Here is a 72,089-nt window from a genome sequence, read left to right on the forward strand (position 1 = left end):
TCCCACGAGGGACTAATATCAATAATGTACAAGGAACTCAACTCAATAGTAAAAAATAAAATAAGCAAGTGGGAAAAAGACATGAATGATATTTCTCAAAAGCAGGCATACAAATGACCAACAGGTACATGAAAAAATGCTCAACATCACAAATCATTAGGGAAATGTAAATCAAAACTACAATGAGATATTATCTTACCCCAGTTAAATGGCTATTAAGACACACACACACACACACACACACACACACACACACACCCCAAAACAAAACAAACAAACAAACAAAAAACCAGCGACAACAAAACCCAGATACTGGCAAGGATGTGGAGAAAAGGGAAACTAGCAAGGATGTGGTGAAGAAAAGGGAACTCTTACTGTTAGTGGGAACATAAATTAGCACAGCCACTTTATGGACACAGATATTGTCCACGAAAACACTGTCGAGATTTCTTAAGCTACTTCTTTTGTGTAAGGATTTAAGTAGAGGAAGCTTCATTATCATAGGGATTGAAGGTTAGACTGAAGATTGCTGTTATGTCTCTTGCGATTTCTCTGAAGGTCAGGTAACAACTTAGTTTGGGTTTGGTGACATGAAACTGTAGCATGGATGACTCCATTTTGATTTTTAGTCTGGTCTTTTGGGGCCTAGAGCAAGAGCTTAGTTCAAAAAAGTGACCTCCTACAGTTTTTATTTAACAGAAATTATTGCTAGGTATGGTGGCAGATGCCTGTAGTCTCAGCTACCCTGGAGGCTGAGGCAGGAGGATTGCTTGGACCCAGGAGTTTGAGGCTGTAGCGTGCGATAATCATGCCTGTGAATAGCTACTGTATTCCAGCCATAAAAACTGAATAGAAATTTAGAACTGAAAAACACAGTAATTGAAACTAAAAAAAACAAAAACAAAAACAACTCACTGTATGGGCTTAATGGCAAAATAGAGATGTCAGAGGAAAGACCCAGTATATGTGAACAAATTTCAATAGAAATGATCATTAGATCATTTCTCTGAGTAACAGATAAAAAGATATGAAAACACCCACATGGACTCAGGGACCTGTGCGACAATAACGAAAGATTTAACCTTTATGTCACCAGAAAGAGAGAAGAAAAAGTGGTGCCAAAAAAACTATTTAAAAAATTGGCTAAAAATCCTGAAATTTGGCAGACAACATAAACCTACGGATTTAAGAAAATCAGCAAACCTTGAATAGGATAAAACCAAGGAAACCCACTCCAAGACACATGTAACCATGAACTAAAGACAAATAAAAAGTCTTGAAAGCCATCAGACACAAATAGCTCATTACTTATACAGAGAGAATGATGCAAATGACTGTGGAGTTCTCCTCAGAAACCATAGGGGCCAGAAAAAAGTGAGACAGTTTTCAAGTGATGAAAGAAAATAACTGTTAATTCGTAATTGTATGTCTGGTAAAAAATAATATGTTTCAGGAATAAAAGTGGAAGACATTCTTAGATTAAGTATACTTGGAAAACTATTAATTAAGAACAACCAACAGAAATGATAGGTATATGGGCATATATAATGGGCTATTATTTTTTCTTTAGTCCTTTAAATATGTTTGAAAGCAAAAATTTTAACAATGTTGAAACTTCCCTTGCAAAATTATGACTGAGACAGTGAAACAGAGCTAATCTAACCTAATCTCTTGGTTCTAACCTTTAAACTATCCTTGTTCCTTTCTGGGCATAGGCTGAACTAACTTTGGGGGAACTTAGTTTACAGTTTATAGTTTAAAACAAAGTGGATAACAGCCCTTTCCCAAAACAAACCTTCTTCTTGCCTAGGGACTATACTGCCTTTGCAGGACTAACCAATTAACCACAAGATTAGAAATTATGGTTTAGGAGTCATGCAGCTGGAGGCTGCAAGACTCTGACCCTCCCTAAACTGCTCCTAAGATCAGTGCTTGAGATATTTTGCAGACCCTGCACTTGTTGGATCAGCTGGCACCACCCAGATTGATACACCAATCAGCACTCCTGGCTCACTGGCTTCCCCCCACCAACTAAGTTGTCCTTAAAATCTCTGATTACTGAGTGCTGCTTGGGGAGACTGATTTGATTAATAATAAAACTCTAGTCTCCTGCACAGCTGGCTCTGTGTGAATTACTCTTTCTCTCTTGCAATTCCCGTCTTGATAAATTGGCTCTGTCTAGGCAGCGGGCAAGGTGAACCCACTGGGTGGTTACAATGTCTGGTGAGGATTTCAATGAATGTAGATGTAATGTACAAGACAGCCATAACGGAAGAGGGGGAAGTTACAGGAATCTATGAAATAAATGAAAATATATCATATTTAAATTTGTAGGATGCAGCTAAATCAGTGCTTAGTGGAAATTTTCTGCCATTAAATACTTTATTAGAAGAAAGATCTCAAATCAATAACCAAACTTCCTTATGTAAAACTGGAGGAACAAGAACAAAAATCAAGCAGTAAGAAGGAAATAAGAAAGGTAAGAATATCAATGAAATTGAAAACAGAAAAATGAGAAAAGTCAATAAAACTAAAAGTTGGTTCTTTGAAAAGATCAATAAATTGGATAAATCTCTAGCAGGAGTGACACACACAAAAAATGTGAAGTCCAAATTACCAATATCAGGAAAGAAATAGGGGAAATCACTATATAACCCTGCATACTTTAAAAAGATAATAAACAACTTCCCTCACATAAATTTGACAGCTTAGTTGAACCGGAGTAATTTCTAAAAAAAACAAACTCCCCAAACTGACCAAAATAAAATAGATAATTTAATAGTCCTGTGACTATTGTAAATCATTAATTCTCCGTTGAAAATTTTCTGAAAAAGAAATCTCCAGGCTCAAATAGTTTTGCCGGTAAATTCTACCAAACATATAAAGAAGGAATAAAACCAATTCCATGCAACTTCTAAAGAAATTAAATCAATAACAAATAACCTTCCAAAACATAAAGCACCAGGCCCAGATGCTTTCACTGGTAGATTTTACAAACACTTAAGGAAGAGTTAAGTTTGAATTTAGGTCAATTTTCCAAAATCTCTTTTAGAAAATAGTGAAGAAAAGACTTCCCAACCAATTTTATGAGGTCAGCATAAAATACCAAAATTAGACAAAGACAATAGACAGTAGGCCAGGAGCAGTGACTCACCCCTGTAATCCTAGCATTTTGGGAGGCTGAGGTGAGTGGACCACAAGGTCAGGAGATTGAGACCATCCTGGCTAACATGATGAAACCCCGTCTCTACTAATAATACAAAAAAAAAAAAAAAAAAAAATTAGCCAGGCGTGGTGGTGGGTGCCTGCAGTCCCAGCTACTCAGGAGGCTGAGGTGGGAGAATGGCGTGAACCGGGGAGGCAGAGTTTGCAGTGAGCCGAGATTGTGCCACTGTACTCCAGCCTGGGCAATAGAGCGAGACTCTGTCTCAAAAAAAAAAAAAAAAAAAAAAAAAAAGAAATCCTTCCCCATCAGAGTGTTATATTTGTTATAATTTATGGAGTTACATTGACACATCATTATCACCCAAAGACCACAGTATATATTAGGGCTTACTCTTGCTGTTGTACATTTTATGGGTTTGAATAAATGTATATGGTATGTATCCACTATTATAGTATCATGGAAAGTAGTTTCGCCGACCTAAAAAAATCCTTTATTCTATGCCTATTCATCCCTTCCTCCCTACTAACTTCTACCAACCACTGATCTTTTTACTGTGTCTATAGTTGTATCTTTTCCAGAATGTAATATAGTTGGGATTATATAATATGCAGACTTTTCAGATTGGCTTCTTTCACTGAGTAACATGCATTTAAGTTTCCTCCATGTCTTTTCATGACTTGTTAGTTCATTTCTTTTCCATGCTGAATGATATTCCATTCTCTGGCTCGAACACAGTTAATATATCCATTTTCCTACTGAAGGATATCTTGGCAGGCTGATATCCTTGCAGGCTGACACAAGCAGCGCTGTCTGAGGGTCCATGGGACAGGATAGCTGGGGCTGAGAAGAAGGTCATTGCACTGTTTTTTCCATTTTGACTTGCTTCCAAGTTTTGGCAATTGTGAATAAAACTGCTACAAACATAGGAGGGCAGGTTTTTGTGTGGACATACATTTTAACTTCTTTGGGTAAATACCAAGGAGCACATTTGCTGAATTGCCTGGTAAGAGTCTGTAAATGTAGTAGTATAAGGAACCATCAAACTGACTTCCAAAGTTGCTGTGCCATTTTGCATTTCCACCAGCAATGAATCAGAGTTCCTGTTGCTCCATATCCTACTCAGCATTTGGTGTTGTCAGTGTTCTGGATGTTGGCCATCCTAATAGGTGTGTAGTGGTATCTCATTGTTTTCTTAATTTTTATTTCCCCAATGACATATGATTTAGAGCATCTTTTCATAAACGTATTTGCCATCTGTGCATCTTTTTTGGTGAGGTATCTCTTAAGGTCTTTGGTCCAGTTTTTGGTTAGATTGTTAGTTTTCATATTATTGAGTTTTAAGGTTTCTTTGTACATTTTGGATAGCAGTCTTTTGGCAGAGGCATCTTTTACAAATATTTTCTCCTAGTCTGTAACTTGTCTTCTGATTCTTTTAACATTGTCTTTCTCAGAGAAAATTTTTAAAGTTTTAATTATGTCCAGCTTGTCAGTTTCTTTCACGGATCATGAAACGTCTTCAGTGTTGTATCTAAAAAGTCATTGCCATACTCAAGGTTATCTAGATTTTCTCCTATGACATCTTCTAGGAGCTTTATAGTTCTGTGTCACACATTAGGTCCGTAATCCATTTTGAGTTAGTTTTTGTGAAAAGTGTAAGGTCTGTTTCTAGATGCATTTTTTCACATGTGACTCTCCAGTTTTTCCAGCACCATTTGTTGAGAAGATTATTTCCTATCCATTGTATCGCCTTTGCCCCCTTGTCAAAGATCAGTTGACTATTTATGTGGATCCCAGGCTTTTATCATATTGACTCTGCCATCTTTTCGTCCTGCTCATGCTATCATGGATTGATGTCTCTTGCCCACAAAGCCTCTTAAAGTTGCATAATCATAGCTGGGCATGGTGGCATGCACCTATAGTCCCAGCTCCTGGGGAGGCTAAGGCGGGAGGATCCTTTGAGCCCAGGAATTAGAGGCTGCAGTGCTTTATGATCATTCCTGTGAAGAGCCACTGCACCCCAGCCTGGGAACATAGCGAGAAAACTGCCTCTTCAAAACGTTTCATCAGCCAGGCGTGGTGGCTTACGCCTGTAATCCCAGCACTTTGGGAGGCTGAGGTGGGCAGATCATGAGGTCAGGAGATCAAGACCATCCTGGCTAACACGGTGAAACCCCGTCTCTACTAAAAATACAAAAAATTAGCTGGGCATAGTGGTGGACGCCTGTAGTCCCAGCTACTCGGGAGGCTGAGGCAGGGAAATGGCGTGAACCCGGAGGCAGAGCTTGCAGTAAGCCGAGATGGCGCCACTGCACTCCAGCCTGGGCAATAGAGTGAGACTGTCTCAAAAAAAAAAAAAAAAAAGTTTCATCATCATCGTTGATGGTAACTTTCCTGAAAACACTGTTTGTGCCGAAGATGCTGTCTCTTAATTCTTCCAAGGAAGTGAGCTTTGGGTGCTCAGGTCAATGAGTAAATGAACAGAATGGTTAGTCAGGGTCCCAGCATGAAACAAAATCTAACTCAGATGTCTCAAGAGAGTATGGAGTATAACCAAAAGACTGTTTACAGAAGCATGGTCAGGTTAGGGCACCAGGAAAAGAGGAACCTAGAGATTAACTTCGGTAGGCAGCCTTTTCCACCCTAGATCTGAGGAAGCAAAGGCAGAAGATAGTGTTACCATAGCCCACTGAGTGCTGGGGTCAGCTTGGGGAGTCACATAAGAGGAACATGTAATATAGACCCAGGAGGTCAGATACTCCTCATCGACTCTGAATTTTATTAGGAAAACAGCATCATTTGTAGGTTGCAAGTTTAAAGTTTTTACTACATCCTGTAGAGCAGCAGTGCAACCTGACAGAATATTATCTCCCTGCTGGCACTTTAACTGAGTGGGCATTGGACCATCCCATTGTCTATCATAGTAGCTGCTTCCTGAGGTGGGGTCTGGTGATAACACCAGTGAAGTCCAAGGGCATGCCTGAACCCACAGCCACACTTCTGCTGTAAAATAAGTTCCTTGGTAGAAGGTGATATTATACAGATTGTAACAGAGAAGGTTGGAAAAGGGTCTGGAGTCAAATGGAAAAAACAGTGCAATGACCTTCTTCTCAGCTCCAGCTATCCTGTCCCATGGACCCTCAGACAGCGCTGCTTGTGTCAGCCTGCAAGCCTAAAGCAGCTACTCCAGCTTTTGACCCTGACCCTTCTAATCACAGTGCTAAAACCCCACCCAAGTGGTCAAAATGACATTTCAGCTACCTCTTCCACAGACTTTACTTCTAACCCCTCTCTCTAATCCCCAAGTCTTCACCCAAATAATTAAACAATGAAATGAACTCCTCTTTAAACCAAGTATGGTGGAATGTGCCTGAAGTCCCAACCACTTGGGTGGCTAAGAAAAGAGGATCTTTTGAGCCCAGGAGTTTAGAGTCCAGCCTGGGAAACATAGTGAGACCCTATCTCTAACAACAACAACAACAACAAAAGGTAAACTCTTCCGTGACTGCATACCAAAGCTCCTGTGCATACCAACCGAGGCAAGGAGAAGCAGTGCCTGGAGAGGGTGAGGGTAGTTTTGGAACCTTAGCTCAGCCAGGGACAATGGAGCTGCGGGCGGAGGTGGCAATGCTGTATGACTTCGCTCACTAAACTCCTAAATTGCAGCCACAGACGCCTGTTACACTTGGACCCAAGCAGTCCTACATAAGCCATGAGTCACAGTGCTCATGCTGGTACCTGTTCACAGAATGTGAGTTCTCCAAGCAGCATTTCTCTTCTCTTCATTACTGATGCGATTACTAAGGGTGGAGAAAAGTCAGTGGCCTGAATCTGTTTTTATCTGTCATCTGTTGTCTATCTCTGGGGCTGCCCGCTGTAGGAATGTTACTGACAGCAACATGTGATGGGCCTTCTCCATCACATCTCCAAGTGGTATCGCCATTTCAATTTCTTCCTATGTACTGGGCTTGCTCATTGCTCATCCCAAACTTCAGGTCTTAAGAATATTGCCATAGACATTTCTTTATGAGGTGATCATATATTTGGAGTATGGTAAAAATAATTAATACTAGAAGATGGATCCACAGGGGAAAGGGCAGTCAGGTATGTCTGAAACCTAAGAAAGGATTTGGCTGTTTTCCAGGGATGTAAGGATAATACCATATAGAACAGAACACCTAGGCCAAATTGTTGGTTAGGAATGCCATCTCCTTGGTTCATCTTTTTAGTGTCTTGCTATCTGCCCTGAATCTTGGAACCACTGCTCTAAAAGAGTTCTGAAAAATTTTGCCTTCAAGGTTCACCTTTACATAAAATTCACTATGGCTGAAACGAAGCTCATATTCCTTCTTGTTTCTATCTTGGGTTTTCTCTTGGATTGGTAGTGCTGAGGCTTGAAACATTTGGAGAAATGTTTGATGTTTTTCTTTCCCTTTTTTTCCCTCTCCTTCACTAAGCATGGGACAATTATTCCTTATGTCTTTTACATACATCTGTTTATTGCCAGCCCCCATGTAGGGATGTCTTGGCAGTTGTGTATGTTGGCCTGAACCTCAGGAGAAAAATCTCAGCCAGAGATATACATTTGGGGATGAAGAAGCCAAGAAGGCAACCGGGGACAGTGTAAGTAGAGCAAGAAGATAAAACCAGGCTAAAATCCTAAAGACAAAATTGTTTAAAAAATGAGCAAGAAGATTACAGAAAAAAAACACAAACTGAGAAATAGCCAAGAGGTGGTGCATGCCTGTAATTCCAGTAATTCAGGAGGCTGAGGCAGGGGGATTGCTTGAGGCCAGCAGTTTGAGACCAGCAACATAGCAAGACCCCATCTCTAAAAAACTTTTTAAAAAATTAGTTAGGCGTGGTGATGCATGCCTGCCGTTCCAGCTACTCAAAGGCTGAGATAGGAGGGTTACTTCTTGACCCCAGAAGTTAGAGACCACCCTGGGCAGCATAGCACTATCCCATCTGTTGAAAAAAAAAAAAAAGAAAAAAGAAAAAGAAAAAAGAAAAAAGAAAAAAAGAAAAAAAGAAAAGTAAAAGAAAGAGAGAAAATGGCCAAAAGATGGAGGAAATCCAAGAGAAAATGATATTGCCAAAGTCTGTCAACAGTATTACAGGTTGCAAGAGATCGCCCTGGATTTGTTGATTAAGTTTTTGTTTTTGTATTTATCTTGGTGTGAATAGTACCGTGCAATGGTTCTCAAACTTTTTGGTTGTACAAATTATTGTATATCTTACAAACTATTGAAGACCTGAAAGAGCTTTTGATTATAAGAACCCCAAAGAGATTACATCTCTTATTTATCCTACTAGAAATTAAAACTGAGAAAATTTTAAACATGTTAATTTATGTAAAAACAATAATAAACCTATTACCAGTTAATAGAAATATTTATGAAAATAACCAAAACAAAAAAATTGAGAACAGTGGCAATGTTTTACATTTTAAGAAATCCCTTTAATATCTGGCTTAATATAATAGAAAACCATTAAGTTCACATATCTTGTTCTGCCTTCAATCTGTTTTGCTATTACATGTTATTAGTATATAGCCTCTGGAAAACTCCATTATATTATCATTAGAGAATGTGCATAAAAATATTAACTATGAAAATAGTTTGATCTTGCAACCCCCCTGAAAGGTTTTCAGGAATTTCTAGGGATCTGGGGACCCCACGGCAGGAGAGCTTGACAATACTGTGAACCTCATAAATAAGGTCTTTTTGTCATGATGAAAAGTAAGCTAGATAGACTTGACTGAAATTTCAAGGGCTATTTGATGAGAAGGGGAGGTTGTTTCATTGACATTATTCTCTAAGGTTAGGAATGGACTCTACAACATTCATTCGATTAATTCATTCAGGATACATTTATTTAGCACACATTATGTGCCAGGAAGTACTCTAGACACTGAAGACATACCAGTAGACAAAACAAAAAATCCTTGCCTTCATGAGACTTCTAATAAAGTAGTAAAATATATAGTGTATCAGAGAGTGGTTAAGTCCTATGCAGAAAAAACAATGTAAAGAGGTCTAGAGAATGCTGGAGGGATTTGCATATTTCAGTAGAATGGACAGGGAAGGCCTCTTTAAGAATGCAACAGTTGAGCAAAGACCTGAAGGAGGTGAAGCCATTTGGATATCTTTTGAAAGGGCTTTTCCAGCTATTTAACAAATTAATTTCTTAACATTTGAAATTTTATTTATATGTAGTCTTTAATCAAATATCTATTGTATATGACATTAGCTGCAGGTACAAGGAAATCAGACAAGAGAACTGAGGTTTATTGAGTGCCTGCCATGTACCAGGCACTGTGCTAAGTATTATGAATGAGGTTTGGTGTCTTCACTAAGATTTACAACTTAATGCAGGAGGCAAGGTGTAGACATACATTTCCTGCAGTGTGGGTGTAGCAGTTCTTATGAGAAGAGTTGGCTTGAAGTTGCACCGCCAGAAGTAATGCACTTGACCTACCTGAAGTCTAGGCCTCCATTTCAAGATGAATTAGGGTGTGGAGGGTGCTGGGAAGCCAGCAAGTTAATACCTGATCACACCTTTTATAGAGCGCTTTGGTTAACAATATGTCTTCACGCCGGGCGCGGTGGCTCAAGCCTGTAATCCCAGCACTTTGGGAGGCTGAGATGGGTGGATCACGAGGTCAGGAGATCGAGACCATCCTGGCTAACACGGTGAAACTCCGTCTCTACTAAAAAATACAAAAAAAAAACCTAGCCAGGCAGGCGCCTGTAGTCCCAGCTACTCGGGAGGCTGAGGCAGGAGAATGGCGTGAACCCGGGAGGCCGAGCTTGCAGTGAGCTGAGATCCGGCCACTGCACTCCAGCCTGGGCGACAGACCGAGACTCCGTCTCAAAAAAAAAAAAAAAAAAAAAAAATGTCTTCACAAGTTAACTCATTTAACCTTCATAACAATAAGAAGCAGATATTCTAAGAAGTGTTACTGTGTCTCTCAGAGATGAAGAAAAGCTCAGAAAGCCGGGTAGTATGACAGGCAGTTATAAGGTAGAGGTAGACCTAAATTTAAGATAATCTGCTTCAAGCACAGTGCTTTAACCACCGCAGTGCAGCTGTTATGAGCAGCTGCTGAAATAAAACAGCTTGATACTCTCCTGACAGTCCTCCCACTGACTCGACAGGAGGGTTAGGTTGAGGTTGGGGCGGAGCTAGACCTCATGAAGAAGCCAACAAAGTCACACACAGCTCTCCCCACCTGCGCTTGCGCAGGGGAGGAACACGCGGTCCGGAAAAACGCCGGGGATTCTGGGTTGCGCAGCCGTGGAGCTACCTCAAGGCGGAACTGGGGCGTCCAGGGCTTCGGCAGCCTGAACACCCGGTGTGAAAGGAAGGTGGCAGCCGTGGAGCGATGCGCATGCGCAGCAGCTCACTCTGCTGAAGGGCTGAGAGGCGCACCGGGGCCGCCAGCTGGGGTCGGAGCGGAGCGGGGTCAGGATGGACGAGGACGTGCTGACGACCCTGAAGATCCTCATCATCGGCGAGAGTGGGGTGGGCAAGTCCAGGTGAGGCGGGCGTGCGGGTCGTGACGAGGGTGACTGGGCTCTTTCTGTCCCGGTGGCTGCTGTCTCCTGGGCCGCGACGGGAACTGTAAACTGCGGCGGCGGGCGCGGGCCGGGCGCGGGCCGGGCTCGGGCCGGCTCCACTTGCGCCCTCCTCGGCCTCTGGGCTGCGCTCTCCCGCGGCTTCTCCTCCCCTCGCCCCACCCGCGCGGCTGGTTCCCGGCCTCTGCCAGGCCCAAGTTCTCTGAGTCGCTCTCTCTCCTGTGGCGCCGAGAAAACACCATTCGGAGGGCCGCCGCTCCGCCGGCCGGTTTGCTGCGCGGAGCTCAGGGCGTGGCGGGCTGGTTTGGGCCCGAATCTGGCCGGGGGGCGCCTTGCCTCCAACTCTTCGGGGTTCAGGCTGCCTGTCACCCCGAGACCTGGGAGACATAACTTTCCCACTTGAGGGTTTCTGTGGGGCCTTCTCTAAATACATAATATCCTCGGGAAGTTTCGTGACGCCTTAGGTCCCATTCCTGGCCTGTTTGGGCGCAGCTTAATGTCGCTTCTTTTACTTTTTTATTAGTCGGCTGTGGAAGAACTCCTGGATCTTGTGACTGCTGGAAAATTTCGCTTTAGTCTAAGGTCCGAGTGCTTCAGCCGTGGGTCACCTTTGAAAATAAAATGTAGTTGTTATTTCTCATTTTCCCACATCCTATGGAGACAGAAGATTAGTGTTGTCTTTTCATTTTTGACTTTTTTCCTTGGGGAAAATAATATTGACAGTGGAGTTGAGTATAAGGTAAGACATGGATCTGGGTGGATGTTGCTAGAGGGTTGTGATTTCATCCAGGTCTTGGAACAGAGTTCTCCAGGTGATGTCATTCTTGCCATCTGATTATGAGTAGGTTATGTTCAAGGCCGTCCTGATCCTTAAACCGCATTTACACTCCGGGGGCTGTAATCAGTTTCATATTTTAGCTATACCTTCTGATACACATATCTTTCAAATGATTTTTTATATTTCATAAATTGAAGTAGCCTTCATTCTACAAGCTAGAATGAAAGCTCTCCTCAAATAACTTGTAAAAGTCACTTCGTAAAGTCTTACTTTTTAAAAGCTTCTTCAGAATGTGAGAACTTATGTAATATATTCTGATATTATTTATTTATTTATTTATTGAGACGGAGTCTCGCTCTATTGCCAGGCTGGAGTGCAGTGGCGCCATCTCGGGTCACTGCAGCCTCCGCCTCCTGGGTTCAAGCGATTCTGGACTATAGGCCTCCCCAGTAGCTTGGACTACAGGCGGGCACCATTATGCCTAGTTAACTTTTGTACTTTTCGTAGAGATGGATTTTCACCATGTTGGCCAGGCTATGGTCTCGATCTTGACCTTGTGATCCGCCCACCTCGGCCTCCCAAAGTGCTAGGATTACTGGCATGAGCCACCAGTTTGACAACACGTTTTCATAGTGTTCCTCATGTAATGTACTCTGTGTCTACTGGAATGAAGGATTTGCACATACCAAGGAATAGAATAATGAAATACTATGAATTAGCAAACCAGCATGATTTGTCTGTGTGTGTGTAAAAGGGATGAGTAAAATTATTTACATGATCATCTATTATTGCACATGCATATTTGAGGGTTAAAAAGTTAATGTAAACATTGTCTTAATAGGAATTTCATAGCCTTGTGATCTTTCTTTTTCTTTTCTCCTTTTTTCCTTGAGACATGGTTCTCATTTAAGTTCAATCATATGAAATTAGTGTTTTTGAAGTCAAGAATGGTTGATTGTCATTTCATGTAGTTCAACCCAATACATGGTCTGTTAGCACTTTTTCTAAATGTATTGCATGGATGACAAGTTAGGGCGTGTTAAAATTTTCTGGAAGGTTAACTGGAGTATATAAACAAAACGTCTCTGCTCTACCAACTGTTTTTTTGAGACAGGGTCTTGTTCTGTCACCCAGACTGGAGTGCAGTGGCATGATCATAGCTCACTGCAGTCTCAATCTCCTAGGCTCAAGTGATCCTCCCACCTCAGCCTTCTGAGTAGCTGGACTATAGGCACAAGTCACCATGCCTGACTGGTGTTTTTTATTTTTTATAGAGAGGAGGACTCACTGTGTTGCCCAGGCTGGTCTCGAACTCCTGAGCTCAACAGATTCTCCTGCCTTGACCTCCCAAAGTGCTAGGAACATAGGCATGAGCCACCACAACCGGCCCTACTTCTAAAATTTTTTTCATAGATGGGATTTTCCTATGTTGCCCAGGCTGGTCTCAAGCACACGGGCTCAAGCCAACCTCCTGCCTCATACTCCTAAATTGCTGGGATTACAGACACGAGCCATGACACCCAACCAAGGTTCTCCTTGTAGAGTAAGGCCTGTTAAGTGGATTTATCAGTCTCCCTAGTTCATGTCACGGAAACACATTTACCATGGGCCTAATCTGTTTTAAACTTTTTCCTCAATACGTGGCAATGGATTATCAACTGCTCCCAGCAAGATTTTGACACTTTGTTTCTTTCGTGAAAGGATTACATATAGTGAGAAAGTTGTCTTATTTGTCTAGCTGGATATACATTATTTGCCTATGTGATATGCTATGGAAAGCAATCTTGAACACTTATGTTTCTGGATAAGATGAGAATAAATGACTCTACCAAAATAGAAGTCTCTGCCTTTTAAAGTGAATTAGTACAAAAACGTTTGTCATGGATATGATCTTAAAGGATTGTTTTAACCAAGTTGGTTTCTGTTTCATTACAGAGCTGGAGCTAGTGGAAGTGAGATAGCACTTGTGTTGTTGGGGGAAAACAAAGGATATGTTTAATCCGAATTAGTGGATTACTTTCTAGTGTATTTCATAGTGTGAGAGTCTAAAGGGTATGTGATAGTAGTCAGGAGATCACGATTATGAAACTGGGGCTGCCACTTGTGTGACCTTGTGTGTAATACTTGAATGCTGTAGGCCTTCATTTCAAAAGTGAGGGGGTTGGAATAGAAACCTCTCAGACCCTAAATGTATAAGACTAGGATTCTGTGGCTAGGCCTGGTGAGGGAAAGAGTAGCAGAACATATTGAGAACTGAAAGGGATTAGAGAGACCTATTATCTAAATTGCTGTCCCTCCTATGCCCCTTGCCTTCCCATTTTGTTTTTTTTTTTGGTGAATTTCATTTGTAAATTTAAAAAATGCAGATTAGTCATAATCACACTGTTTATTATAAATTTGGTCGCATCTAGGTGCCATGGCGATAGTTACTCCTTCCATCTCTACTTCTGCATGGGAAACATTTTGCTCTTTTAACTTTGAAAATATGAGTGTGTAAATATACAATACTATAAGAATGGTGCTTCTGCCAGGTGCAGTGGCTCTTTCTATAATCCTAGCTACTCAGGAGGCTGAGACAGGAGGATCTCTTGAGGCCAGGAGTTCGAGACCAGCTTGGGCAACATAACGAGACCATGCCTCTAAAAAAATAAAAATAAAAAAATAAGCCAGCCGTGGTGATGCACACCTGTCATGCCAGTTACTTGGGGGTCTAAGGTGGGAGGATTAGTGAGCTGCAGTTGTGCTACTGCATTCCAGCCTGGGTGACAGAGTGAGACCCTGTCTCTAAAAAAAAAAAAAAAAAAAAAAGGGCTTCTTAATTATTTTGAGATTGTCAGTTCCTCTCAATATCTAATAGAGAAATGAACTCTCTTCCCCCTTTCAAAGTCTAATAGAGAAATGGACTCTCTGCCTAGAAAAAGACATACATAGAATTTAGAATGCTTTTTGGGCTACCGGGATACCCCTGTCTAAGATCTGATGTATACCCTGAGCCTGTATTAAAATTTGTTGCTTCACACCATGCCACCAATTCTCTGCCTCTCCTGATGAAGTACTGTTAATAACAAAGGCCTTTTAAGGATTAGCAATTATGAGAGAAAAACCTCTGACTTTGTGTCTGCACATTGCCATGTGTTCAGTAAATAATACCCAATATCATCATTATTGTATTATTATGATATTATTACAACTAGTCTACAAGGTAATGTTAACTTAAGTTTTTGTAGTAATATTTTCTGTGGTGACCACATGTAGATATTATGTATCTTTTCTTAAATTATGGTTAACTGAGTATGTTGGGAGAAAAGAAAAATTTTATAGGTAGTCTTTAAGAGTCTTACTAGTATTGTTACCTACGTTCCAAGTAAGTAAATATAGTCAAGATGTTAGGTGGATAAATCTAGAATTTGACTCTTCTGTTTTACTTTGATTTTGTGATGCTGGTTTTATGGTAAACACAAGAAAACAAAACCAGTAAGGGAGAGTTAATCCTTCAAATATAATTAATGACAGTGGGTTTGGAAACTACCAGGAGGCCATTATATTTTGCAAAAACTCTATGGACAAAACATACCTCTACCAGCAATAATCACAACCTATAGAAAGTCATAAGATTTTTCTATAATTTAGATACCTGATGGCTGTTTCTTTGATTTTATTCATGCAAACAGGTCAATTAGGATAGTCTTATACTTCAGAAGTTAACATGAGGGAAGGTTGGATGACTTTAAAATCAAGGGCTTTAACAAAAGCTTAGATTTCATTTTTGAAGAGCTTCTAATAACTGACACTTCTGCTTCGTAGTAAGTAAAATAATTCTGGAAGATGTAAAATCTTAGAGTACCCTTCTAATCTGGCATCTTTAGCTTTTTATCCCTTTTTATCCCTACGCGTCTTTATCTTTTATCCCTCCTTTCTGGTTTCTTATCATTTCCTAGGTTTAGTCCTTCGTTCTCTCTTGCCATAACCTTGGCAGTTGTCTTCCGTTGATTTTCTTCTATTTTTTGTTAGTATTAACATTTTAAAACAAAGAGCAGTACTTGTCATAACTTCTTTAAAAGCCTCCAGTAGCCTCCAGTTGCCTACTTGGTTTTATACACTCTACCTGGTGTTTGCCCGAGTCTACCTACTCTGTCGTGTGATCTTTCTTTTTACCTCTCTTTTTACTATATCTTCTCTTAGGTAGTAGCCATACTGCGTGTTACAGAATGCTCGGCTTTGATATGTTTCTGGTTTTGCTTGAATTCAGAGTGGATTACACAATCAGATTTTTAAAAGCTAGTTTGTTGCATTCTAAGGGACTTTATTTTTTCCCTTTTCATCTATGTCAGTTAAAGCATGACATGCTGTTAGTGTCATTTTTCTCAGAAGGACATACCAGAACAGTTAAACAACAACAACAACAACAAAAACCCCCACCTTTTGTACTTGGGGGATTGTGTAGGAGACCATGGGGAATATATTTAATAGTAAACTACTTTGCTCTTGGGATTTTTAAATTGCCTTTCTAGTAATTTAATTTTTCTGTGTATACCTGCTCTAGTAATTTAATTTTTCTGTGTATACCTGCTCTAAGAGAAGGCCTACATCATTTATTATCTGCATCTAATAATGTGTGACCAAATAGTCATGAACACATTTATCATATGATGAGAAAATTCAAGTTCCCAACCTGTCTTTTTAATATCTCTTTCAGCCTGCTCTTGAGGTTCACAGATGATACATTTGATCCAGAACTTGCAGCAACAATAGGTAAGCCTGTGTTTAAAAATTCTATAGAAATGGCCAGTATTTTCTTGCCTTTGGCCTTTTTAATCTAAATCCTTCTACCTTCTTCTCACCACCCCACTGCCTCCATGTCTGTTGAAATCTTATTTGTCCTTCAAGACTTATTTTGGTATCATTAAATCTCTGAAGCTTTTCTAGATCTTACCAAGAGAAAATAACTTCCTTATCTGTTGTCTCATGGCACTTTATTAAAACTGCTAATGTAATTTTCTGTACGCACATTTCTTTCCTATACTTTGGATTGTCTTTTATTTTGTAATATACAACAGTTATATTTGAATACTTATTGTATGCCAGGGAAACTTGGTCTCCGTCATTATGGACCTAACAGAGTGTGTTAATTTTGTATGTTCAGCATTTGCTACAGTGTTTGGCATGTATTCTTATCTTTACATATGTATTGATACTAGTTATTAAGGATTGTTAGGAGCAATGATACTTAAATGCCTTTTAAGGATAAAATTTAGATTGCCTGAAAGTGGTTAGTCACACTAACTTATGAGAATATATGAGAAGATAGAGGTAAGTATTTTGGTATCATGTGTTTAGACTGTAGATAACGTAAAAGGATGAAGAGACCACTTGGAATAGTTGAAAGGTAGCTGAGCTGAGTCAGAGCTAGATAATAGTCTTGGTTGGCTTTGCCTTGAATTATGTGTAATCTTGATGAAGTCACTTGACTTACTAACTTCATCTGTAAATTGGAAGGATTTGGGGAGAGAGAATACTTTTTTTTCCAGCTTTAAAATTTCATGATCTGATGAGGAGAATATAGTAAAGATGATCCTAGCATTATTGTCAGGGAAAATAAAGAGTTTTTCTTAACTGCCTTTGTTTTCATTTATTGTATGTCTATTTTTAAAATTTTTTTTTTTTTTTTTTTTTGAGACGGAGTCTCACGCTGTTGCCCAGGCTGGAGTGCAGTGGCGCGATCTCGGCTCACTGCAAGCTCCGCCTCCCGGGTTCCCGCCATTCTCCTGCCTCAGCCTCCTGAGTAGCTGGGACTACAGGCGCCCGCCACCGCGCCCGGCTAATTTTTTGTATTTTTAGTAGAGACGGGGTTTCACAGTGGTCTCGATCTCCTGCCCTTGTGATCCGCCCGCCTCGGCCTCCCAAAGTGCTGGGATTACAGGCTTGAGCCACCGCGCCCGGCCTATTTTTAAAATTTTATTGTGAAACAATTTCAGACCACAGATTTGTAAAAATAGCACAAATAATTCATGTGTATCCTATTAAATTACTCTAAATGTTAATGTTTGTCACATTTGCTTTATCGTTCTCTCTCTACATATACACAGTATTCTTTTTTAAAAAAATGAATTGAGAGTAGTTTGTAGACATATGTCTTCAATGTCTGCATACTTTAATGTGTATTTCTTAAATGAACATAGATACATTTTATTGTCTATTAACAGATTTTATCAGTTATTCCATTAATGTCTCATATAGCAAAAGACAAATAATTGTTTTGGGTCCAGGATCATATGTTGAATTTAGTTATTTCTGTTTAGTCTCTTTTATTTTATTTAATTAATGAATTAATTTATTTTTGAGACAGAGTCTTGCTCTGTCACTCAGGCTGGAGTGCAGTGGCACCATCTCAGCTCAGTGCAACCTCCACTTTCCAGGTTCCAGTGATCCTCCTGCCTCAGCCACCTGAGTAGCTGGGACTACAGGCGCATGCCACCACGCCTGGCTAATTTTTCTTTGTATTTTTGGTAGAGACAGGGTTTGCCATGTTGGCCAACCTGGTCTTGAGCTCCTGACCTCAAGTAATCTACCCATCTCAGCCTCCCAAAGTACTGGGATTACAGCTTTGAGCCACCGTGTCGAGCCTCTTCAGCCTCTTTAATCAATAATTCATCAGTCTTCATTTGCCTTTTCAGGGCCTTGACATTTTTGAAGAGTAAATAATTATTTTGTAGAATGTCTCTCAATTTGTGTATGTCCGGTGTGTCCTTACAGTTAGATTCAGATTATGCAGTTTTGGCAGGAATCCCACAGAAGTGTTTTCCAGAGGATAGTGTTAGGAGGCACATTGTGTCTATTTATCCCATTTACTAGTGGTGGGACTTTGGTTACTTAAGGTGATATATGCCAGCTTACTCCTCTGTGAAGTTATTATTTTTCCCTTCATAACTAATATATATATTTATTGTAGAGAGATACATTGAGACTATATAGGTATCCTCCTTCTTACACCTTTTGCCCTCTTGTTGTAGCATCCATTGATAATTCTTGCCTGTGACAAGTGATAAGGACAGTATATGATCTTGTCATTCCAACTGTGATTGTTATCAAATGGGGATTTTTAAAAAAATGCCATCACTCTGTCTACATATCTTGTTTGGAATTCTGTAAGTAAGAGCTCTTTCTTTTTTTTCTTTTTTTATGAGGCAGTGTTTCGCTGTGTTGCCCAGGCTGGCCTCAGACTCCTGGGCTCAAGCGATCCTCCTGCCTCAGCCTCCCAAGTAGGTGGAACCACAGCCATGCACCACCATGCCCAGCTCAGGAGGAGCTCATGTTTGTTTGTTTCTTTTTCTTCATATGAACTCATGGTGCCTGTAAATTTTCAATAAATTAGGCATTACTTAGCTTTTGCATGATATTAACATTTACAGATTTACTGTTATTTGTGTCATAGGAAAGGGAATCATTTAAAACACTAATTCAAAATCCATTGTAATTTGGCTTTATTATTATTATTTAATTAATTAATTTTTTTTTTTTTGAGACAGAGTCTTGCTCTGTTGCTCAGGCTGGAATGAAGTGGCACAACCTTGACTCACTGCAGCCTCTACCTCTGTTCAAGTGATTCTGGTGCCTCAGCTTCCTGAGTAGCCAAGACTACAGGCATGCACCACCACACCTGGCTAATTGTATTTTTAGTAGAGACAGGTTTTGCTATGTTGGCCAGGCTGGTCTTGAACTCCTGGCCTCAAGTGATCCACCCACCTTGGGCCTCCCAAAGTGTTGAGATTATGGGTGTGAGCCACTGTGCCCAGACTGGTGTATTATTTACTCCTATAAAAATTACTTAGTAGTAAAATCTTATTTTGGTCAAAACCTGTCTGAGTACATATTGGTAATGGCTAGCCAGGAGGAGAGCAGTAGCAACTGGCAGAAAAATAAACTTGCCTAAAGTTAAAATTTTACTGAAGGAATGAACATACATATAATATTAACTGTCTACATTACAAACTCAAATGGAATTTGGGGACTAGTAGCATGCCAAATCGTGGGTTGTCTTTATTACTAAAAAGGCTTTGTCTTCTGCAAAGACAAATATTAAGATTATAGTATGCTGGTGAAAATATATATAATTTGTTCCCCAAATAGGCCCTGGATCTTGAATATGTTGAACAAAGTATCTTTTACATTGAAGCATCAGATTACTTTCTGCCTTAGGTAATAACATGTATATATATGTGTATATATATACATTTTTTGTTTTTGTTTTTTTTTGTTGTTTTTTTTGAGATGAGAGTCTCTCTGTGTTGCCCAGGCCGGAGTGCAGTAGTGCATGATCTCAGCTCACTGCAGTCTCCAACTCCCAGGTTCAAGTGATGCTCCTGCCTCAGCCTCCCAAGAAGCTGGGATTGCAGGCGAGTGCCACCATGCCTTGCTAATTTTTATATTTTTAGTAGAGATGGGGTTTCAGTATATTGGCCAGGCTGGTCTTGAACTCCTGACCTCAAACGATGCACCTGCCTCAGCCTCCCAAAGTGCTAGGATTACAGGTGTGAGCCACCACGCCCAGCCCACACATGAGTTTTTAAAATAAAAACAATTACTTAATGACCTTGTGAAAATTAGTGTTTTATGCAAAATTGGTGTTTTACCCCACAGTAAAATAGTAGTAAGGAAAGTGTATTGTTACCTTTTAGTAACTTAGTGAGACACTTAAGTTTCCGTCTTGTATAAAATACTCTTTTAAGATAGTTGTTGGATTTGCAATTGCAGATGGTACTATAAAGTTAGCATTTTTCTTTGTTGGCAATTAGCTAAAAACAACAAAGAGAGGGAAAAACTGACACACAAACCCAGCATTCCACTAAACTAGAAGACAGTTAAAAACCCCAAGCCACAAAATAGGTGGAATTGTTGCCAGGAGCAGTGGCGATCAGGCTGGCTGCATGTGGGAAGAAGTAGATAGAATGCCATGGCTGTGGAGCTCAGAGACAGCAAGAAACATGAAACTGCAAGGCCCCCCTGAGGTATAAAACCTAAACCCCTTGTTTACAAAAGTGAAATGGGTTTCTTCAGCTCAAGGCAGGAGCTTTCCTACACCTAGTTTGATTCTAAGAAGTCAGGGAAATGAAGCCAAACGGGGAGTCACATAAACAAACCATTTTTGCAGGAAGTAATATGTGTCTATCTCTACAGCAGTTGGGGAGGAGATGACTGCATTGTGAAAAACCTCCAGACTGCCTGTCTGCACTGGCTGTTGAGAAGTAAAACGCTAAACTGTCTCTTAGGTAAATCTCTGAATCACGAAAAGGTTGTCAGTCCAGAACTGGAGGCACTCTGGCCTTCTGCATGAACCTCTTACAAATATCAGGTTCCGTACAACCAGCACTTCTTCAAAGATGAATAACCAAAAGGAATTCATTAAGCTTGACTGCCACAAATGTTTGGAAATCAGAAAGGAAGAAAGAAACAGAAAAACAAAGGACAAATGAAGAACAGTAACCTAAAATATTGCCATAAAGAAGATGAACATTGTGACCAAACATTTTGCCATGAGTTTAGAAAGCTTAATGAAGTATTTACTTCATTAGCAGCTCAAAGCAGTTGATATAAGAGGCCAGGGAAGAAATAGAGTGAGTGCATGAGAAAATGCAAGGTAAGCTGATTGAGTGGAAAGAAAAATAAATGAAATTAGAAAATAAAACCTTTACTGAAATGAAGATGAAATTGAAAGGATCACGTAGATAATAGAGAACAGTGGAAGATACAATAAGAGACAGAGTCTAGAAATGGAAAAAGCAGGTAGAATTTTCCAAAATTAATGAAAATGTTAAAATGAATTAGAAAATGATAGATGTGGAAATCAGAGAAGGAAATCCAACATATGCATATTGAGACTCAGAAGGAAACATACCGAAACATAAATTTTTAAAAATGTAGTACAAGATAACATTTCTGACGTAAAAATATACAGTTATATACACAAAATTGCAGGGTTTTTTTTTTTTTTTTTTGAGGCAGGGTCTTGTTCTGTCACCAGGCTGGAATGCAGTGGCACAAACACAGCTCACTCCAGCCTCGACCACCTGGGCTCAAGTGATCCACCTGAGCCTCCTGAACTGGAACTACAGGCATGTGCCACCATGCCCGGATGATTTTTGTATTTTTTTGGAGATGGGGTCTCACCATGTTGCTTAGGCTGATCTTGAACTCCTGGGTTCAAGCAGTCCTCCTACCTTGGCCTCCTGAAGTGCTGGGATTGCAGGTGTGAGCCACTGCTCTCAGCCTGCAAAAGTATCTTGACCAGTTTTTTTGTTTGCTTATTACATAGGAGTGTTTGATAAAAGATAGTATTAGGTTTATTTTTCTGCTATGACAGGGTCACATGGTGGTCCTTAATCAGGTACTTATCTAAGTAATTGGTAGCATAGATGGCATTGGTAAGCATGGAAATTAGATCCTGTAGAAATTAGTTATACTAATTTTATATAATCTTATTAGGCACAATTTGCTTTACGTTGTTTTTTATTTACTCCGTTTTATGTAACTTTTGAATATAAAAAGGGTGCCTTAAAAAACTATTTTCAAATAAAAACCTAGAAAATGAATGTAAAACCATTTTTCTACTTCAGACTGGCTCACACATATTTCTTAATCTATTTTAAGACTTATAATTGTTAAAATATGTGAAAATGTCTTTTGAGGGTTGGCATATTTCAACTACACTTAGAAAAATTGTGGTTGTTATGGGTTGATGTTATTTCCTTAGTGAGCTTTCAAAAATACCTATGACTTCTGCTGGGCGCAGTGGCTCATGCCGATAATCCCAGCACTTTGTGAGGCCAAGGCAGGAGGATCACTTGAGCCTGGGAGGTCAAGGCTGCAGTGAGCTGTCATCGTACCACTGTATTCTAGCCTGGGTGATAGAGCAAGACCTGTCTCAAAAAATAAAAAAATTAAAAAAAAGAAAAAATTTCATGACAAGCTTAAATAATATTGGAATTATCTGTTCTTTAAGGGTTACATTTTACCTGTTGAATCAATCTGATCCTCCTTCCTTCTTTACCATTCCAACCTCTTCAAGTTTTCTATTCTTAGAATAGTCTTGGGAGTGTAACTGGGAAAATATTCATTTTCTCTTAAGTTAGTTGCACATAGTATTATTTTAAACTTTTCATTATCTGTGATTGTGGCTCTTCATTTCGTCTATTTTTGTTCTTCTCCTAAGGAATGTATCTATTTTACTGTTTTGAGGATTGCTTTAATTTTTTTCCCTTGTTCTTCCTGCTTTTCTTTTGGCATATTTTTTGGCTTGTTAACATAAATATTAAGTCCCCTTATTTTTAATCCTTATTCTTTGTTAAAGATGTTCTCTAAGAACCAATTCTGTGTTCCATAGGTTTTGGTATGGAGTGTTTCTTTGTCATTGCTCTGGATACTTTGAATTTTCAGTTTTGTTTTCCCCTTTGAACATTTGAAATCTTTGGGCCAGGCGCAGTGGCTCACGACTGTACTCTCAGCACTTTGGGAGGCCGAGGCAGGTGGATCACTGAAGGTCAGGAGTTTGAGACCAGCCTGGTCAACATGGTGAAACCTCAGTCTCCCCTAAAAATATAAAAATTAGCCAGGCATGTTGGCAGGTGTGTGTAATCCTAGGTACCTGGGAGGCTGAGGCAGGAGAATCACTTAAACCCAGGAGGTGGAGGTTGCAGTGAGCCAAGATCGCACCACTGCACTCCAGCCTGGGTGACAGAGACTCTATCTCAAAAAGAAAAAAAAAAAGAAAGAAATCTTTGATTTCTATACCTTAGTCTATATTCCTTAGGCTATACCTTAGTCAGAAGGCTGGGGCTAACTCCAGCCTCCCAACTTCTAATTTGAAATTCTTTTAATTATTTCACAGTATATCAACCACATATTTGACCTGAATGTCAAAGAATGCTAAATATAATTAAGAGGGAAGCAGTAAAATTAAATATGTTAATTAATTAAATGTGCCTGGGTCCACTTCTCATACTAATTCAGATTATCAGCTAGAGTTGAAAAAGAAGTAAGAGAAGGTTGAAAATAGATGACCCAGGCAAATGCAAAAATGCAAAAGTGATGTGGTAAAATAAAGCCTAAGTTAGGTAGAATTTAAGGTTAATGCACTGGACAGAATAAAGTGGATAGTATATAATGTTGGCCCAGTAAATTAACTAAGCAGCTATAACAGTCATAAATAAGTAGGCACCAAACGTAGAAGCTCTCTATAAAAACTTCAAAACTCAAGAAAAGAATTCAGTGAGGGCCAGGTGCGGTGACTCACACCTGTAATCCCAGCACTTTGGGATGCTGAGGAGGGCAGATCATCTGATTTCAGGAGTTCGAGACCAGCCTGTCCAACACAGTGAAACCCTGTCTCTACTAAAAATACAAAAATTAACCAGGCATGGTGGCTCACACCTGTAGTCCTAGCCACTCGGGAGGCTGAGACAGGAGTATCACTTGAATCTGGGAGGCAGAGATTGCAGTGAGCCGAGATTACGCCACTGCACTGCAGCCTGGATGACAGAGCGAGACTCCGTCTCAAAGAAAAAAAAAGAATTTGATGAAAACACAGTTGTATTGGATTTGCTGCATTTCTTTTGTAGATAGATAGACCCAAAAGATACAGATAAAGGCATAGGGAATTGGACTAACACAATCAGCAAATCTTTTGAATAAAGATCTCACTACTTTAAAAGCCCATGGAACAGTTATACAGAATCAGTCTCAGACTTGACAACAACAAAGTAAATCCTAAATTGAAAAGAAGTAGAGGTTTTACAATACACATTCTTGATAATTTATTCTTTCAGAAAATATTTTTGATCTATCGTGTTTCTTACATATGAGTTCATAGCAGTATTTTTTTTTAAATTATACATTAAAGTTGATTTTTTTGATGTACAGTTTGATTTTTAACATACGTATTAAAACAAGTGTTTATGGTCATATAATTGCTACCACAGTTGGCATACCAACTAGTTCCATCATCCCCAAAACTACATGGTGCTATCGCTTTCTGTTCTATTCTAGTCTGGTCCTCCTGCCTCTAACCTTAGCAGCCACTTATCTGGTCTACAGTTTTATCTTTTTTGAGAATGTCATATAAGGGGAGTCATATGGTATGTTACCTTTGAGACTGCTTTCACCTAGCTTGATGCCTTTGAGCTTCATCCAAGTTCCTGTGAATTGTTTGTTCCTTTTTATTGCTGAGCTATATTCCATTGTGTGGATGTACCACAGTTTTAGTTGGTTTATCTATTCATCTATTTTAAGACATTTGTGTTGTTTCTAGTTTTTAGTGATTATGAATAGTCCTGTTGTAAACATTCAGGTACAGGATTTTGTATGAATACTAATTTTTATTTCTTTAGAATACATACCCAATAATGGAATTCCTGAGTCATATGGTAAATGCATATTTAACTTTGGAAAACAGTTTGGCCATATTTTTATAAAGTGGTTGTATCATTTTTACATTCCCACTAGCTTCATATGAGAATTCTTATTCCTCTGTACCCCTCACCTTTTATATTTCTATGAGCAGCCTTTTAAATTTTCACCTTATTTTCAAATGGGTAAGTAGGTATGTGTTTGGATCTCATTGTGGTTTAATTTGAATTTTGCTAATGACTAATGAGGTTGAGTGTCTTTTTAATGTCTATACACACATTTATATAGACTGTATATATGTATTTTTTTTGCAGTGTCCAAGTTTTTCATTAATTTTTAAGTGGGTTTTTTGCTTTTTGTTGGGCTTTGAGAGTTTTTAAAATATATTCTGCATTTAAGTCCCTTATTAGATGATATATGCTTGGAAATGTTTTCCTCCCAGTCTCTGGCTTGTCTTTTCATTCGTGTAAAAGTATGTTTCTAACAGCATATGTTTTTTATTTTGATGAAATCTAATTTCTTAATTTTTCCATTTGTGGATGATGATTTCAGTGTTGTATCTTTTGTCTGGTAGAAGGTTGCAGTGATTTTCCCCTATATTTTCTTCCAGAAGTTTTATAGTTTAAAGTGTTACATTAAGTATAATTTTTTGAATTAAGTTTTGAATACAATGTAAGGTATGAAGTTCTTTTTTTTTTTCCTGGCATATGGATATCCAGTTGTTCTAACACTATTAGTTGAAAAGACTGTCCTTTCTACACTGAATAGCTTTTGTGCTTTTGAAAAATTATCAATTGATATGAAACATACGAAGAACAACACAAAATGAAGTGGGATTTATCCCACAAAGGAAAAGTTGGTTTAACATTGAATAAAAAAATCAGTGCATACTTCACTACTTTAAACTAAAAAAGAAATATCACATAATCATCTCAATAGATGCAGAAAATGCATTTGAGAAAAATCCAACATGTGTCCTTGATAACATCACTCAGTAAACTGTGAATAGAAACCTGATAAAAGGGTATATATAAAAGACATACAGCTAACATCATACTTAATGATGAAAGAATGTTGTCCCCTTAATATAAGGAATAGAATAAGGATATAAGCTCTCACCACTTCTATTGTACTAGAAATTTTTAGGCAGGGCAGTAAGACAAGAAATGCATCCAGATTGGAAAAGAAGAATGTAAAAATCCACAGGAATACAAAATCTATATTTAAAGTGTCAATTGTATTTCTATATATTAGTAATGAATAAAAGGAAGACGAAAAATTTAAGTACAATTTTAAATAAAAATCTATGGAATACCTAGGGCTCAATTTGCCAAAATTGTCAAAGATGTGTAATACTGAAAATTACAAAATACTTTCAGATTAATTTTTAAAGGCCTAAATGAATGGAAAGATATTACTTTTTCAGTAGCCATAAGATTTAATATTGCTAAGAGGTCAGTTCTCCCCAAAGTGATCTATAGATTCAACATAATCCCTATCAAAATCCCAGCAGGCTTTTATTTTTAAATCAACAAGCTGATTCTAAAATTCACTAGGAAATGCGAAGGAAGTAGACTAGCCGAAACAACTTGGAAAAAACCCAAAGCTTTATCACCATTGAGTATGACTTAGCCATGGGTTTTTCATATGTGGTGTATATCATGTTGAGGAAATTCCCTTCTATTCCTAATTTGTTGAGTGTTTTTATCATGAAAGGGAATTGAATTTTGTCAAATGCGTTTTCTGCATCAAGATGATCATCATGTGTTTAAAACCCTTCATTCTCTTAATGTGATATATTACTTTGATTCATTTTTCTTGAAGTTCAACTGTTCTTGCATTCTGGGAATAAACTTGATTGATTACTGATTCAGTCTTCTTACTGGTTATGGGTCTATTCAAGTTTTCTGTTCATGAGTAAATTTTGGCAGATTGTGTATTTGTTAAAATTTGCCAGTTTAATTTAGGTTATCCAATTTGTTGACATACAGTTGTTTGTAGTATTCTCTTATGATCCTTTTTTTTTTCTGTAAAATTGGTAGTAATGGCCCTATTTTCATATCTGAGTTTTGTAATTTGAATGTTTTCTCTCACTCTCTCTCTCTTTTTTTTTTTTAAGTTAATCTAGTTTAAAAGTTTGTCTATTTTGTTGATCTTTAAGAAAAAACAACTTTGGTTATCAGTTTTCCTTACTGTGTTTTATTCTCTAATTATCTTTGCTCATATTATTTGTTACTTTTGCCCTGCTAGCTTTGCACAGAGTTTACTCTTCTCTTTTAGTTCCTTAAGGTATGAAGTTAGGTTATTGATTTGAAGTTTTATTTCCTTTATAATATATTCATTTACAGCTATAAATTTCTGTGCCGGGCGTGGTGGCTCATGCCTGTAATCCTAGCGCTTTAGGAGTCCAAGGCAGGCAGATTACCTTAGGTCAGGAGGTCGAGATCTGTCTGGCCAACATGGTGAAACCCCGTCTCTACTAAAAATACAAAAATTAGCCAGGCATAGTTGCGGGCACCTGTAGTCCCAGCTACTAGGGAGGCTGGGATGGGTAAACCACTTGAACCCAAGAGGCAGAGGTTGCAGTGAGCCAGTATCGCACTACTGCATTCCAGCCTGGGTGACAGAGCAAGACTCCATCTCAAAAAAAAATGTCTGTTAACATTGCTTTCACTGCATTCCCTAAGTTTTAATATATTGTATTTTTATTAGTCTCAAGGCATTCTCTAATTTTTCTCTATGATTTTTATTGGTTGTTTAAAAGGGTATTGTTTCATTTTCATGTATTCGTGAATTTGCCAGTATTCCTTCTGATATGAATTTCTAGGTTTATTCCATTGTAATCAGAAAAGTGGTTTGCATGATTTCATTGTTTTTATATGTATTAAGACTTGTTTTGTAGCCAACATATGGCCTATCCTGGAGAATGTTTCATGTACACTTGAAAAAAATTTGTTGTTGTACGGAGTATTCTGTTGGCTCTAACTGGCTTGAAATCCTTTATTTTCTGTTGATAATATATCTCAATACCCTATTCATAATTGGAAGTGGTGTATTAAAATCTCTGACTGTTTATCATATGAAAAAGACCCTTGCACATGCATGTTTATAGCAACACAATTCACAATTGCAAAAATATGGAACCAGCCCAAATGCCCAGCAATCAACGAGTAGATAAAATGTGGCATATGTATACCATGGAATACCACTTAGCCATGAAAAAGAATAAAATAATGACATTTGCAGCAAACTGGCTGGAATTAGAGACCATTATTCTAAGTGAAGTAACTCAGGAATGGAAAACCAAACATTTTATGTTCTCATTTATAAGTGGGAGCTAAGCTATGAAGACACAGAGGCATAAGAATGATATAGTGGACCTTGGGGACTCAGGGAGAGGGATAAAATAACTGCACACTGGGTACAGTGCGCACTGCCCGAGTGATGGGTGCACCAAAATCTCGGAAATTACCCTAAAGAACTTATCCATGTAACCACATACCACCTGTTCCTAAAAACCTATTGAAATAAAAAAAAGTAAAATAAAGTATGTGGGAGGATTAAAAAAAAAAAAAAAAAAAGGGTGATGTGCTCTGGTTCTGCGGGGAGAGGAGGGGGGAGGCATAAAAGCTCCACGTTAGGGACCCTCCCAGACCTCATCCTTACGTGTTTTTCTTTTTGGTTGGTCCTGATATTGTATCCTTTGTAATAAAACTGTAATTGTAAAAATCTAAATAAAATGTAATTTGTAAAAAAAAAAAAAAAAAAAGGAGAAAAGACGTTTTGGAATTCTGTCAGGCAATAAAAATAATCAGTATTTTCAGTGGAGGGCTTGTGTTTAGGAAAATAAATACATAGAATCTCCTACTGTTGTAACACTGTTTTTCCATTTAATTCTATCAGTGTTTGCTTCATATATATTGGACTTCTGTTCTATGGTGTATATGTTTATAATTGTTGTATCTTGAGAATTGGCCTTTTTATCAAAATATTTTGTCTTTGGTCTCCTAACAGTTTTTGACTTAAAAGTCTATTTTGTCTGATTTTTGTATAATTACCTTTGTTTTCTTTTGGTTACTATTTGTTTGGAATATCTTTTCCTGTCCTTTCACTCTCAACGTATTTTTAGACCAAAAGTGAATCTCTGATAGAAAGCATGTAGTTGAATTTTTAAAAAGTATTCTGCCAATCTTTTGATAAGAGAGTTTATTCTATTTGCATTTAATATACCAATAAGGAAGGACCTCTGCCATTTTGCTATTTATTTCCTGAAAGAGTTTTTGTTTCTGAATTCTTCCATTACTGCCTTCTTTTATGTTTAGGATTTTTCATAATAATATGCTTTGACTCTCTTCACATTTCCTTTTTTATCTATATTCTATAAATATTTCCTTTGTGATCTATTTCAGTAAATTCTGGTAGCTTTTAATCTTTCAAGGAAATTGTCCCTTTTATCTGGAAATATTTAGGCTGCTTGAAATATTAGGCTGCTTGAAGTTGTCCCACAGATGATTGATGGTCTCTCATTTTCTTTGAATCTTTTCTTTCTGCTTCCTTTTGGGTAGTTTCTATTGCTGTGTCATCACATTCACTGATGTTTTCCTCTGTAGCGTCTAATTTGCTGTTAATCCCATCCAGTGTATTTTTCATCTCAGACATTGCCAATTTTACCTTTTTTTTTTTTTTTTTTTTTTTTTTTTGAGACAGGGTGTTGCTGTGTTATCCAGGCTAGAGTGCAGTAGCACAACCATTGCTCATTTCAGCCTCGACCTTTCAGGTTCAAGCCATCCTCGTACCTCAGCCTCCTGAGAAGCTGGGACTACAGGCACAAGCCACCATGCCTGGCTAATTTTAAAATTTTATTTTTGGCCAGGTGTGGTGGCTCACGCCTGTAATCCACTTTGGGAGGCCTAGGCGGGCGGATCACGAGGTCAGGAGATTGAGACCATCCTGGCTAACATGGTGAAGCCTTGTCTCTACTAAAAATACAAAAAATTAGTCAGGCGTGGTGGCGGGCGCTTGTAGTCCCAGCAGCTGGGGAGGCTGAGGCAGGAGAATGGCGTGACCCTGGGAGGCAGAGCTTGCTGTGAACCGAGATCGCTGCCACTACACTCCAGCCTGGGCGACACAGCAAGACTCTGTCTCAAAAAAGAAAAAAAAAAATTTATTATTTATTTTGTCAAGACAAAGTCTCGCTATTTTGCCAGGGTTGGTCTTGAACTCCTGGCCTCAAGCGATCCTCCCACCTCAGCCTCTCAAAGGGTTGGAATTATAGGCATGAGCCACTGTGCCCAGCCCATTTTCATCTTTAGAAAGTTCTATTTGATCTTTTTTTATGTCACTCATGTCTACTTAACTTTTTGAACATGTGGTGTATAGTTGTAACATCTGTGTCAGTACTGAGGTAGTTTTTAATTGATTGATTTTTCTCCTCTTGGACAAGACATACACTTCTGCTTCCATTAATATCTTCTGGTCTCCCATTCACATATATCTACTGTTGAATTCATATTTTCTTTGGCCTTTTTAATGAAGGTTGTTTTAGTTAAAACTAGATAATATAATTAATGGAACCTTTGAAATAAGCAGTAAGTGCCACATGAAAATTTACCAGTGTGCCCAAAAAAAGATTCTTGCCAAGAATAAAGATCATATTAAAAATGCAAACACAAATGGACAAGAAAAAGCTGAGATGACAGTTCTTCTGTTTCTGTTGTGAGCTCCATGTTATCCACATAAAGAGATTGAAAAGACAGTTTAATCAAATTTGGTAAGAAACTGGCAAAATCAAATCTCTCAAAAAGACTCCCACTGCTGGTACCAATTAAGGCAAATTATCAGCCACTTACAAAAGAGAAGCATGGTGAAGAAGCAGTTTTAGCATGTGAGAGCTGAACAGCTCAATTGCTGCATGTGAGATTCACTTGCTGCATGTGAGATTCACCAGAGGAACCTAGGGAAGATGACTGGGGACTTTAGGGGTCTGGATTTAGATTAGGTGCCCCTTCAGGCTACCTGTGTCTGTTAGCTTTGATGGCAGGACGACAGTGGGCAGTGTCTCCTGTGGATGGTATTGGTAAGTTTCAGATATAATATGTCAAAAGCATAACTTAGAGACATTGTTAGTTATTCACATGCAAATTATTCTTATGTCAGAGACAGTCATTAGAGTGTTGACAACAAACATGCAAAACCAGGAAATAAGAAAAGAAAGAGGAGATGGGGTATGGGTAGAAAACACATACATTCTGGAAGTGGTGGGTTTCTTTTCTTGGGTAAACAAATTAGCTGATAGTTAGGAAAGATGTTTGTCTGCTCTTGAACATGTACCTGGGATTATTAAGAAAAAAAAATTAGTTATTTATATACTTCCTGAAAAACCTGGAGAATTTAACTGTAGAGTGTGCATGACAGAGGCTGTCTCTGTGTAATGTCTGCCAGTGGCTATCATTTAGTACCTGCGCCAAGTCAGAACCATTTTCCTTTTCTGAATTTTCTCAGGTTTTGTGCTTTTTTTTTTCTTTTTTCTTTTTAAAAGCAATAGGAAGAAAATGTAGATAATTGCATGTTTATGTAGATGGTTCCACTTTTAAAATGGTATGGTAGCTTCTTTATTTAGACCTGGTAAATAAAAGATTATTTAGCATGTGGGATTTTTTGTTTGTTTGGCTGTGAAGAAATTTTATATTTAGGTTTTTCTTGGGCTGTGTAATCAGCACTGTGCTTTTACTAATGGTTGCCCGTCATTCTAGGCTTTATCAACTCCTTTATCACCCCAGCTCAAAACACCAAACTTAAAAAATATATATATTTGGTATACAGAAAGACCTGGCATAATGCACATTTTGAATGTGCATTTTTATTACCGAATTTGTATTTGTAATGGATCAACACAAGTCTTCCAAGAATTACGAATATATTTCCATATTGGTGACAGGTGTTCTATTAAGCATTTAGTATGTGAGGGTGCTGTTCATCTTAGTTGGGGCTGTTCTGAATTAATTGTGACAAGCTAATAAGATCTTTTGAAAGTTTCTTTCCAAGCTTCTTGAGCTAATGTTTTCCCTCTGGCCAGTGGGGTAGACTGAACTCTTTAAAGACCTGTGGGCAGTTGCTGTTCATTTAAGCCAGATGGCATGTGTCAACTCCTTTTCCTGGAAAGGGAGAGGTTTCTTTTTTGGCTGCTGTAATAAAGCCTTGTGTGACTTCTTATGAAACTCTTTTCTTTACATAAATTAGTACTTACAGAAGCTTTTCATAGAACTTTGGGCACTCCTCTTTCACTTATGAAGATTCTTAGATGGTTGTATATAAATGTTTTCATGTATAAATTCTTTTATTGAAGTTGTGCTGTAGCAGGTTATCATTGATTAGGTTATCACATAAAAATAGTATTTTTTTAAGGATAAAAACAAAATAAAGAAATTATATGACAAAGAGTGAGGGACCCTTTTATATTTTTACTGGTTCCCCAAGCTGCTTACAGTCAACATCTGAGTTAGTGGTTGGCTGACAGTGGACAGCACTCTTAACGGTAGCATGTGGATGCTTAGGGAGCCCCTGGAAGCTGCCATGATCCATGGTCAGCCATGCATAATCTTCATGTGAGCACTGTAATTGCAGCTCTTGACTTTTAGCTCGTATAGTGAGTTATTACCTTAAACTGACTTTTGTTTTTCCTTTTTGGAAGAATGGAAGGTAGGTGAGTGAGTGAATTCTACAAGCATTTGATTTTTATTTATTTATCCTGATTAAATCCTAAGATCCTGGATTTTATCTCCACATCCAGAATTCTAAGAATTTGGGGTGTGAACTGGGCATGTGATAAAGGTGACTTTTCTGTTTTCTGGTTTTCTTGGTAATGGATGTTAAAAGTCTGTTTTACTGGGAGACTTAACAAAATTTTCATTTCTTTAAGGTGTTGACTTTAAGGTGAAAACAATTTCAGTGGATGGAAATAAGGCTAAACTTGCAATATGGGTAAGAGCTTTTAAAATGTATTTTGAAAATATTAAACTTTACTTTTTAAGGATGCAGAAATTGATTTGTGTAGTGTTCTAGAGGTGGTGAATGAACAATTTGTATTAAATAACTTTTGGGAGATTTGATACTGATTAAAGGATAAACAGTAATATAATTGGGTAATTAGGCAGCTATGTTTTGTTTAAATTTTTACAATGCATAATTCTTTACGAATATTTCAAAACAGAACAGAATGTTAAAAAATCATCTCATCTGCCAAAGAGAATCATAATTGGATATGTTTCTTTAAGTTTTAAAAAGACCGTCTAGACTGAACTAACACTAAAGGTAATTGTTAAGGGGAGGAGGAATGACGTGATGTTTAGGAAAAATTTTATTTTTCTTGTTTGTTAGTATAGATATTTATAAAATTTGAGGTTTCAAACTTTGGGCTTATTTTTAATGCCTCGTTTTTCCTTACTGACTTCTTTTCATTTTCCTGTGAATCCAACCATTCTGATCCCCATTGCTGTACTAGCTAGACCTCCTCATGCTAGTGTCAGATAAGGTAGCATTAACTGTCAAAAATATCCAAGATGCTTAGTGTCTATGTTTGTCTCTCTGTGTGTCTCCCTTTTATCAGTCTATTTACCCATCTACATACCGATCTATCTATATCTGTCTATCTAAATATGATCGGTACTATATATACATATGTTAATTCTAAATATATACTGTTTTATATATCTAATTTCCACATATGCTCTGATAATTATACATATATGTTTGTAACATAAGAAATCATATTAGAACTGATCAGCAGTCATCAAATCGAGACATATTTCCACAAGATGGTTAAATGGTAAATGCTGTTTGTACATCAGTCACAGATTGAAAACAGCAAGTGTTCATGCATTGTATGATGTCATATTTCTTGGCATTCTCTGAATGGCACACTGTTTCTAATACACATTTATCCCCAAATAACAAATAACTGTGTAAGTGTGTTTAATGTTTTTATGTCAGTTTTTCCTAACATACACTACTTTAAATTTGTTAACTTGTTTGCCCCTTTCCCGCAAATATATTTAATATCAATCAGAACAGTAATGTCTAACAGAGAACAATTTGGAAAATGTTGGACTAGACTATGGTAAAATGTGTTGAACGATGTAAGAATGCTGGCTTTTTCCATACTAAAGTAGGGGCCTGATTTCCATATGCTTTTCGTGGTTGATTTATTATCCCTTTCCGTCCTTGCTGCTGCTTTGTGAAATATATAGATTAGAGTAGTATCTGAGGCTTGCTGGTTGCAGTGAGATTTTTCTCTCATAGTTTCGTTTTGTTTTAAATTTACTTTCTAGTTCCTGCCTAATAAAAAGGCTGGCAGGTATTATTTAAGAGAATTTTTACCATAGGCCTATAAACATTCTTTAAAGAAGAGAGATTTTCCCCCTGGCTGTAAGAATAATACAGGGTCATTCTAAAAAGGATAATTGAGACAGTAAGACAGTAGTAGAGAAAAATGTCCATAAAAGTATACCACCGAGTACATTTTAGTGAGCATTCTTTAAAATATCTAGGGATATGTATACATACCACTATACCTACGAGTATGTGAGTTTTCCAAAACAAAGAGATTATATCTTACATTTTTAAACCTGTTTGTCCTCCTTTCCTACCACCTCACCCCCACACACAGTATGTGCTGTAGCCATTTAGATGGCCACCTAGTATTCCATTTCATAGCTGTACTTTAGTCAACCTTCAGTGAGAGATACTTACATTTTTGCCAGCTTTTCACAAAGATTAGAGCTCTTTGAGCATTCTGATTTATACGTCTGTGTGTACGTGTCCAGTTACTTTAAAATGTGTAGCTGGAAGTAGAAATAAATACGAAGTCTTAACATTAATGTACACCAAAAAGCCTTTTTTTCAGTTTATACTCCCACCAATTATATTTATATTCATTCTGCCACATCCTTATCTGTACTGTTATCATTCTTTGTTTTTGCCTCTGAGTGTTGCTGTTTTACTTATATTTGCATTTCTTTTGATAAGAGATTTTTGCCTATTTATTGATCATTTTAAAAAATAAGTTTTCTTTTACATATTTTACCCATTTTATATGTTAGCATTCATCTTTTTTGTCATTAAAGTCTTTATATAATAAAAGTATTAGCTCTTTGTCATGTGGTACAATTTTCTAATCTATCATTTGCCTTTAAAATCGTGTTTCAGTTGAATATATGTTTGTGTTCTTGTGTGTGTGTAATACTAACTGCCATATGTTACAGATTTTTTTTTCCAGTTTGTCATTTACCTTCCAATATTGTTAAGGATGAATATGGGGATGGGGAGGTGAAGAGGAGGTAAAGGATGTTCTTGTCATACCAAGGTTTTAATATTTATATGGTTAGATCAGCTATTTTCATCATGGCATTTGGGTGTAATGTATTTAGGAAGGCCTTTCCTCTCTATTAGAAATATATAAATCCATATTGCCTAATTCTTCTATAGTTTTATTTATAAAATAAAATGAGTTTCTCTCCTACTTGGAAGCTTTTTCTAGGATGAAATGGAATAGTTAAGCATAGCCCTGCCCCTCCTGCCTCCTGAAAGTGCATACGCACCATGACCTTGTTTTCTTCTACTGCCTTTTTCTATGTCCTTACTTCACTTTCACTCCCTCCATCTATTATTAAGCCTTTCTAGATCTTTCCTAGCCCTGAATTTCCTAGCCCTGATCTATATATCTTTCAGTAATTTCTTCTCTTCTTCCTCCATCAGAAAATAAAACCACAGGATAGAGACAAAAAGCTATACTTCATTTATCTTACAAAGATGTTATTATACCTACCACATATTCCTGTTTTGAAAACAAACACAAGCAACAATCTAACTTCTATTTAAGCGTATACACTTTATAGTTACTATAAATCCTGATCCAATGCTATTGCACATGGTTCCCTCCACCCTCTAAATTATAACACCTATTTAAACATTTTTATAAGTGAATCCAAAAATGGCAAGGCTCTAAACATCTGGCCTAATTATTAATAAATATTCACAAGCAAAGTTTCAAAGTCAAGTGTAGTATTTCAACATTAAAACTTTCTTGCTATGGTTTTTACTTTTAAAACATCGGGATTTATGGATATTTTAACTGGAATTGCAGTTCTGATTTTTATGTTGTGTTTCATTAAGGCAGTTTTTGAAGTTGATCTCAATGAAGACCAGAGAGAACAAATTTCATGTTCACTTGTTTTTCTGCCAGCTCTGGAACTTATGGACACAGTTTCCATATGCAAATAGAATAAACTTTTTTCCTGTTATCACAAAGTCTTGGGGCTAAAAATATTTCATACTTGGTCTTTGCCCCAAACTATTTGTTATGAATATAGAACAGTGTTCCATGTATGGAAAAATAGCTGCTGCTTAAATTTCCAAATTCACTAATTTGCTGTTCCAAACCCAAGGCTTGTCTTTTCAATAATGGCTTTTCCTTCCTTTTTTCTTTATTTTTCTCTAAAGAAGATAGTCTGTACCACTAAAAGTTAAATGCTTAACATGGTGCAATTCTCGAAGTTATAATGTATCTGGATACTGAATAATTTGAATATTACTAATTTGTCATTTTTTGCATATAAGCAAATCGCCAGGATGCGTTCTCATAATGATTTGTCATTTTAAAATATACATTTTTTATTGAGTTTTTATGAATCAGATTGTGTGAAATAGGTACTAGTACAAGGCTATGAAGAGCATTTCTAGTTTCTTATTGTATATATTACCAATTGCTTCCTAAAAGCGGTGACACTTTTACTGATATACATAGTAATCATTTTACTATGATATGCATAGTAGTTATATCTTTTGGCTTCTAGTTGATTACTTTTTCTTTCCCTGCAAATTTGGGTTTTGATTACTTGAGCATAGTGATCAAAAAAGATCACTGGGCATCCATGTGCCATTTCATTAATGATTATTAGACTACAATATTGACTTGTCTCATGTTACCAAAGTTATAATCTGCTTTAGATAGCGGCAAGTTCACTTTGCTTTAAGCAGCTTTTAATTCATATTATTGTTCTTGAAAAGTTGAGTAAATACGCAAATTGAATGATTTTAAAATCCAAAGCAGGTTTTGTAAGAAACTTAAGAGGCAGCAAGAAGTTTTGTAAAGAGAAAAATCATTTATTTTATAAATTTATCTGTTTAGAACATTTACTTTAAATCTGTTACTTCTTCACTTAAGCATGGCAGGGTGGGGATTAGTTTCTGTGGTGGTGAGAATCTGGAAGGAAAGGCATTCAAATTTATGTAAGTATATCTGTGGAAGAGTGCTGAATGTTCAAAGTGGTTTACATTGGAAAGTTACTTTCCTCTTAAGTTTCTCTTCTGGGGTTATAAATGACCGCAGATCCTCCCTACTGTGTTGCTGAAGCCCCTCAAGCCCCTGGTTTGAATTCCTCTCCAATCTTATAAACCTCTTACAGGTTATTCTAGCACTTTTTATATCTAGAGGAGCTTCTGCTTGTCCCATAGAAAACCCTCATTTACAGCAGTGGGACTGGTAGCTAAGTTGAGGTTTGATACATGTGTTTACTTTTACTTTTCTTTAGGTTACTTTGCATCAGCAGACTGCAAACTTTTTCTTAAAGAGCCAGATAGGAAATAGTCCAATCCTGAAGTGGGCCATGTGGCAATACGTAAGCAAATAGGCCTGCTGTGTTTCAATAAAACTTTATTTAATAAAACAGGTGGTGGGCTGAGCTGCTTTGTATAATCTTAGGTACTTTGAATCCATAGTCCAAGGATAGTGGAAAGACAACAGAGAGAAGGAATTGGGCCCGGAGGTAAAGGCTTGTTAAATAGGTTCATTCTTTTTCTTTTTCTGTTTTTACTCAACAAATTCTGAGCAACTGTCTTTTTTCAAGAATTGCTCTCAGCACAACGGTTAAACTGGTGATTAAACAGATGAGTCCCTGCTTTATGAAATTTACATTTTCTACCTAGTGTACGTTGTTCATTAACCCTAACATGAGTCAGAAACAACATGTAATAAAGAATGGCTTGGTTATATGCATTCTCTCAAAAGGAGATACATAGAAAACACTTAAAAGAGCCCAACCTAAAAATCTGTTACCTAAAGTAATACGTCCCCATAATTTTCTTCAAATCAGTGGTTCTCAGCCTTGATTCTACATTAAAAGCACCTGGTAAGATTTTTTTTTGAAAAATTCGTGTCATTACCTTAGACCGATTAAGCAGAAGTTTTTTGGAGGTTAGACTCAAGATTCCCAGAAAATTTCATTGTGCAACTGGAGTTTAGAACCATGGGTTTCATTTCATGTATGATAAAACTCTTAAATTCAAAACAGCAGAAAACCTTTACATAGTTTCATTTTTCTAGAGATCAGTAATTATAAGTAATTTTATTTTGTGACACTTGTCAGTAAGTGAACACATCTTATTTAAGTTCCAGTTTTTTAATGAGCTCATGCATTAATACTATTTTTAATAATGCTGTTTGACTTTCTACTCTTAAACTAGTATATTGAAGGTCTATTTATACTTTGTTTAATTTAATAATAATGATCATTTTTAGGATACTGCTGGTCAAGAGAGGTTTAGAACATTAACTCCCAGCTATTATAGAGGTGCACAGGGTGTTATATTAGGTAAGTGTTTACTTTAATTAATTTAAAAATATTTATTGGAGTTTCTGATTTTCCTAGTGTGTGAAAGTTAGTGTGTTTTTGTTTTACTTCTCATTAGAGCTACTTTTATGTAACTTGTAGTTGTATTAACTTCATGTAATATTAATGAATATTAAAACTTCTGATTTTAGTCTTTTGTCTAGCACTTAAAAAATAAAGACAAGACTATTTGGTTTGAAAACACATGTCAATGAGAACGTAATTGAGGATTAATCAGCGTATGTTCGACTGTCTTGGAGTATTACGGAAACTGGGCTTCAGTCATCAGCATATTAATATTTGCTGCAGTTTATAAAGGATGAAAAGTATTTGTTGATTAGTAGAACCTGCTTTATTAGTCCTAAAAATATCACAAAGCACTTAACACTATTGATTTATAATCAAACAAAATTTACAAACCAAATGTGGCTTCTCAGTGTAATTTGTTGAAAAGTGCTTGTTTTTGATATTCCTGGGAAACAGTTTAAAATGAATATTGATCAATTGTATTAATAGGTAGAATTCTCTTTTTTTTAATATTATGACTTGATAGTGACAGCCTTTTGGTTCAGCATCTCTTGAGTTTGTAAAACACTTTAATAAGCTTTTTGTTGTAATGCAGAATGACATAAGATGAAAGTGATAACAGGAAGACCATTAGGAACGCATCCACTAACTGTACTACAATTTTTTCAAAGCTGTAAATTTTGGTTCTTGTAAGAAACAAATTAATGGGGTCATAGATGTTTACGTTCATGTATTTTCTTTTTTTTTTTTTTGATATTTTGCCACAGATTCAAATCTAAATACTCTGGTTTTTGGCTAGACCTCATTCATCATTATGAATGGGAAGAGCTGTTATTTTGCTTTAATGGGTATTAAATGGGTTTTCACTTATTACACAGGATATAATTTCATTTCTGTGACAGTATATGTTAATAGGATTGAAATGTGTGTGTGTGCTTTAAAACAAAACACTTGTTTCTTCCATTTGGATCAGTAGACACTCATTATTAATTGTTGGAGACAATAAAAAACAGACTTGCCTATATTGCTTAGTAATGCTAACTCCTAGCTACGTATCAGAAATATACCATTGCTTCTTTCTTTAATGCTTATTTAACAAATGACTCCTTTTATTTCAGTTTATGATGTCACAAGAAGAGACACATTTGTTAAACTGGATAATTGGTTAAATGAATTGGAAACATACTGTACAAGAAATGACATAGTAAACATGCTAGTTGGAAATAAAATCGATAAGGTAAGAAGGTAGACACTTGGCATTTTGGTTCTGTATTTTGGTAGCCTTTCTTAATCATTGCATTTATGTTTTAGGAAAATCGTGAAGTCGATAGAAATGAAGGCCTGAAATTTGCACGAAAGCATTCCATGTTATTTATAGGTAGGTGTGTGAGTGAGTATCTATCCTTTCATTATTAATGAGGAATTTTTAAATGGAATTTTTGCTAAGTTTATTCCTTTATGAACCATAAAATGTATTTATTGTTCCTAGTTGCCCTGTGTTACAAAATCTAACTATATAACAAGGTTCTTTATTCTTCTTTCTGTAAAATGTATGATCATATTATGTGAAATCACATTTTTAAAAAGTCAAATCATTCCTCACAGGATATAATGGCATTCAGTAAAGTTTGGCACCCAGTGCTAAAGTTGTGCCTTGCTGATCCATATGCTGATACCATCAGCACCACCTGGGAGCTTGTTAGCAGTGCTTCAGCTCAGGCCCTACCCCAGACTTTCTGAATTGGAATCTGCATTTTAACAAGCTCTTCCTATGGTTTATATGCACATTAATTTTTGAGAAACATGGTCCAGCAAGGGTTGCCAAACTACAGCCTGGTCCAAATCTGGCCTCACCATTTGTATTGGTACACAGCCATGTCCCTGTGTTTACATGTTGTCTGTGGCTGCTTTTGTGCCATATGGCAGATTTTAGTAGTTACAACAGAGGCCATATGGCCCACGAAGCCTAAATATTTACTATCTGGCCCTTTACAGAAAGAGTTTGCCAACCCCTCATCTAGAAAATTGGATGAGCCATATCAGAATCACCTGGGCCCTGTGCCTTATTACAGGTTTGAGAGGCAGTTTATTAAAAAGCACTCTAGTTGATTCTGATGTGAAGCCAGCTTTAGGAATTACTGATTTAACCATTCCATGGCATTAGAAACTACTAGGAATCTGCAAATGACGTTGAGAGGACTTCATATATAGATAGAAGCAGAGTGGAATTAGTGGAAAGTATTGAGATTTTCAGAAAGGAATTGAGTACTTTTACTTGCTGTATATCCCTGATTTCCATACATTAGTTTACCCAATATTTATTGAACACTCGAGATGTAACAGTGGACAAAACAGACAAACTTTCTGCCCACATGGAGCTTACATTCTAGTAAGGGAGACAGACTTAAATAAGTAAGTAGTGCTATGAAGGAAATAAAACATTATAAGGGGAGAGAGAACGACTGGAGTGGGGACTGATTAGGGAAAGTTCTTAGAGACTGTCCCATTTGAGCAGAAATCCCTCAGGTGAGGATCTAGAGCAAGCTTGTCCAGCCCACGGGCTGCATGTGGCCCAGGAGATGGCTTTGAATGTGACCCAACACAAATTTGTAAACTTTCTTAAAACATGAGATTTTGTGAGTTATTTTTTTAAGTTCCAGCTATCATTAGTGTTAGTGTATGTTATGTGTGGCCCAAGACTATTCTTCTAATGTGGCCCAGGGAAACCGAAAGACTAGACACTCCTAGTCTAGAGGGAGATCATCTCAGGCTGAGAGAAGAGCGAATATTTCCTGAGGTAGGAACCAGGCTAGTGTGTTAAAGGAACAGGAAGAAAGCGTGTGTACTGGAGCATAGTGTGTGTTAAGGAGAAGGCAGATGGTGAGAGATGCCATTCAAATGGTAAAGAGATGAATTGTGTTCCAGTTGTGGTGGAAAGCAGGGAAGCAGCGTGTGACCTGATACTCTAAAAAGATCCTGTTGTGTAGAAAATGGACTAGGGGAAACAGAAGCAAGAGACTAGTTCTTCTCTTGCGGTGGCTCAGATGAAGGAAGCAGTGGTTTGACTATGTAGCAGTAGAGGGTGGTGGAAAACTGGCAGTTCTGGGAGGTACAGTGAAGGTACAGCTGACAGAATTTGTGGGTGGATTGGGTATGGAGGATAAGAAAAGAGAGCAATCAGGCGGGCACGGTGGCTCATGCCTGTAATCCCAGCACTTTGGGAGGCCGAGGCAGGTGGATTACGAGGTCAGGAGATCGAGACCATCCTGGCTAACATGGTGAAACCTGGTCGCTACTAAAAATACAAAAAATTCACTGGGAGTGGTGGCGGGCGCCTGTAGTCCCAGCTACTGGGGAGGCTGAGGCAGGAGAATCGCTTGAACCTGGGAGGCATAGCTTGCAGTGAGCAAGATTGGGCCACTGCAGTCCAGCCTGGGTGACAGAGCGAGACTTTGTCTCAAAAAAGAAAAGAAAAAAAAAAAAAGGAAAAAGAAAAGAGAGCAATCAGAGATAACTCCGGGTTTTAGGCATGAGCAGTGAGGTAGATTGTGCTGCCAATAATTGGGATGTGAAAGATTGAGATAAGAGCAAGTTTACAGTAGGGAAGTGAGAAATCAAGAATTTCACTTTGACATAAGAATGAGACATTTTTCTGATAACCGGTGGACGTGGTGGTCATTGGCATTTAGGTGGCATTTAAGATCACGTGATTAGATTGGTGACTTCAGGAAAGAATGTGGATAGAAAAGGGCTGAAGAAGCCTGGGCAACCTAGTGAGACCTCATCTCCAAATAAAATCAGCTGTGTGTGGTGGCATGTGCCTGTGATTCCAGTTGCTCTGGAGGCTGAGGTGGGAGGATCACTTGAGCCTGGGAGTCCAGGGCTATAGTGGAGCTCCCACTGCACTCCAGCCTAGGTGACAGAGTGAGACCCTGTCTCGGAAACGAAACAAAACGAAACAAAGAAAATGGCAGAAGATTGAACCCTGGGGGACTCCAGCAATTAGAGGTCCACAGAAAGAGGAAGTGCCAGCGAATAAGTCTGCACATGACATGCCAATGAGATAGAGGATTTTCAGGATGTTCAGTGTCCTGGAAGTCAAGGGAACAACTTGTTTAAAAGAAGAAGTGATTAGCAGTATCAAATACCAAAGATGTCGAATCAAATTAGGATGTTGGATTTGACAAGATAAAGGGTGTTGTGGTCTTGGAAAAGAATGATTTCAGTGGAGTGGTGGGAATGAAAGCCTAATTAGAGTAGTTTGAAGAAAGAATGTGAGATAAGAAGGTAGAAACAGCTTATGTGGATAACTCTTTAGAAGAGGTTTCAAAGAGAGTAGAGAAATGGGTGGCTATAAGAAGGGCATGTGGCGTAGAGAGCAAGTTTGTTTTTTAATAGGATGGAAAATAATTTGGCAGACTTTTAGGCTGATTGGTATGATCCAATAGAGAGAGTGTTTGATCCTTCAGTGAATGAGAAGGGGTGGGACTCCAGGAACAAGAGAAGGCGATGGCTTGGATAGCAGCAGGGACAGTTCATCCGTTCTCACAGAAGGGAAGGCAGAGCATGAGGATACATATGCAGGTAACTTGGTAAATTTATTAGTGGGATGATCAGGTAGTTCTTGCCAGATTGCTTCTGATTTTCTCAGCATAATGCAGCTAGATTATTGGCTGTGATAGAGTTTTGAGAGGCAGGAATAAAGTCATCATCTCAGACAGAAAGATCACCACTAAGGAAATGTAGGGTTGGAAGCAGTGCTGAGTGTCCACTTGAGTTTCATGAGCAAACATTTGCTGTGGGACCAGTTTTCATGGTGGTTTGTCATTTTGTCCAGCTACCTGGAGCTGCCTGATTATTAACAGAATAATCAGGTTAATTCTATAACTTGTATGAATTTCCTTATTTTAAAATAGGAATAATATCTGCCTTGGGAGCAAGTTGTAAGAATTAACTGAAAGCTTAAGGAAAAAACTTTCACATGCTAGTTAAGTAGGGCTTTACAAGTTATACTTCTATCACAGTTTTAAGATTATAAACCAGTATTTTTTTGGTATAAATTTATACACTAGTATTCTTATGGATAGAATTTAAGTAACTCAGTTTTGAGATTTGGAAATTCAGTAGTTGTTGACTGTGGGGAAAAATTGCTGATTTGGATCTTAATGTATTATAGGCTGATATTTATGCCCTGATCGTTTCCCAGAAAAACATGAGAATATGGCCAGAAAGGAATATACTATGAATGACCTTTTTCCTTGAATTTCAGAGGCAAGTGCAAAAACCTGTGATGGTGTACAATGTGCCTTTGAAGAACTTGTTGAAAAGATCATTCAGACCCCTGGACTGTGGGAAAGTGAGAACCAGAATAAAGGAGTCAAACTGTCACACAGGGAAGAAGGCCAAGGAGGAGGAGCCTGTGGTGGTTATTGTTCTGTGTTATAAACTCTGGGAAATTCCATCTCTTGTGTATTTGATCAGATAGTGACATCTTTCTGTATATATAAACTCTTTAACTGCTATTTTAGGGACCTTGCAGTTTGCACATAATTGTTTTATATCATAGCAGTAAATATTTGCAAGAAATCCCACTCATTGACCCTGGGTAAAATGTTATGGTACGCATGCACAGTTTGCAGTCTACAGTTTTTTTATGTAGCACAAAATAGGTGTACCTTTATAAGTACATTCAATTTTATGATTTACATTTATCATGTAATTTTTAAAAAAAATCCACCTATCTAGTATATGTTGATACAAAGTCTGCTTTTGCTATTCTTTTTGCTTAAATACTCCTATCATTTTCTGAATTACTTGGTATGTAGAACTCCTAGGCCCACGGAGAAGAATAGAGGTATCATCAAACGTGGCAAATTTTCTTTCAGGAATAATAAAGAGCATGATTCCACAGCTTTTCTAGGATGTTTGAGATTCTTTTTTAGTACGAAGCAAAATTCTCATTACAGAATGTAGCCCAGGCCAATTTATAACTAAATCTCTATTTGTTCTGATGATGCTTCTAAAACAGCATTGATAGGTTAAAGAAGCTTGGTACTTTTAATTTACTTCAATGATTAGCTCAGTTGCTTAACTGGAGTTTTAATCCTGTGATATGTACATTGGATTCATGACTCTGTGCAGCATTTTTAGTTATGTGGTGTTTGGCAGAATGACAATAAGGTTTTCCCCCATTTTGGTTTCAGGAGGACATGAATAGTGTGTTTATTGTGACTCCTCGTACTAACCACTTTTAAAACCAACATCTTTTTTCATAAATGTTGGTAGTATTTGTCCAGGTACCTCAATTGTAGCTTGTGTAATGTTGATGAATATCTGTATCTTATGGCTTCCATAATGGCTAGTTGACGTTGAAAAACCTATTTCTGTGTTTTGAGGAGTGGGGAAGAAAAACACTGAGTGAAAATTTGAGAAAGGCATATTACTTTCAGATTCTGATGTGTGAGGGAAAATACTGTCACAATGAAAATCTTGACAATTTACTTAACAAGTAACCAATAGTTCATCAAAACCAACTTGTACAGACTAATACATCTTTTTCATAGTATTCAGTTTTCTCACCTCTTGCTATTGTATATTGTAGATTTTTTTCACTCATGTGTTATTTAATTTACACTGATCTCTGCTATTTTAACCCCCCAAATAAGTTATTTGTCCTTTAAGGTTGGTTACTATAATACCCCTTAGTAAGATTCCAGTATTAATTTCTGGGCAGTTTGTTCTCTGTATACGATTGCAAATGATAAGCATTTTTGTGAGTGACCACCTTTGCAATATGTTTGTTAATTTACTTCATGTTGGGTTCTTTCTGAAATGTACATCTTTACGTATAAAAACCTCACATTTATTTGATTTACACTTCCTAGTCTACATTACATGTGGTTGAAGGTTTTATACATTCTATATGCTTTTACTAAATATACAAGATTTACTACTAGAAATTTGGAGAAAGAACACTAACACAGGTACTTGTGATTTGTTCATGTTATATTAAAACTTGAGATTTGTGTATTTATGTAGAGTCTGTATTGACAAGACTGTTGTTTTTTGCTCCTTGAGCTATATAATCATCTGTGTATTGGATTGTTGTCTTGATTTGGTCTAAATTTGAATATATACAAGTTACTTGAATATAACAAAAATGAATTTTGTTTGATAGATTTATATTGTAACCTTTTTCTAGTTCTTGAATAAATATAGCCTACCTTCCCTAGATGCATTTGTGCAGGAAGTATATACATTTCCCTATTACTCTCATCAGCTGAGGAATATGTACTATGGTGTTACTGATATTATGTGGCTTTCATTTTATTATTTTGTTGCACGCTTAGTGTTTTGTAGTGGAGGTTTTGTAAGTGACAACAGTTGTAATATCTAAAGTCAGGCACCTAGTAGCAGGGTTTTGTTAATTCTTTTCAGAATCATTGAAGCAGTCTTAAAGGGTCTTTTGCAGATGGTACAAATTAGAACAATTAGAATGTAGTATTTTGAGTTCTGGGAGTACTGAGATTGACCCAAACAAATAAAGAACTATTCAATTTCTGAGTAACAGTTAACATTTGTTGAAAGCTTCCTTGGTGCCAGGTGCCATTCTAAGTGCTGAATTATCTCATTAAACCTCACAGCAACCTTAATAGATTATCCTATTATGCCCATTTTAAAGGTGAGGACAACACTATGTAGGTATGTTGGGTAACCCCCAAAGATCACATAGCTACTTGGTCATTGAGCTGGATTCCAGTCATGGCATTTTTACGCCTGAGCCCATACTCTTCACCATCACTCGTTTTACAATGGGTGGTTACCAGCTTTTTGTAACACAACTGAGTTAAGGCAGGTCCACTATTTCTTTATCACTCTTTTGTTATATGTAATAGAAGTATTTCAGACTTTTTGGTTATAGAGTAAATCCCATGATGTAAACCTACCTCATAAGTCATGTGACATAAAAGTTAAGGTAGTGGAGTAGGTGATCTTATTTCTTTCATCTGCTCAGAGTGGAATGAAAATCCTGACTTAGAAAAGGTGCAAAGTTAGGGACTTATGGTACATTCACTTTCTATGTGAGAACAGAAAGTATGGAAACAGTAATTTGCTCAAAACTGAAATCTGGGGGTGATGTTTTCATTTCATGTATTTGATGGCCATCCACAAACTCATACTTGGTGTTGACATTCTAGTTGAGTGTTGTGGAAATAGACTTGATTTTGATTCATTGTAGTTTGCATAGTCAAGAAATAGACATGATTCTCTACTAAGGGTGGGACTAGCACCATAGCTCATGAAAGAATCCTTCTTACACCAGTACTTGTTCTGCCTGTGAGTTGGCACAGACTTACGCAATATTCATAGTCTATCTTTAAGTACAACTTAATGCATATTTTTTCTGTGTATTTTTTTCAAATGAACTCAACAATTCTTCATGTATTACAGATCAGAGATCCTCTCCATATTCAAGCATTATGCTTCTATTTCTTGGAGGTACATTTCACCAGTGATACTTAGGAAGTTATTTTGTCTTTCCTGTATTTCCCTAGTTAGGTATAGGAGTAAAAACATTATTCAGTTTTCAGAAGACATTGTTCTGACTCCGACCCTGCCTTGTATACTCGACTATATAGACTTCACCCTGGGTTTTGCCTAAACTATTGAAAGACGAGAATAAATAGACATAGATAGGCTAGCTAAGTCAAGACTAGGGACTAAGGAATATAGACTCACCCAGGTTTTTTTTTTTTTTTTTTTTTTTTTTTGATTTTTCTCTCCCCAAATGGGAACATCTATCATGCTGGAGGACTGCTGTGATGGGGCTTTACATTTTACTGTTTTGTTGCTAGCTTATTGTTTCATATTTAGGAATCAGTCATGTTTCTGATTGTGGTATAAAGTTTGCTTAAGTGCCCCATAGTTAAAGCTATTCCATGTACGCAAACACACACATATATTTTGAATAGTCATGTGAGTGCCTGTTCTCAGTCTTGCCCCCTTTACCATTTCTCATACATATACAAGTTATTTATTGTTTATTTTTTTCCTCTTTTTTGACCGGAGAAGCAACAAATTACATAGTTTTATTTGTGTTTCTTTGATTACTAGTGAGCTTGAGTACTTTTAATATTTTATTGGATATGTTTGTGACCGACTTTAATTTCTTGTTCGTGTGTGCTGTGGCTGCCCAATCCAGCACCTACTTCCTTCTCTCACCATACCCCCCCCCCCAACCCCTGCAAAGAATCATGCATGTGGTTTGGGTGGCATTGTCACACCCTCGGCTTTCTAGATTAACCCAGTTACCTTTAAGCAGTGCCCCACTTCCCAGTAGCAATGGTTCAGGGGTAGGCACCTGACCCAGACCAGACCACTGAGATAAAGATGTTTGCCTAGGCTTTTTCAGGAGCTATTGAAGACATCTCCTTGGAGATAGTGTGCTGGGAGGAGTCACATTCTGAACTTGCTGCAGCTCATTTTTCTAATATAAAGGAACCAGCCTGAGGCAGTACCAAGAGAATGAGAGGGAGTCTGTTGGAGCCCTTGGGGACTTCTGGATCAAATTGGACCTGAATTGAGATCTATTTCTCAACTTTCACTTATGTGAGCCAATAAATTCCTTTTTTGTTGAAGGCAATTTGACTTGGATTTTCTTTTTTCTTGCAACCAAATATATGTTGTGTGAGAATGTGTGTGTTTTTCTTATTTACAGAGGTACTTGTACATCAGGTTAGTTACATCAATAATAGATTGATTATTTGCATAAGAAAGAAAAAAGTAAACCACTTGAAAAGCCACTACTCTTAAATAACTATTAACATTTTAGTGAGATTCCTTTTACATATTTCTTTATGGATATATACATAGAAAACTGTAAATGAGTTAACTTCATACATGCTATTTTAAGGACCTCTTGATTTATATGATGTGGTTTCTTTTCATTTCCTCTGTCACCCGAGCACGCCCTCTCATTCCTCTCCTCCCTGAGGTATCTGTTGCATCCTAGCACATGTGCTTTTTCTGCATTTCTTGATGTTTATATTCATATGCAAATACATATAGATACATATATATTTATATATAGTTACAATTTTCTTTACATTTAAATATATATTATAAATTGGAACCATCTGTATATTCATCTCTGCATGTTGTTTTTCTTTGTTTTTTTCTTTATTTTTTAGAGACAGGCATTCGCTGTCTCCCAGGCAGGAGTGCAGTGGCATGATCACAGCTCACTGCAGCCTCGACCTTCCAGACCCAAATGATGTTCTCACCTCAGCATCCCGAGTAGCTGGACTACAGTGTGCACCACCATGCCTGGATAATTTTTTTAAACATCTTTTTGTACAGACAAGGTCTCCCTGTGTTGCCCAGGCTGGTCTCGAGCTCCTGGGCTTAAGCTATCCTGCCTTGGCCTCCTAAAGTGCTGGGATTACAGGCATGAGTCACTGCGCCTGGCTGCCTTTCTTTCCTAACAGTAGATTGTGAAAATCCCTCCAAGCCAATTTCTGTACATCTAAGATCCATTTCAGTGATGGTACAGTATTAAAATTCGAATGTGTCGGATACCACAATTTGTTCAACTATTCCTCTAGTAATGGGCAATTATCTTGTTTCTATTTTTTTGCTACTGTAGATAGTACCATGATAAATATCCTTGTACATATTTCCTTTTGTTAGATATCTATGAGTTGGATCCATAGATCAGACAATGCATTTTTTAAGTGTTGACATATTTTGTCAATAGCTTCCCAAAGTCTATAATCTTTTACATTTCCACTAGTGTAATACCTATGAACATACCACTTTCCCTCTTTCCTACATTCCCCATCAGCCCTGAGGTGTTACCACGTTTTAGTTACTTTGATACTTATAAGGTGTAATTTTTTTTCAACTTTTATTTTAGAGTCAGGAGTACCTATACATGTTTGTTATAAAGGTATATTGTGTGATGCTGAGGTTTGGAATACAAATGAATCTTTCCCAGATAGTGAGTGTATATATATATTTTTGAGATAGAGTCTGACTGTCACCCAGGCTGGAGTGCAGTGGCGTGATCTCAGCTTACTGCAACCTCTGCATCCCGGGTTCAAACGATTCTTCTGCCTCAGCCTCCCGAGTAGCTGGGATTACAGGCATGTGCCACTATGCCTGACTAATTTTTATATTTTTAGTAGAGATGGGGTTTCACCATGTTGGCCAGGCTAATCTTGAACTCCTGACCTCAGGTGATCCGCCCCCCCTCGGCCTCCCAAAGTGCTGGGATTATAAGCAGGTGTAACTTCTGAGGTGTAACTTAGTTTGCATTTTCTGCAGTCGTTTTCATGTTTGTGGGCTTTTTTTTTGAAGTGATTATTTATATCCTTTGCCAGTTTTTCTGTTCAGTTTTTTTGTGGTTTTATTATATGAGTTCTTTGTATACTACAGATATTAATCCAAATGTGTATGTTATAAGGATTTTTTTTCTAACAGCCTTTTAAATTTTTGTTTATGCTATATTTTCCTTACAATTTTTTAAAAAATGTTTTATCACTTCTGGGCTCCTCAACTCTTAGATTTGACATAGTTTCCTTAACCTCCTCTGAGATTTTTATTTTATTTTTTCTTTTAAAATCTTGAATAATTTGAAATTCACTTGTTTATGGCACAAGATAAGGAGCCATCTCATTCTTCTTCATACATGTAGCCTGTTGTTCTGCACAAAACATGAAATAAACCTGCCTTTTCCTACTGAGCCGAAGTACCGCTATTGCCCTAGATGAAATTCCCATAAGTACTGTAATCTACTTTGACCTTCTATTTTAGGGGCTCTTAACCTTGAAAAGTAATGTATTTTAGTATAATTGGTTTTTCTTTAATTCTGTGTATTTTATGTTTTAAAAAACCTTCTTAAAATAGCTCTGCAGGTTTCATCAGACTGCCACAGGGGTTTGGTAAAGCAAAAGTCTTGATGGTGGCTTTAGATAACAGAAAACATAGTATATGGCTTGTAAGGCACATTCTTCTATGTGCTTATATTTTTTTCTTCACATGTGAATCTTCAAATGATCCCTTACCCATTTTTCCTTTTGGTAGGTCCTTTAAAAAATATTCATATGAAGGAGGTTTATTTCTTTTAATGGAATATGGTTACTAATCTTTTGTCATTAATATTTATTGCTGACATCTTCACCCAGTGACTTGTCTTTTGAATTTGCTTGAAGTTTTACATCCTTAAAAGTTTTAAAAACCAAAAATTTAATTCTTAATTAGTTTTTAGAATTCTAATTTTAGAATTCTTAATTAGTTTTAGAATTCTAATTCTAATTCTAATTGGGATTCCTGCATTCATTGTGAGAAAACTGATAATTTAGTTACAAGACTTGCCATGAGGATACATGGGGTATCTTTCTGTATTCAGATTCTATAGTTTTTAGTAGTTTATGGTTTGCTTCACATAGGACCTATACCTTCTTTATTAAAGTTATTCCTATGAATTTCATTTTGTCAGTGTGAATGGAACATAGGTTTTCTTCGTTTCAGAAATCTGTGTAGTTGTCACTAATAAAAGCTATAGACTTTTCTAAGTTTATTGAGACACCTAATTAATTTCTTTCATTTGGCACTTAGGTTTAACTAGGATTTCTTTCATTTTCTAGGCAAAAATAGGAAAAATGTAATTTGTAATTTTTCAGTGTTTATTGCCTTAGATGAAATTCCCATAAGTATTGTAATCTACTTTGATTATATAAGGCTATGTCTTGATGGGTTTTAATAAATATATGCACTTGTATAAATACTATCACAATCAAGGCCGGGTGTGGCTCATGGCTGTAATCCCAGCACTTTGGGAGACTGAGGCAGGAAGATTGCTTGAACCCAAGAGTTCAAGACAAGCTTGGGCAACATAATGGGATCTCTTCTCTATAAAAAACTTAAAAAAAAAAAAAAATAGCCAGGCATATTGTGGTGCAGCTATGGTTTCCACTACTCCAGAGGCTGAGGTGGGAGGATCATTTGAGCAATCCAGGTCAAGGCTGCAGTGAGCCGTGATTGTGCCACTGCACTCCAGCCTGGCAAGAGTGAGACCCTTCCTCCCCACTCCCGAAAGAACCACTATCAGTTAAGATACAGAATATTCACATTACCAGAAAATTTCCTTGTGATTATGTTTGGACTCCTTCCTCCCACCTCTACTATACCTGACACTGATCAGGGCTTTCGTGGCCACCCCAAGGCAGGTTGGCTCTCATCACTCTGCAGTCTCTACCTATGTGTTCTAGACTTCCTTTTTTTCTTCCTTTATTTATTAGAGGCCTCTATCTTGCATAAATCTGTAGAAATATATCATAGGATAATATTCTTCGCTGCCTTCACTATTTTATTTTTACTTAGGATCTCACCCTGTTGCCCAGGCTGGAGTGCAGTGCTGCCGTCATAGCTCACTACAGCTTCCTGGGCTCATGCAATCATCCCATCTCAACCTCCCAAGTAGTGGGGACTACAGGTAGGCACTACCATGCCCTGCAAATTTTCTACTTTTTGGAGAGAGAGAGTCTCTATGTTGCCCGGGCTGGTCTTGACCTCCTGGGCGCAGGTGATCCTTCTGCCTCAGCCCTTTACTATTAAGATTTGTTCTTGGCCGGGCATAATGGTTCACGCCTGTAATTCCAGCACTTTGAGAGGCCAAGGTGGGCAGTTCACTTGAGGTCAGGAGTCCGAGAGCATTCTGACCAACACGGTGAAACCCCGTCTCTACTAAAAATGCAAAAATTAGCCAAGCATGCTGGTGGTCGCCTGTAGTCCCAGCTACTCAGGAGGCAGGAGAATCACTTGAACCAGGAGGCAGAGGTTGTAGTGAGCCGAGATTGTGCCACTGCACTCCAGCCTGGGCGACAGAGCAAGACTCCATCACAAAAACAACAACAACAAAGATTTGTTCTTTTCCTTAATTTTTTTCTTTTCTTTTCTTTTCTTTCTTTCTTTTTTTTTTTTTTTTTTTTTTTTTTTTTTTTTTTGAGATAGAGTCTCGTTCTGTTGCCCAGGCTGGAGCGCAGTGGCGCAATCTCGGCTCACTGCAAGCTCCGCCTCCCGGGTTCACGCCATTCTTCTGCCTCAGCCTCCCAAGTAGCTGGGACTACAGGTGCCCCCCACCAGTCCTGGCTAATTTTTTGTATTTTTAGTAGAGACGGGGTTTCACCATGTTAGCCAAGATGGTCTCGATCTCCTGACCTCGTGATCCGCCCGCCTCGGCCTCCCAAAGTTCTTTAATGTTTAAAATATATTTTTAACATATTCTCAGGGAGGGCATAAGAACCAGCTCCTGTCCTTGTCCGAGACAGAGCATTTGTTCTTGGCCGGATGCAATGGTTCAGAGCAGTCATTTGGCTGTTTTTTTTTTGTTTTGTGGAGATGAGGATTTCACTGTGTTGCTCAGGTTGGTCTTGAACTCCCGAGCTCAAGTGATTCACTGCCTTGGCCTCCCAAAGTGCTAGGATTACAGATGTGAGCCACTGCACCTGGCCAATCATTTGTTTTTTAACTCTTAATTATTTCACTTTTGTGCAGATGACATTGTTAATCCTTTATGTCTTCTGTATTTCCCTTTTAGTCAAGAAGGCATCCCCATCCCAAGGTTATACAGCCATTCTCAAACATTTTTTTCCTACTATTTTCATAGTTTTGTTGTTTGCTTATTTGTCTTTATATTTTATTATGTAATCCATCTGGAATTTATTTGTGTTTATGGTGTTTTTATGATGTTTATTTTATTCCAGGCAGATAGTAAACTTTGCCAACACAATTTAATAAATCTTTTCTCCCCTGAATAGAAATTCCATAACTTGTTGATTTATTCAGTAAAGATTTATTTCAGACTTCCTATTTGCCAGGCACGGTTCTAAGTCCTAGGGATAGAGTGGTGAATAAATCAGAGTCAATGTCCTCATGTTAGTTTATGTAGTAGGATGGAAAAGAGAGTAAACAGATGAATTACATGATTTTGAAATAAGAGTGGGAAGAAAATAGACCACACTGACTGGATAAAAAGTGTATCGGTCTCAAGCAAGTCCTCTCTGGGCAAGTGACATTTGAGCAGAGACTCTAGTCAACAAGAAAAAAGATGTTGCTACACATACGCATATGTGTGGGAGAAGAGAGTTTACTGGAGAGGAACTGGCAAGTGTGAAAGGGCCTGAGCAGATCCTGCTTGGTGAGTTCAGGGAATAACAAGGCCAGTGTTTATGTAGCATAGAAAGTGAGCAGGGAGGTGTTAGAAGGAGGCAGGAGTCAAACCATGTAAGACTTTGTAGATCCTGGTGGAGTTTGGATGTTATGCTGAGTGTGATGGGAAACCACTGAAGAGCTTTAAATACAGAAGTTACAAACAACAGCACAACAAATGATCCCATTAAAAAGTGGGCAAAGGATCTGAGTAAACTTTTCTCAAAAGAAGACATACAAATGGCCAATAGGTATAAGAAAAGGTAATGCTCAACATCACTAATCATCAGGGAAATGCAAATCAAAGCCATAATGAGATACTATTTCACACCTTTTAGAATGGCAATTATCAAAAAGACAAAAATAAATGCTGGTGAGGATGCAGAGAAAAGGGAACTCTTATACACTGTTGGTGGCAATGTAAATTAGCACAGCCACCATGGAATGGAGGTTTCTCAAAAAAACTAAAAATAGAACTACCATTTGATCCAGCAATTCCACCACTGGGTATTTCTTCAAAGGAAAAGAAATCAGTCTATGAAAGGAATATCTGCATTCCAATGTTTATTGCAGCACTATTCACAATAGCCAAAATATGGAATCAACCTAAGTGTCTATCAGTGGATGAATGGACAAAGAAGGAGGAATATTATTAGACCATAAAAAAGAATGAAATCATTTGCAGCAACATGGTTAGAACTGGAGGTTATTATGTTAAGTGAAATAAGCCAGGCACAGAAAGACAAATATTGAATGTTCTCACTCATATGTGGGAGCTAAAAAAGTTGATCTAACAGAGGTAGAGAGTAGAATGATAGTTACCAGAGGCTGGAAAGGGAAGGTGGGCAAGAGGATGAAGAGAAGTTGGTTAAGGGTTACAAAAATACAGATAGAAGAAATAATTTCTAATGTTCAATAGCACAGTAGGGTGACTGTAGTTAACACTATATTGTATATTTCAAGATAGCTAGAAGAGGGGATTTTGAATGTTCTCACCATAAAGAAATGATAAATGCTTGAGGTGATGGGTAGCCTGAATAATCAAATAACTTGATTATTGCACATTTTATACATGTATGAAAATATCATTTGTATTCCATAAATACAAACAAAAATTATGTACCAATAAAAAAGTTGTCACCACAGAAAAATAAGTACATGAAGTGGTGGATATGTTAACTAGCTTGACTAAGAAAAAATAGAGGAGTTGTATTATTTAGGATTGGGTTTGGATGTATATTAACTGAAAATTCAGAATAATAATTGTTTAAATGTGCAATGGTTTGTTTTCTTATACCAGAGAAGTCCAAAAATGATCATTCAGGACTGTTGAGAGTGACTCTATTGGCCATTTCTATTCATCCTCAAGACTACCTTATGGTCCAAAGTGGCTGCAGGGTGGGAGAGCTCTGTTTATCACATCCATATTCCAGGCAGCAGGAAAGAGAGGAAGACAAAAGGGCACACTCCCTACTGAGTCAGTTGTCTTTTGGGGGAACTTCCTGAAGATATACATAATACTGTTCCCATTTATTTCACTGGCTGGATATAATCTGGCCACACCTAACAAGCTAGAAAATGCAGTCTAGGTTAGGCACATTGCTGTCTCCAATGGCAGTAAGGAAGTAAGGAAGAAGTGTTAGGTGGTTATTGGGAAGATAATTAGCCAACTTTGCCATAGAAGTAATGTGATCTGATACTTGTTTCAAAAAATTTGCTAAACTGGTATTTGGGAGCAAGTGTGAAAGCAGATCTATGAGGAGGGTGTTGCTTAAATCTAATGAAGGGATGATGGTGGATTGGACTAAGGGTTGTAGTGAGAAGTGTCAGATCCAAGATGTATTCTGAAGGTAAATACAATAAGACCTGCTAATAGATTGGATGAGGAAAAGAGAGGAATCAAAGGATGATTCCTGGGTGTTTAGCATTAGCAACTGGGTAACGGTGCTCCATTATAAGATGGGAAATATGGAGGGAGAAACAGATGTGGGGAAAAATTATTTTGCACTTATTAAATTTGAGTTGCCTGTTGGATATCCAAGTGGAAATTTTGAATATAGGTTTTTTTTGTTTTGTATTTATTTTTGAGATGGAGTTTTCGCTCTTCCTTGCCCAGGCTGGAGTGCAATGGCACAATCTCAACTCACCACAACCTCCGCCTCCCAGGTTCAAGCGATTCTCCTGCCTCAGTCTCCTGAGTAGCCGAGTGGCTGGGATTACAGGCATGCGCCACCACGCCCGGCTAATTTTTGTATTTTTAGTAGAGACAGGGTTTCTCTATGTTGGTCGGGCTGGTCTCGAACTCCCGACCTCAGGTGATCCGTCTACCTCGGCCTCCCAAAGTGCTGGGATTACAGGCGTGAGCCGCTGCGCCCGGCCTTGAATAGATATTTGAATATAAGAGTATAAGAGTCTGGGGCTTAGGAGAGAATAGAGATCTGGAAATATATATTTGAGGATTATTAGCACATAGATGAAATTTAAAGCCATAGACACATGAGATATATAGGAGATCACCAAGGGAAGAATATATCTATAAAATAGATAGATAATAAGAAAGTGCTAAGTAATCCTAGAACCCTTTGCTTTTTAGACAGTAGAAGAAAGAGTCAGCAAAGGAGACTGGGAAGTTGCCAGAAAAATCCGGGGTGTGTGGCATCCTAGAAGTCAGTCAAAAAAAAAAAAAAGGTTTCAAGAAGAAGCGAACAATCAATACTAATAATAGCTAACATTTATGGAATTGTTATGGTGTGCTAGACAATGTCTAAGTGCTTTATACATATTAAATCACAGAATCCTTCCACGACCCTATAATACAGTGTTAGAGTAGTATGATCATCATCCTTTACAAATGAGGAAACCTTGGCACAGGGAGGTAAGTAACTTGCCCATATTTTCACAGTTGGTTGAAGACCAGATTCTTGTCCTCTGGTGTAAGGTGCTTTTAGACACTATCCCCCGCTGCTGAGCTGAGACATATAGGAAAAGGGAATTCACATTTGGATTTGGTAATATGGAGGTCACTGGTGACTTTGACAGATTTCAGAGGTGGGTGAGATGAAAGCCTAGAAAGAGTGGTAAAGGAAGATAGGGAAAGAAGCAAATGGAGGCAGAGAGAATAGACATTTTGCTGGAATAGAGTCCTAGCTGGAAGTGAGGAGAGGGTAAGTGGGCCTAGGAAGAGAGAAAATGGGAGATGTTACAGAATACTTTTGTGTTGATGGGAATGAGACAGTGAGGTAGGCGGCAGGACTTTACTCTGGACCAGATGAAGACTGGCTGTATGGAAGAGGTGAAAGCACCTCTCCATAAGACGCATCCACCAGTGCCATGTCAGTTCACCATTGCCATGGCAACACTCAGAAGTTACCACCGTTTTTCTAGAAATTTCTAAATAACCTGTCCATTAATTTGCATGTGATTTAAAGCTGGTATAAATATGACTGCAGAACTGCCCCTGGGCTGCTGCTCTGGGTGCACTGCTGATGGGTAGCCCCGTTCCACAAGGAGCAGTCCCTCCGCTGCTGCCATGCACTGCTGTTTCAATGAAAGTTATGTCCAGCATCACTGGCTTGCTGTTAAATTCTTTTCTGGGCAAAGTCAAGAGGTCCCCTGGGCTAACCCCCAGTTTGGGGGGTCACCTGCCCTACATCAGAAATGATCTACTAGAAAGAAAATAACAGTCATGAAAAGGGAAACTGGTAGCAACAACGCTCTTGAGTAGGTGAGGAAAGGGATCTACTTCTTGAGTGGAGACAGTGACCTCAGACAGGAGCAGAGGTAGTGCAGTCCTCATATCAGATGACAAGACTGTGGGGGAGCACAGGTATGGACAGACTTGCAGGTTTGGGGTAGGAGGATGTGCGAGTTCTCTTCTGATTGCTTCTGTGTTATTCATGTAAAAAGCAAGATCATCACTAGGGTAAATGGAAGAGAGGATTTGAGAAAAGAGAAAATGGGAAATAATTATCTAGGACAATAGGAAAGAAACTCTATTAGGGTAATATAATAGAACTTATCAGTAGTGCAAAGTGATTATTTAAAATGTGTGGTCAAAAATAGAGGCCAGTCAGTTTAATTCTGTGTGTTTTTCTAGGCATGTTCATCTAGGGACACAGAGTGGGTAAAAATTTGAATTTAAGCAGGGCTGGGATTTTCCTAAGGTAGTGAAATGGGGATAGGTCCACCCCACAAGTTATCTGAAAGTAAACACAGGGGACAAATTATAATGATGCATTATGGAATCTGAACTGGATAAAGAGAGAAGTGAGGTCAGTGAGAAGTTGACGATGGAGGGGGAAAAGAAGTAGATAGAACCAAAGGGTGGGTGTTCCTAATGTGGCCAAATATTTCAGCCTAGATATACTCAGGCAAGGGACCTGGAAAGAAATGTCAGAGAGATGTTTGACATTCAGACATTGAGGGTAGGTCCAGGTTATAACCTGGGAGAAAGTTGAAAGGGAGGAGGCCCTGGTGCTGGATGAATCATTGCTGTTTCTTCAAAGAGTAAGTTCCCATATACAGTCGAGTCTGTTTCTAGATTCTGTTCTGTTCCACTGACATAGTCCTATGCCAAAATCACAACCATTTTGATTTACAGTATATTTGTAAATTAAGCTCTCCTCTCACTATTTTTTTTTTTCAGTAACTACTATTTTGGCAAGCATTTTACCCAGTCACAAAATAAAGTTCTTTGGAATCCTGACAGGAGCTACATTAAATTTATGTATTAATTTATAAAAGTGACATTTTAAAAAGTCTTCCCATCCAGAAACATGACATACCTTTCCATTTATTCAGTTCTTGTTTTATGTCTGTTAATAAAATTTTAGAGTTTCCTTCATATAGACTGTCTAGCTACATTTGTTAATGTATTTCTAGGTATTTTATCATATGTTGTTACTATCGTGTGTCCAGGTTTTTTTTCCATTTCCATTTCTCATTTATTTTTCTCCATAAAAAGAAAAAATTACTGTTCATGTATTTCTTATGGAAAGTGTCTTACCAAATTTGCTACTAATGCTAATCTCCTTTTAGTGTTTCTTGTTTTTTAGATTCATCACAATATGTGTGAGTAAAGATAATTTTGTGTGTTCCTGTTTTATAACAATAGTTTTAGTACTTTGTCTTTTAAGGTACCATTTGCTTTTTTTTTTTCTTTTCTTTCAAGAAATAGTCTTTACTATTTTAGAATATTGAGTTAACTATATTATTTTAATATTTTACTTTAATCTTTTTTGGAATAGCAGCTAATTTTTTTCAGATTCTTTTTTTTTTTTTTTTTGGCCACCTATTGATACAATCAAATGGTTTTGTTGCTAGTTTATGTAATGAATTATGTTGAAGATTTTCTATTTCAAAACCATCTTTACATTCTTAGAATGTATCTTGTCCATGTTGTATTTTTGTCAATGCACTGCTGGATTCGACTTACTCGTGTGTGTATTTATAGCTTTTGCGTCTATACGCTGCAGAAAGGCGTAGATGGGGTCTTGTAAATTGACCCACATTAAGCTCCTATAATGAGGGCAGCTCATAGACACAGCTGTATTCCCCCTGTAGATTTCTAGGGGGTTCCATTGTGTTCTATGGGAATGGTGCCTCCCGGGGATTCCGTGAGCAAAAATTATGTGGTTATCCAGGGAGACCCTACCTAAGAACATGTCTGGCCCATAGTAGATCAGTTTACCCTAAGTTTCCAAATGTATTGCCACTGAATTGTGTATATCATGTCTCTTACTTTTAATATCACCTGTATTGGGGTTATATCTTATTTCTTCTTCCTACTTGTATATTTTCCATCATCTCTCTTTTTCCCCCTTGTTCAGCCTTGTTGGAGATTTACTCTGTGTTTGAGATTTCCTTTGTGTTTTCAAAAACCAAGATTTTATTTAAAAACTTTAAAATAAATTTTAAATACTTTTTATTTTAAAATTTCATCTTTTTTTTTTTTTTTTTATAAAACACCTTTTTTTTGAGCTAATTATAGATCCATGAGAAGTTATAAAGATAGTACAGAGCATTCCTACATACCCTTGATCCAGTCTTCCCAATGGTTATGGCTTACATATCAAAACCAGGAGATCAACCTTGGTACAAGGCATGTATGTACTTCTGGGCCATTTGATCACATGTGTGGATGAGTGTAGTCACCACCACAATCAAGATACAGAACAGGCCCATCCCCACAAAGGTCTCTCTTGTTCTGTCCCTTTACAGTCATGCTTCCTCCTTCTCCTACTTTCCCTAATCTTTGGAAACTACTAATTTGTTCTCCATATAGATAATTTTGTCATTTCAAAAGTATCATATAAATGGAATCATATAGTACGTGATTTTTAAAATTAATTTTTTCTTTTTAGAGACAGGGTCTTGCTCTGTCACCCAGGCTGGCGTGCAGTGGTGTGATCATAGCTCACTGCAGCCTTGAATTTCTGGGCTCAAGCGAGCCTCCTTCCTCAGCCTCCTGAGTAGCTACGACTACAGGTGCATGCCATCATGCCCAACTAATTAAAAAAAATTTTTTTGGAGACAGGGTCTTGCTATTTTGCCTACGCTGGTCTCGAACTCCTGGCCTTTAGTGATTGGCCTCTCAAAGTTTTAGGATTACAGATGTGAGCCAGTGTGCCCAGCCAGCATGCGATCTTTTAAGAGTAGCTTTTTCCACTTGGCATAATGCCTATGCTATTAATGCAAGTTGTTGGGCATATCAACAACTTGTTTCGATTGCTCAGTAGTATTTCAAGGCATGTATGTTCCACAGATAGATTTAATCATTCACCGGTTATAGGACATTTTGATTGTTTTCTGTTCTTGGCTATTACAAATAAAGCTGCTATGAACAATTGTGTACAGAGACTGTGTGGCCAGAAGTGTGATTGGTTGGTCAATATCCTTGATTTTTCATTCTCTATGACTTTCTTTTGATTTATCACAATTTTTAGAAAGTTCATTAGTTGGCTTACTTGGTTTAATGTTAGTTTTTCTTTTTAGTAATAGAAGCATTTAAGATATTTCCTACTGTAGTATAAAGTTTAGCTATGCCTAGACTATTCTTTTTATTTGTAATATCAGTGTTTTTTGTTTTTGTTTTTGTTTTTGAGACAGGATCTCACTCTGTTGCTTAGGCTGAATGCAGTGGCACAATCATGGCTCACTACAGCCTCTACCTCCCGGGCTCAAGTGATCTCCCACCTTAGCCTCCCGAATTACTACGATTACAGTCTTGTGCCACCACACCTGGCTAATTTTTAATTTTTTGTAGAGATGAGGTTTCACCATGTTGTCCAGGCTGGTTTCAAACTCCTGGTCCAAAGCAATCCTCCTGCCCTGACCGCCCAAAGTGCTGGAATTCCAAACATGAGCCATCTTGCCCAGACTGTAATATCAGTTTTAAGTACCTCTTCGGATAGGAACTATTTTGAAGTGTGCCTTAATTTCATATTGTTCTGCCTTTAGGGTATTTTTTTCCTGCTTGTCTTAAACTTCTAGTTTATAATTCAAGTATGGTTAGAGAATGTGAGACATAAAATCTCTCTATTTTTTGGAATTGATTAAGATTTTCTTCGTGGCCAAGAATTCAGTTATTTTTTTTTTTTTCTGGCTGGTTTCTTTCTATTTGATGATTACTTATTTTAGACTCACAGTTGGATAATACAGGGAGGCTAAGGGCAAGACAAGTTCATTGGACATGCTGGTCTATAAAACTGCCTGACTCTGATTTGAAGCTGCAATGATGTTGGAATATGTTGGGTAGCCCAGTTTGTGGCATCTAAAATTTTTCCAAGTAATAGAGAGGTGTGATATGAAGATGCAGTGAAAAGTACTTAGCATTCAAGTTGCAGAAGATGAAGACCAGGAAGAAATATGATAACAGCAAGAAAAAACACTGTTACACTGTTTCATAAGTGCCAGGTCCCATGCTTGGCTTTTACTCCTATTAATCATTTAAACCTTCGCAACAGTCAAGTGAGTGTGACAGTTTTTATTTTACAGAGAAGGAAACAGGAATTTAGAAAGATTAAATAACTTTTCCAAGGTCACAAAGCTAACAAATAGAGTTGGAATTTTGACTGATTTTTTTTTTTTTTTTTTTTTTTTTTGAGATGGAGTCTCACTCTGTCACCCAGGCTGGAGTGCAGTGACGAGATCTGGGCTCATTGCAAGCTCTGCCTCCCAGGTTCACGCCATTCTCCTGCCTAAGCCTCCCAAGTAGCTGGGACTACGGGCGCCCGCCACCTTGCCCGGCTAATTTTTGTATTTTTAGTAGAGATGGAGTTTCACCGTTTTAGCCAGGAAGGCCTCGATCTGCTGACCTCGTGATCCGCCCGCCTCGGCCTCCCAAAGTGCTGGGATTACAGGTGTGAGCCACTGCACCCGGCAGGCCTTGACTGATTTTTAAAGCTACTTCATATAAGAAGTTTAATGTATAGGATTTGTGGAATACAACATATGTGTGTTAAGTAAAACACTATTAATCACATCTTCTATAACATTGTAACGTTGTGTACTTTGTCAGATTCTGAAAGAGTTGTATTAAGGATATTATCATGACAGATGATTTTATCACATTCCGATAGTTTTGGAATTTTTAGCTTTATGTTATTTAGTTCATGAAGAAACGCAGTGTGTATATTCTTTATCATCACGTCTTTTGCCATTACATGATATTCCCTTTTACTTGTTTAATTAGTTTTAGCCTTGAATTTTGTCTATTCCGATAATATTATAATCATGTGTCTTTTTATTTCATTTTTAATAAAATTTTCATCTTTATAAAAGAATATAGATAACATAGATACATTGTAAAGAGTAATATAAACACCCATTGAAGTCCTACTGTGTGTGTGTGTATGCACATCTATACACATTTATGTGGTATAACTTATTATTTTATAACTTATTTTTGGAGGTTCCTTAAGTTTCTATCTAAACTCACCATGGTGAAGAAATTGAAAGCAGATATTTTACTTTTAGATTTTCTCTTCCAACTTTCTAAATATTTGAAGGACATGTGAAATACAAATATGGAAATTCAGATTTGTTTTTAAACTTTACTAGGATTTGTTGAAGTGTGAGCCCAGAGTACAGAGCTGGGGTGGGATCAAAAGTAGGTGAACAAATTTGTAAATAACTTGCTTTTATCTACAAATTTCCTGGGGGACAGTACCTGCTTAAAGCATTAAAAATAAGCAGACAAACAAAAACCATGGAAATGCCAAAACTCACTGAGTTTCAAATGATGAAGATGCAATTATTAGAAATCCCATTCTGTCTCCAGTGAAGAATATCATTCATAAAAATTACATCTTACACTTTGAGGTAATTTGTTCTAGATCAAAATCTACACGATGGCACTTCCACAAAAACACCCAACACTGTTTGTCTCTGCGAGTAAGATATAAAAGCTCCTTGAAAATGAATTTATTGTTTTATTTTAGTTCTTAGGCTTGTCTATTTCTTCTTCTTCTTCATTTGTTTAAAGAATCGAGACAAGGTCTCACTTTGTCGCCCAGGCTGGTGTGCAATGGCACAATCACAGCTCACTGCAGCCTTGACCTCTCAAATTATTATTATTATTATTATTTTTGTAGAGGCGGGGTCTTGCTATGTTGCCCAGAATGATCTTGAATTCCCAGCCTTAAGGGATTCTCCCACCTTGGACTTCTCAAGTGTTGGGATTACAGGCGTGAAACACTGCACCAAGCTAGAAAGACTTGCGCATTTCTGTTGCTCGGATCACGTGGCTTAAGACAGAACTTGAAAGTTGAGAGGCGGCCCAGCGCGGTGGCTCATCCCTGTAATCCCAGCACTTTGGGAGGCTGACGCGGGCGGACCACTTGAGGTCAGGAGTTTGAGATCAGCCTGGTTAACATGGCAAAACCCCGTCTCTACCAAAGATACAAAAATTAGCCGGGCGTGGTGGCGGGCGCCTGTAGTCCCAGCTACTCAGGAGGCTGAGGCAGGAGAATCGCTTGAACTCAGGAAGCAGAAGTTACTGTGACCTGAGATCGCGCCACCGCACTCCAGCCTGGCGACAGAGCGAGACACCGTCTCGAACAAACGAACAAACAAAACCAAACAGAAAAAAGTTGAGAGAAAATAATACAAAAAACAAGAAGGGAAGATATTTTGGTTTTCAGTGAGGATGTTGCAGGGAAGGTGGAAAAGGAGCATCAAGACCCTTTTAAATTTTGTTATTCTCTAAATTTTGCAATTTAGCTATTAGCTTTGTAAATGTATATTCAGGGCAGAATTGTAGCCTGTCGATGTTAGGCTATTTCTCTGCAGTCTGGGGATATTAATTTGACTGATGATATATCTAAATCCACGCAGTAATCACTCAAAATGAGATGATATATTATTTATTTCATATGCATGTGCTGTATAATACTATGGTTATAAAAAATTGAGTTAGGAGAATTACATCCAACAAGAAAGGGCTTTTTAATGTGAGATTCATGTGGTTGTTATGCTTTCAATAAAGAGAAAAGGAAAGATATAAATGGGTGATTGCGGAATCCATGCACCTAGAAAATGATTGTTATGTCTAACTAGATTGGTTTTCTTTTGCATATGGATTTCCAATTGTTCCAGCAACATTTCTTGAAAAGACTTTCTTTGCTTCATTGCATTGCCTTTATTCTTTTGTCAAAGATCATTTGGCTACCAGAAACCCATGCGTTTGGAAAATGAGATCTCTCAGTTCTCCATGAGGTGGCAGCAGCTCCTCAGTAACATGATAGACCCTGTGGTGAAGGTCAAGTTCAAAGACGCCTTAGGCACCGTCCAGCTGAGAATTTTCACAGACTGTACTTTCTTTGGTCAGGTTTCTTCTGTGACTTTGTTTCTTTTCATCTCTTTTTGAGAAAATTCAGCAACAAATCACGTTTTTATTATATCTGGGCCTTCCCGTTGTAAGATGGAATGCTTATACTGGTCAACAGACAGATTTCACAGTAGTCCGGGGCCAAATTATAGTTCAGCATTCATCGATATTGACTTAGTTGAAAGTGGAGGAAATGGAATCATTACCGATCTTGCATTTTGGAGGAGAGAATTGCTTCCTTTCTATTGCATACATTTATCTTTTTAAAGAGAAGTTTTAGGGGGTTGAATAGAGACATTACAGATAAAATGAGGACGCTACCAGTATTTTATAAAACTGAGCCAATTTAGGACTTTAAAATTACTTATTTATATATATTTATATTTTTCCTTTAAAACCATTTTAGAATTTATACTGTGTTTCTTTTTGTGAGAGAGAAAACTGTTTTCTGGAAACGCTCAGTTAAAATAAAGAATTTAAAATTGCACTTCATTTTCCACCAAACTTTTAAAACTAAATTGTTCGATGATTTTGACTCTAATATATTGAATACATTTAATTCTAATAGGCTTCCTTCTCCAAATGTTTCAAATTATAAGACAATCCTTTCATTGTATTCTTCATCAGAACCTGGCACTGTCCCTCTTTCACTGCCTTTCTTTGCTTAAATTATGCTATTTCTGGATGAGTAATGATAGACATGCTTGATCTAAGTATATGTCTGTAATGTTAAAGTCATTTTTAGAATGTTCAGAAGCCCTTTTTTTTTTTTTTTTTTTTTTTTAGACGGAGTCTTGCTCTTTAGCCAAGCTGCAGTGCAATGGCGCGATCTCTGCTCACTGCCACCTCCACCTGTTGGGTTCAAGCGATTCTCCTGCCTCAGCCTCCCGAGTAGCTGGGACTACAGGCACCTGCCACCACTCCCAGCTAATTTTTGTATTTTTAGTAGAGACAGAGTTTCACCATGTTGGCCAAGATGGTCTCAATCTCTTGACCTGGTGATCCCCCCGCCTCGCCTCCCAAAGTGCTGGGATTACAGGCATGAGCCACTGCGCCCGGCCTCTGCTAACATTGTTGATCACACTTACCACTTCAAAAATCTTGGTTCTAGTGATAGTCTACATTTTTATTGTTGCTGTTTCTATTTTCTTAGTTTTTCTTCTTGAGTGATTAATTCCATTCTGTACTTTTTCACAAATAGACTTTCAGAGTAGTTTTTGGTTTACAGCAAAATTGATCAGGAAGAACAGAATTCCAGAATTCCCACATATCCTCTGCCATCACACATGCACAGCCTCTCTGTTACCAACAACCTACACCCAAGAAGTGCCTTTGTTACCATCAATGAACCTATAGAGATGCATGATTATCACCAAAGTCCATGGTTTACATTAGAGTTCACTCTCGGTGTTGTACATTCTGTGAGTTTTGACAAGTGTTCAATGACATGTACCTACCATTGTGGTATCATACAGAGTAGTTTTACTGCCCTAAAATTCTCTGTGGGCTGGGCGTGGTGGCTCACACCTGTAATCCCAGAACTTTGGGAGGCCGAGGCGGGCAGATCACCTGAGGTCAGGAGTTTGAAACCAGCCCGACCAACAAAGTGAAACCCTGTCTCTACCAAAGATACACAATTAGCCGGGCATGGTGGTGGGGCTCTGTAATCCCAGCTACTCGCGCGGCTGAGGCAGGAGAATTGCTTGAACCCTGGAGGCAGAAGTTGCAGTGAGCTGAGATCGTACCATTGCATTCCAGGCCGGGCAACAAGAGTGAAACTCCATCTCAAAAAAAAAAAAAAAAGTATCTGTATCTATTCATCCCACCCTCTCCTTTAAGAACTGGCAATCACACACACACACACACACACACACACACACACACACACACACACACACATACACACACACATATATATATTTTTGAGACGGAGTCTTGCTCTGTCACCAGGCTGAAGTGCAGTGGCGAGATCTCGGCTCGCTATAACCTCCGCCTCTCAGGTTCAAGCCTTTCTCCTACCTCAGTCGCCTGAGTAGCTGGGACTACAGGCATACCTCACCATGCCTGGCTAATTTTTGTATTTTTTTTAAGTAGAGACGGGGTTTCACCACGTTGGCCAGGATGCCCTCGATCTCCTGACCTCGTGATCCACCCACCTTGGCCTCCCAAATGCTGGGATTACAGGCATGAGCCACCACGCCTGGCCAATCACTGATATTTTTATCGTATCCATAGTTTTGCCTTTTCCTGAATGTTGTATAATTGAAATCACTACAATATGTAGGATTTTCAGATTGGCTTATTTCACTTAGTAATATGCACTAAGTTTTCCCCATGTTTGTTAGTGACTTAAATCATTCATTTCTATTTTAGCACTGAATAACATTTTATTCTTTGTCTATACCTGTTTATATTTCTGCTCACCTACTGAAGGACATCTTGTTTGCTTCCAAGTTTTGACAATCATAAATAAAGCTGCCATGAACTTGTGCATACAGGTTTTTGCATGGATGTAAGTTCTCAGTTCATTTGGGAGAATACCTGAGACTGCCAAGCTTTTACAAAGTGGCTTTTGCATGCCCACTAGCAATGAATGGTAGTTCCGGTTGCTTCACATCCTCACCAGCATATGATGTTGTCAGTGTTTTGGGTTTCGGCAATTCAAATAGGTGTGTAGTGTTCACTTGTTTTAATTTGCAATTCTCTAATGACACATGTTGTTGAGCATCTTTTTATATGCTTATTTACCATTCTTGTGTCTTCTTTGGTGAGTCGTCTGTTAACGTCTTTTTTAGTTGAGTTATTTGCCTTCTTATTGTTGAGTTTTAAGAGTTCTTTGTGTATTTTGAATAACAGTACTTTAATCTGATGTTGTCTTTTGCAAATATTATTTGCCAATCTGTAGCTTTTCTTTTTATTCTATCGACTTGTCTTTTGCAGAGAAGAAAATTTAATTTTGATGAAGTCCAACTTATCAATTATTTCTTTCATGGATCATGCCTTAGGTGTTGAATCTATAAAGTCGTTGCCATAGCCAAGGTCATCTAGGTTTTCTCCTGTATTATCTTCTAGAAGTTTTATAGTTTTCCATTTTCCATTTTAGGTTTATAATCCATTTTCAGTTAATTTAGTTAAGGGTGTTATGTCTATCTAGATTGACTTTCTTTTGCATGTGAATTTCCAATTGTTCCAGCAACATTTCTTGAAAAGACTTTCTTGGCTTCATTGTATTGCCTTTATTCTTTTGTCAAAGATCAAAGTCTTCAAGTCAGATAGTAGCCATCCTCTGACTTTGTTCTTCAATATTGAGAAAGCTCTTCTGGGTCTTTTGCCTTTACAATTTTGGAATTGTATTAGATCTATAGATTAAGTTAGAAAAACTGACATTTTGAAACCATTAATTTTCTGTATCCATGAACATGGACTATCTCTCCATTTATTTAGTTCTTTGATTTCTTTCATCAGAATTTTGTAGTTTCTCTCATATAGATATTGTACAGATTTTGTTAGATTTACAACTAAGTATTTCATTTTTGGTGGTGCTAATGTGAGTAATAATGTGTTTTTCATTTTGAATTCCACATGTTCATTGCTGTTATATAGGAAAATGGTTGATATTTGGAAGGCAGCTCTGCTCACTACTATACCACTAAGACATGATTGACATTTGTATATTAGCCTGTATCCTGCAACCTTGCTATGATTTCTTATTAGTTCTAGGAGGTTTATTTTTTTGTCCATTCAGATTTTCTACATATACAATCATGTCATCTGAAAACAAACACAATTTTATTTCTTCTTTCTCAATCTCTATACATTTCCTTTCCTTTTCTGGTCTCATTGTATTAATTAGGACTACCAGTATGATGTTGAAAAGGAGTAGTGAGAGGAGAGCCTTACCTTTTTCTTGATTTTAGTGGGAAAACTTCTAGTTTCTTGCCATTAACTATGATGTTGGCTGTAGGTTTTTGGAGATTTCTTCTTATCAAGTTGAGAAGTTTCCTTCTATTATTAGTTTTCTGAATGGTTTATCATGAATGCATGTAGGATTTTATTAAATGCTTTTTCTGCATCTATTTGTGTGATCATGTAATTTTTCTTCAGCCTATTGATATGATGGAATTACACTAATTAATTTTTGAATGTTGAAACTACCTTGCACACCATAGATAAATCTCACTTGGTCATGGTGTGTAATCTTTTTATACATTGTTGCATTCTTTTTGTTAATATTTTATTGGGAATTTTTGTTCACGAGAAATATTGATCTGTAGTCTTCTTTCTTAATAATGTCTTTGTCTAGTTTTCATATTAAGGTAATGTTGGCCTCATAGAATGAGTTAGGAAATATTCCCTCTGCTTCTGTCTTTTGGAAGAGATTGTAGAAAATTGCCATAATTTATTCCTCAATATTTGGTAGAATTCACCAGTGAACCCATCTGGGTCTGGTGCTTTCTGTTTTGGAGGGTTATTAATTATTGATTCACTTTCTTTAATAGATATAGGCCTAGTCAAAGTATTTCTTCTTTTGTGAGTTTTGTTAGATTGTGAAATTTCAAAGAAATTGGCCCATTTTTTAAAAGTTATCACTTATACGTAAACTTAAACATACACATATGTATATATAAGCATAGATAATACAAGACATTGTTTCTATTACTATTATTCTTATTTTGATACAGGGTCTCACTCTATTGCCTAGGCTGAAGTACAGTGTTGTGATCATGGCTCTCTGCAGCCTCAGCCTCCTGGACTTAAGTGACACTCTTAGCCTCCTAAGTAGCTGAGGCCACAGACATATACCACCATATCCTTCAATTATTATTATTATTTTGAGGCAGGGTCTTGCTCTGTTGCCCAGGCTGGAGTGCAATATTGTGATAATGGCTCACTGCAGCCTTGACCTCTGGGCTCAAACAGTCCTCCTGCCTCAACCTCCTGAGTAGCACTACAGGTGCATTCCACCATGCCAGGCTAATTTTTTGTTGTTGTGGTAGAGACAGGGTCTCATGTTGCCCAGACTGGTCCCAAACTCTTGGGTTCAAGAGATCCTCCCACCTCAGCCTTCCAAAGTGCTGGAATTACAGGTGTGAGCCACTGCACCCAGCCTCTATTATTATTTTGAATATTTATTGGTTAGAAAAATGAGTAATGAAAGTAAAAGTTTTTGTTAAACTGTATCTTATTCATTTTCCAGTGCTAATCTTTTCTTTATGTAGATCTGAGTGTATGACCTGTATCAGTTTCCTCCTCCTTGAAGAACATGCTTCAACATTTCTTGAAGGCAGGTCTACTGGCAACAAATTCGATTTTTGTTTGTTTGAGAAAGTCCATTTCTCCTTCATTTTTGAATAATTTCTTAGGGTACAGTATTCTAGGTTGGTGGCCTTTTATCTCAACACTTTAAACACTTCACTATTCTTGCTTGTCTACTTGCTGAGGAGACATCACATGTGATTCTTATCTTTGCTCCTCTAGAAGTAAAGTGTTTTTTTTTTCTTTTGCCTTCTTGAAACACTTTTTCTTTACCTTTGATTTTTCTTCAGTTTGAATATGATATGCCTACATGAAGGGTGTGTGTGTGTCTGTGTGTGTGTGTGTGTGTGTGTGTGAGAGAGAGAGAGAGAGAGAGAGAGAGAGAGAGAGAGAGAGAAATTTATTCTGCTTGGTGCTCTCTGCGCTTCCTGGATTTGTGGTTTGATGTCTGACATGTAATTGGGCAAAATTCTCAATGATTATGGCTTCAGTTAATCTCTTCTGTTCCTTTCTCACTTCTCCTATTGGTATTCCCGTACATGCACATGATATATTTTGTAGTTTTCCCATAGTTCTTGGACATTCTTTTTTTCCAGTTGTTTTCTGTTTTTCCAATTTGAATATTTCTATTGACATTTCTTCAAACTTAGTGATTCTATCTTCAGTCATATTCAGTCTACTAATGAGGTCATCAAAGGCTCTTCATTTCTCTTACAGTGTTTTTGATTTCTAGCATTTCTCTTTTAAAAGTTGTAGTAATAGCATTTAACATGAGACCTATTCTTTCAACAAACTTTTAAGTGACAATACAGTATTAACTATAAACATTTAATTGTACAGCAGAGCTCTAGAACTTATTCATCTTGTATAACTAAATCTTTATACCCATTGAATATCAACTCCCCATTTCCCCCTGCCCCCGCCAGCCTCTGGCAACCACCCTTCTTACTCTCTGTATGGGTTTGGCTTTTGGCTATTTTTAGACACTTCATATAAGTGAAACCATAAGTAAAAAAGTATTTGTTACTTATAAATATTTGTTGTCCTGTGACTGCCTTATTTCACATAGTGTAATGTCCTCCACGTTCATCCATGTTGTCTCATACTGTAGGATTTCCTTCTTTTCTAAGGCTGAATAATACTTCATTGTTTGTATATATTTTCTTTATCCATTCATCTGTCAATGGACATTTAGATTATTTTCCACATCTTGGCATACATAAATAGAGTTCCTTATCCTTAGTTCAGGTCTTCATTAAAACCTGAACTTCTCTATTACCACTGTAATCTGTAACATTAACATTCTCTAACGGATCTCTCTGAATCTGACCTCCCATCATTCAGTCTATTACATTGATAGTAGAGTATTTTTCTAAAAATAATAATTCTTGGTGATAGAGGAGTAGCTCATAATAGGCTTAGTCCATTTTGTGCTGCTAAAACAGAATACCACAGACTGGGTAATTTATAATAAACAGACATTTATTGGCTTATAGTTCTGGAGGCCAAGAAGTACACTATAAAGTACTAGCATCTGATGATGGCCTTCTTATGCATCATAACATGGTGGAATACATCATACGGGCGAGAGAGACAGCAAGAGGGAACAAAACTCATTCTTTTATAAGAAACCAACTCCTAGGCTGGGCGCGATGGCTCACACTTGTAATCCCAGCACTTTGGGAGGCCAAGGCAGGCAGATCACCTGAGGTCAGGAGTTCAAGACCAGACTGGCCAACATGGTGAGACCCTGTCTCTACTAAATATACAAACATTAGCCAGGCGTGGTGGCATGCACCTGTAATTCCAGCTACTCAGGAGGCTGAGGCAGGAGAATCGCTTGAACCCAGGAGGCGGAGGTTGCAGTGAGCTGAGATCATGCCACTGCACTCCAGCCTGGGCAACAGAGTGAGACTCCATCAAAAAAAAAAAAAAAAAAAAAAAAAGAAACCCACTCCTGTAACAATAAACCCACTCTCACAATAATGGCATTAATCCATTTATAAGGGCAGAGCTTCCCATCTCCCACTACCTCCACATTGGGGATCAAGTTTCCAAAACATGAACTTTAGGGGACACATTCAAACCATGGCATAGGTTAATCTTTTATGCAATTGGAATTCACTAGAAAGGTGAACAAGCAAAAACATGGAATCCATAGTCAAGAGAAACAAACCCTGCGATA

General features: G+C 37.7%; 1 protein-coding gene across 4 annotated transcripts; it reads left to right on the forward strand.

The window, feature by feature from the left end:
* The first annotated feature begins 10,578 nt into the window (after positions 1–10,578).
* On the forward strand, positions 10,579–48,253 carry RAB18 (RAB18, member RAS oncogene family). Of its 4 annotated transcripts, XM_005564851.4 has the most exons (8): positions 10,579–10,704; positions 16,218–16,273; positions 32,838–32,899; positions 37,507–37,593; positions 38,493–38,565; positions 39,729–39,847; positions 39,922–39,988; positions 43,880–48,253. In XM_005564851.4, exons 1-8 carry the CDS (start codon positions 10,637–10,639, stop codon positions 44,053–44,055), a joined length of 708 nt encoding a protein of 235 aa, XP_005564908.1. In that variant the 5' UTR covers positions 10,579–10,636; the 3' UTR covers positions 44,056–48,253. The 4 variants fall into 4 exon arrangements, with proteins under 4 accessions (XP_005564908.1, XP_005564909.1, XP_045255690.1 ...); XM_005564852.4 differs by lacking the exon at positions 37,507–37,593 and having other exon boundaries at positions 39,922–40,000; XM_045399755.2 differs by lacking the exon at positions 37,507–37,593.
* Positions 48,254–72,089: the final 23,836 nt, after the last annotated feature.

The sequence above is a fragment of the Macaca fascicularis genome, chromosome 9 (assembly GCF_037993035.2).
Source record: "Macaca fascicularis isolate 582-1 chromosome 9, T2T-MFA8v1.1".
NCBI lineage: Eukaryota > Metazoa > Chordata > Mammalia > Primates > Cercopithecidae > Macaca > Macaca fascicularis.

Excerpts from the sequence above, each read along its gene's own strand:
- RAB18 (XM_005564851.4), top strand. The coding sequence starts at position 10,637 with ATGGACGAGGACGTGCTGACGACCCTGAAGATCCTCATCATCGGCGAG. Across the intron at positions 37,594-38,492 it reads AGTGGGCCATGTGGCAATAC|GATACTGCTGGTCAAGAGAG; the intron begins GTAAGCAAATAG and ends GATCATTTTTAG. Across the intron at positions 38,566-39,728 it reads TGCACAGGGTGTTATATTAG|TTTATGATGTCACAAGAAGA; the intron begins GTAAGTGTTTAC and ends CTTTTATTTCAG.